The sequence below is a fragment of the Perognathus longimembris genome, chromosome 7 (genome assembly GCF_023159225.1).
Source record: "Perognathus longimembris pacificus isolate PPM17 chromosome 7, ASM2315922v1, whole genome shotgun sequence".
NCBI lineage: Eukaryota > Metazoa > Chordata > Mammalia > Rodentia > Heteromyidae > Perognathus > Perognathus longimembris.
The window spans coordinates 2092220-2153167 of NC_063167.1; the positions used below are offsets into that span (position 1 = coordinate 2092220).

The following is a 60948-nucleotide window of genomic DNA, read 5'->3' on the forward strand; positions in this document are numbered from 1 at the left end:
GGCACCATTGGAGCGAATGGGGGTCCAGTAAGCAGGCTGCAGGCTACAGGTAGGAGCTGAGCGCTGACCTCCTTCCACTCCCAGGCAGACAGGGCTCCCAGGCTTGCAGGCCTTGGGCACCTGGCCCCTGGTTCTCTGACAGGCCTGCTCACCACCTGGCCGTCAACTGAGACCTAGAGCGTAGAAAGGTCACAGGGACAAGGGCTGAGAATAGAGCTGCGTCTTGAAAGGGGTCACGGAACTAGGATGACTCTCATTTGTGACGGCTGCTCCCAGCCCAGTGAGTTGGGAAACTTCAGCGGATCTTCAGGGACGAGAGAGAGAGGAGCCACTAGGACCAGGGGCCCTGGAGACTTGGGGGAGGAAGCCGGGTGTACTCAGCGGAGCTTAGGTCCCCAATCACTGGGCCCCCAGATCGGTGCACCCTGACAGCCGATCATCTCCCTTGGCCCACCCTGTCCTGCCGAGCGGCGGGCCCTGGGTGCGCGGGGTCTGGGAAGCGTCGTAGGGGGCTTGAGGGGTGGCCCTCGGTGGGCAGCGTCTGCCGTGACACACACTCTCCTCCAACCCCGAGCCCCCGGTGAAGCGCTCATCCCCCCCGGACACGAGGTCCCTGCAGGGCCTGGTGCACCCCTGGCCTGCAGGAAAGGCCACCGCGGGCTCCGTGGCTCCCTTCGCTCCTCTGTCTCCCTGGGCTGCGCCCAGGAGCCCTGCGTACACATGTAGGCACTTGCGGGCCGCCGCAGGCCGGGCATGTCCTAATCAGCCCACTATCTTGGGAGTTCTCATTGAAAGCAAAACAAACCAAAAAAGTCCTGGTTTTGCCCAGGTCTGTCACTATTGCCAAAAGGGGGTCTAACGTCCGCCTCTGGGTGGCCTCCGGTTCTGAGGGACCCCCGGGCTGCGGCGTGGGCCTGTCTGGGCCCCTCCGCGTGGTGTTCATGTTCCAGCAGCTCCACCAGAGGAGGATAGGGGCCCCGGACCAAGTCTTGTAGGTGGGGAGAGGGCTACAGGCGGGGGCACGGGGGAGGGAAGAAAGGCCAGGCGGTGGGCGACGTAAAACGCCTCCCTCACGTCCTAATCGGTGGGGTCTCCGCCGTCTTCCGGTGGCACAGATGACACTGTGGCCAGACACGAAAGTGGGGGGCATGTCTCTGGGAACGCAGTAACAGAGTAGACCTGGAAGGACCGAGGTCCATTGAGCATAGGCGCCAGTCCAGCCCAGTGCCCGTAGAGGAAGGGTCTCCAGAGGCCCCCGACCAGGAATCGTCATGGAGTCCGCATTACAGAAGGGAGGGGGCAGGCTGAATGATGCCACGCACGCGTGCACCCCCAGAACCTCCCCCCCCCTTCAGAGCTCCTGTGCTGACCGACTGGCTGCAGAAGCACTCTGGTTTCCTTCTGCGAGGCTGCTCCATGCAGATGCTATCGGCTCTCCTGCGAGTTCCATGACTAAGTCCTTGGCGCTGCCCTCAGACCATTAAAGAATGTGGACAAGTTCAAATACGAACTCTGCTGTCACGGGCCTGACCCTGCATCTCCTGAGCAAGGGAGCCCGGGCTCTTTGCCCAGGCCTGGGACTTCTGTTATCAGGATGGTGCCGGGACGGAGAGTGCTGCGTCTTACCTTTGCCCACCTTCCTGACCTGAAGGGACGCCTCTGGGCAGAGAGCCCAGTGCCAGGCCACCCTATCTCAGGAGCTTGCATGGGTGCCTGAGAGAGAGAATCTCCATCCCTGATGCAGCCCAGGATCCAATGATAGGGAAGGCCCTCCCTCACCAAGGACCAGGGCTGTTCCTCCAAAAGAAAGGCTTCTCAGGGTGGGAGGGGCTGGCTCATGCCTTGTCCTCATTCCTGCTCATCCGTACCAAGAATACCTGCTGCCATCCCACAGATTGGATGTGATGCGTATTTATTATCTTTTAGAATAGACCTATCGCTTTCACATCTCTGTCTGTCCATCCATCCATCCATCCATCCAACCACCCATCCATCCATCCATCTGTCCATCCATCCATCTGTCCAACCACCCATCTGTCCATCCATCCATCTGTCCAACCACCCATCTGTCCATCCATCTGCCCAACCACCCATCTGTCCATCCATCCATTTGTCCACTCTTCCATCAGTCCCCCCATCCATCCACTGTCTGTCTGACTGTCCATCCATTTGTCCATCTTTCCAGCCATTTGTCCACTCATCCATTTGTTCATCTGCCCATCCTTCCCTCCCTCTTCTAGTTTGCTCAGTCAGCAACCTCTCTGTCATGAGGATATAGAGGGTCTCGTCCAGGGTCACACAATAGAGATGCAGTGAATGGAATCTACCCGTGTCTGTGGCTTCTGCTATGTCCATGAAGAGAGAGATTCACCTAGAAATGGCTTATGGTTGAAGAGAGTACGTTTTGAAGGTTTATGCAACACCATACTATTTTGTATATGGGACTTCTGGTACTCATGGGCTCCCGGGCCCAACCCGTATGCGCACTGAGGCACGACTGACTGGAAACTGCACGTGGAATTCTACATTCATGAACAGCCATAGGAGGCGAACAGGGAAAGGAGGGCTGGAGGCCTGGTCCCAGCACACCTGCGAGCATGCGTAAGGCTCCAGGCTTGATTCCTAGTGCTGTAAAGCAGGCAGACCAAGAAAAAGAAAAGGACCGGATGGATGTGATTTAATCATTTGCTCAGTCCAAGCTAGGATCGTCTGGTGGAAAATACAGGATAATGAATGGCAGGAGTGAGCCCTGGATTCCAACGGCACGCTTCCACTCACCGGGTTCTCTAATGGGACAGACGGACCCCTGCTCAGCTCGGGTCCTTATGGGCTTGCAGTCCAGGAGATGCCTCCAGGGAATGGCAGACGACGTGAGGGGACCCGGGTGCTGGGGCGCTCTATCTGATGTGGGGGGGTGGATGGCCCCGTGGAGTGGTGGCCCCCGAGATCTAGGGTCATGGTGCGTGAGGGAGATGGTGTCAGGGGCCAGCACAGGTCAAGCATCTTTAGACTCCGTGGGCTGTGGGGAAGAGTCCAGAATTCTGAGCCCTAGGCGCCGCCTGTCCCGCGTGGCCCTACCCCTGGGTCACCCGGCAGCCAGGCCTCCCTGCCAGGATCCCGTTTGCAGCTCCCTGGGGGAAGTGTGTGTGGTCTCTCTGACTCAGGACCCCTCTTGGGGCAGACAGCTTGCTGTGTATCTTCCTGGTGTGGGTAGCTCTCAGCTTGCTGTGTATCTTCCTGGTGTGGGTAGCGCTCAGCTTGCTGTGTATCTTCCTGATGTGGGTAGCGCTCAGCTGCTGTGTCTCTTCCTGGCGTGGATAGCTCTCAGCTTGCTGTGTATCTTCCTGGCGTGGGTAGCTCTCAGCTTGCTGTGTATCTTCCTGGTGTGGGTAGCTCTCACGTACCTGTCCCCCTCTTAACACAGCCCAAGAGCTGCGTCCGTAGAATCCAGTCCTTCCCAGTAGGTTTGTGTGTTGTTGTTGTTGTTTTGACAGAGTCACACTATGGATAGCCCAGGCTGGCCTTGAACGCATGACTCAATTACCTCAGCCTCCCAAATGCTGGGGTTGCAGGCGTGATCGACCCCACCCTGCTTCTTCCCTGTGTTTTCAAACAGCCTTGTTAAAGCGGTCCGATTCACACATCACGAAATTCACATATTTTAAGGGCCTGGGCTAGTTCTCTTGGGTCTGAGAGCGAATGGATATGTGCAACCATCACCAAGTCGGGGCATTTTGGCCAGCCCGCCCTCCAGCGGTCCCTCCTCCATCGTCCTCCGTGCCCGCGCCCGCGCCGGCACCGCCCACCTGCCCGTGTCTCGCGGGCTCTGCTCTCCGTGGACGCCCTGTACACGGAGCCACGTGTGGAGTGGCTCATCGCGTCTGATTCCCTCGCAGCACAGTGTGGGTCTTAGCCACGTGGTGGTGTCTGTCGGCGATTCCTTCTTCTTACAGAGAAGAAGCTCAGCTTCCTTGTGTACTGGCCTGTGGCGGCCACCAGTGTCTCGGGGGGAACCTGTGGCCCATCAGGAACGGTCAGTGAGACCTCAGTGGTGCCGGCCGCGTGGGCAGAACCTAGCCCCATTGGTGGGTGCGCCCGCCGGGCACTTGCTGGGCTTGCTGGATGGTTCCATGTGATACCAGGATGGGTCCACTTGGCCAGGTCTTCCTGCCAAGGCCCTGCCAGCCATACCCAGTGTGGCTGACCCCAGGAGAGGACGTTGGCTAGCTCAGGCCTACAGCGGCCAGAGACCTTTTCTGGATCATGACAGTGGCTTTGCCAGCAACAGACGCCTGGGGTACAATGGCAACAGTGTTAGCAAGAGCCAGGGCCTGCCTTCGCTTTGACCATGGGGGCCTGGAACCAGAGCCTGCCCTCGCTTTGTCCTGGTCCCACCACAGGAGCTGCCCAGTGAGCCCTCCCCACCATGGCAGATTGCTGCATCAAGAGCTAGTCTCACTCTGATGAAGAAAACAAGGCCAAGAGACTGGCCGAGGGCTGTGGGCCCTGTAGTCCACATTACACTGTAAAACACAGTGCTCTTAACTTTATCCATTAGTGCAAACTTCCCCTGGTCAGTCCATGTTCATTTAATCCCCTTTAGGTTCCCTTTCAAAATTCTCAACGTCCTCCGAAATTACCACTACCTCCTAGTGAATCACAGCTCTGCAAGAGAGTATGTTGTGTCCTGGGTTTGAACTCAGGGCCTGGGCACTGTCCCTTCGCTGTTTTGCTCAGGCTAATGCCGTACCACTTGAGCCACAGCTCCGCATCTAGCTTTTTGCTGGTTAATTGGAGGTAAGAGCCTCAGAGACTTTCCTGTGAGTGCTGGTTTGGAATTGCTATCCTCAGATCTTGGCCTCCCGAGTAGCTAAGATTACATGTGTGAGCCACTGGTGCTTTGCTTCTATAAAGGATCTTTGTTTGTTTGTTTCTGGTTGTAAAGCTTGAACTCAGGGCCTGGGCGCTGTCCCTGAGCTCTTCTGCTCAAGGCTAGTGCTCTACCACTTTGAGCCACAGTGCCACTTCCAGTTCTCTGGTTGTTAATTGGAGTTAAGAATCTCATGGACTTTCCTGCCCAGGTTGGCTTTGAACCTCAGTCCTCAGATCTCAGCCTCCTGTGTAGCTAGGATGACAGGCATACGGCACCAGTGCCCAGCTGTAAATCGTTCAGAGGGAGAGAGGGAGAGGAAGGACCAGGGCCTGACCCCTGTCCCTTCTCTGCCCCCATCAGTCCCCTGGGCTGATCTTCCTGTTCCTAGGCAGCCGTCGCTAGAGGACCCCGTCTCTGTTCCCATGGGAGCCACAGCTGGACCCCGTGACCGGGAGCAGGAGGGGTTGTGTCCTTGTCCTTGTCACACAGTGGGCGGGCAGGGTTGGGCTGTCAGCCTCGCTGCCCTGCTGGCCGCTGTGTCCCTGCTGTGCTGCCCCCTCCAGCCCAGGAGAGACCTGAGCGCAGGGACCTCCCGCACGGGAACAGAGAAAGAGCGGCTAAGCACGCGCACTTAGGAGTCCTCCTGGCCAGCGCGTGCCCCTCTGTACCGTCCTCCGAATCCCTCCTCCTCTTCTCGGGGCTCCCAGGGTACCCCCGGCCCGAGACGCCACTCCGAGACGCAGGTGTGGGCCGGGGCCTCCCTTGCGCTCCTGCTGCCGGCTGAGCTCTCCTGGGGTCCCGAGCCCCCCCGGAGGAGGGCTGAGGATGCCCCATGGTGAAGGCCAGCAGGTGTCTGGGGTGGGGCTGCCATTCACCTGTGCGGGAAGGCCCGTTTCTAAGGGAGGGGAGGCCACACCGCTTAAAGCAGCCCCTGTGCTGGGGCACTGTCGCTTGTACCACCACCTGGAGGCCTAGACCCTGGAGCCGTCGATCCGACCCCGGCCTCCGCACAGCCCGTCCTCCGGAGTCCTCGGCCCCTCCCCACCGCCCCCCCCCCCGGACCTGGCTCATGGGGCTGGGGGTGGGGCAGGCGCGCTCAGGATGGAGGTGTCCTCCGGGGCGTGGCGGCGGAGCCCACGGGCTGCCCGGAGCCGGGAGCCACCCCAAGCGGCAGCTCTGCTCCAGGTGTGGGAAGCTTGGATTCTACCTCGCCGGCAGCTGGGTGGGTCCCCAGAAAGCCTGGCACCCGGGGAGGCGGACGGAGAGGGGCGGGCGAGGTGAACGTGTTAGCTTATCCCAACGCAAGTAGTGGCCTGTTGGAGTGGGGTGGGGGCCCGAGGAAATATTTGGGATGACTTGGAGCCGGCTGGCCCTTTAAAGCTCGGGTAACAAGACACCTCCCCAATGGGACAGGAGCTCAGGGCTGGGGCTTCCACCCTCAGCCCGCCGTGTGTGTCTCCCTCCCTCCGCCCCTTCCCTGACAGGCCCAGTTCAATCTGCTCAGCAGTGCCATGGACCCGATGAGCAGCCGCCCTGCCCCGGCCAGCCCCTACACCCCGGAGCACGCGGCCAGCATGCCCACCCACTCGCCCTACGCGCAGCCCAGCTCCACCTTCGACACCGTGTCACCGGCGCCGGTCATCCCCTCCAACACCGACTACCCCGGCCCCCACCACTTCGAGGTCACCTTCCAGCAGTCCAGCACAGCCAAGTCGGCCACCTGGACGGTGAGTTGCCTGGCCCCCCCCGCCCCCCCGCGGGCACCTGCCGGGCCCCCACCGGGCGCTCGGGGATGCCGAGCGGTTGCGCACACCGACCGTCCACGGGGGGGGTTCCCGCCTGGCCCAGCGGGAGGAGGGAAGGGCAGGAGGCGGGTCTTGGGCTGGTAGTCTGGGAGTGCCCACCCCACAGACGTGTGGCCAGAGCCAGCCAGCCAGACTCCCGCGGGGTCCTAGCGAGGCGGGGTGCGTCTGTGCGGCTGCCCGCGCGGTCCGGGAGGCTGGACGGCGCGCCGTGCTCGCCTCGGGGTTCCGGCTGGAGCTCTGTCCCGGGCAGCGCTGGGAGGCTCTGCTGAGAATCACCCCGGCCCTGCGCCAGGCCGCAGAGGCCGCGTCCTCCGGCCGAGTGGCCGCCTGGCCCTCGCTGCGTCGGGGGTGTTGTCCCTGAGCCTTGACACAGGACCGGGGCACGACCATGGCACGCACGATTCCGGTCCTCGGCCGGGCTCGTGACCGGGAATTTCCCACGTTGCTGCAGCCCACGTGTGTGTTGCTGCCCTGCCATGCCCGTTGCAAACGGCCCAAGAGCCCACCGGGTGGGATCGGTTATTGTTCCCGCTTTAGACCCGGGGAGGCTGAGGCACGGGGAGGGGATGTAGCTTGCCCAGAGTTAAGGAGCTGTAGGTAAGTTGAGGCAGTGGAGGGAGGGAATGTAGCTTGCCCAGAGCTGTGCACCTGTAGGTAAGTTGAGGCACTGGGATGGGGCTGTGGAGAAGAGAGGACTGCCAGGAGAGGCGGCCACGCTTTGGGACCCTCACCCAGGAGTGCGGGCAGTGCGAGGCCCCGGGAGGGGAGGGCGGCCCTGGGCGCCTCCAGGTCTCCTGCCCAGCTGAGGAGGGGACGGGGGACCCCGAGCTCAGGGGCTGCAGGAGGCTCACGGGGCAGTGGCCGCTCACCCTCGGGACTCCACCTCCTCCGGGGGGCTGCTGTGGCTGTACCCCAGACTCCCTCCCGGGAATAGGACCCCCGGGTGGAGATGTTCCTCAGTGCGGCGGGGCTGTGTGTGTGTGGACCCGCCCAGGTCCCGCCGTTGGGTTACGTCCGTGTCCCCTGGGTGTTCCGGGCTCTTTGGGGGCCAGAGGACAGGGCGGAGCCAGACCAGAAGGCTGGCCCGGGTCTGGGTTCCAGGCCAGCGCTCCGACGGCTCCTGCTCTGTGGGCTATGGCAGATGGGCCCTCAGACTGAGTGAAGGCCCCACCCGTGGGCACGGAAGGGGCGGACAACGGTGGCTCTGTCCAAGGCTCCCACAGCAGCCGGCCGGCCGCTCCTGCAGCCCCTCGCCTTGGGCCCCGTTTCCCCCCTCTGTAAATGACGACCCCACGCTGCCCACGGGGTGGTGACAGAGCCGGTGCGGCGGGCAGCACAGAGGCTGTCCCAGGAGGGGGCGACAGGCAGCCGTCGGCCGGACTCCGGGGCAGCTGCTCCGCAGGAGCGGCACCTGCTGGAAGCCCCTCCCTTCTCTGCGGACTGCGGAGGGAGGGAGGGGCCGGGCCCGCCCTCCACCCGGGCTCTGAGGTCCAGCGGGCGTACCTGTGTCCCGGGTGACCTGCTGCTCACTGTGGCTCTGCTGTCCCACTCCAAGTCCTTCCCCTCCCCCTGAGGGTGAGGGAGGGGCCTGGTGAGTTCTGAATAAGGCCCCCCCACACCCCACCGTGGAGTCCCGGTTCTCACGGGGCGGGGGGGGGGGTGGAGCCCTCAGATGATCTGAGCCATTCCCAGGAAGAAGCAGGAGCCGCCTCCTCGACTGGGGGCTCTGCCCCCCCCCAGTGACCCCCAGGGGGTCATCTGCTGAGGACGGAGGCAGCCCTGCTGGCCAGTCACACCAGGGCGCGGAGAAAGCGGGGACCTCCCTCTGATCCCCTTCCCAGTGCCCAGCAATGGCGCGGGCCGCGCGGGAGGCCAGGGGGCCCGGGCTGCTCCGTGTCCCCTCCCCTGCCCTAGCCAGACGGGGTGGAGGTGAGACCAACATTGATAATGAGATTTTGGCACCTCAGCTCTCTGGGCACAGACCCCCCGAGGGCGCTTGCTCCTTGCCTGGGGAAGGGCGGGCAGCGGCTGCTCTCCGTTCTTGGGGGTCCGACGGTGTGGGCGCTGCCCAGACTTGCAGCCCGGGCCTCTGCTCTGTGCCTCGCTCGGCCCCCGCCGCACCACCAGCTGGCGACTGAGAGAGAATTCCTATTTGTCTCTAGTACAATTCCATAGTCACTGCTGCCCTCTTCCTCCCCGAGACTGGCAGATGCCCCCTCGCTCGCCCCCAGGGGCCGCGGCTGTTAATGGGGTCTTTGACCTCCGCGTTGCGAAGGCCTACCGCGGGCACCCCGCCGCCGTGGGGGCGACCCCTCCCCCTCCCCATCTTCCCTCAGCCACGGGAACTGCGTGCGCACCCCAGACGCTGGGGCCCTGGGCTCGCACGCCCGCGGCCATGCCCATACACACGCGTGCACCGCACAAACACACGGGTGTACACGTACCCAGGACGCACATGCACTCGCATGTGAACACAGGCCCACGCACACGTGCACAACACGTGTACACACCCATGCCGTCCGGCAGCCCCTTGCCCCCCAGAAGCCACCGAGCCAGGGAGGCCACAAACGGCAGGGGAGGGGGCACTGCGGTGGGGTGGGGTGGGGGGGAGACAGCCGCCTGCCGGCCGCGCCCCGGGTCCCGCGTCTGCCTGTGAACGCACTGCTGCTCTTCCCCTCTGTCTGTCTGTCCTCTGCGCTAAAGGGAGCCAGCCCACGGCTGTAGGGCTTCTTAGAGCCGGGCCCGATGCCCGGGCCCCCCTCAGAGCCCATCGTCCGTGAGCCCCCCCGTCCTGGTCCTGATCATAAAATGGACCGTGTTTGGGCCATCGCGTGACCCGCTCGGGCGTGGGGGAGAGACGGACGGGGACTGGTCACGGGGGGAGGGGGGAGGGGCCGGCCTGGTGCCCCAGAGGCTCTCGAGATGGGGGGGTGGGTGGGGCCCGTGGGCGGCGTGGGCACCGGTTGCGTTGTCTGCTTCTCGACCTCCCTGGGACGTGGCTGAGTTGTGGGAGCCTGGGCGTTGGCAGGGCTCTCTGGCCTTTGGCCCCTGGTGGCCGTGCTCAAGCTGTCCCCTACCCCCTTGGTTGGCAGTGTTGTGGCCCCAGGGGAGGGATGACGAGCGCCATGCCCTTCCCCCATGGCAACAGCCTGATCCCCGGGTCTCCCTCTACTCGGCTCTGATTTGCCAGGGGGCCACGGCTGCTCTCGGTCTGGCACAGAGGCTCTGGCTCTGGTGGCGTCTGCGGGCACCTCAGGGGCAGGCTTTGGGGAGAGACGGCTGCCGGGCGGGCGGAAGAGGGGATGGGGGCCCCCGGAGGTCTCCCCAGCAGCCCCCGGCTGCCCCGAGACTCCGCGCTGTGTCTGGGGCAAAAGCGGGCGGGAAGCCGGAGGCCGCACGAGGGATTCCTGGGGAGGCCGAGGCTGACGCAACGCCGATGGATGTGGAGCGAACTTTCCAGTCCCTTGGAGGTTTAGCAAGCAGGAGAATAGCGGAGGTGTCCCAACACGACTGTGATATCAATTGCGTTATCCCAAAAGTTTATGGAATGCATAAGTGGAATTAATACCTTTTACTGGCACCAGGAGCAATTATATGTGTTTAAGCGGAGGGAAGAGCTCTAACCATGTTTATTGTGGAGATGAAACGTGGGCTATTAGGGGAAACAAGGGCACTTAGGGGGAAATTACGGCAGTCACTCGGAGCGAGCGCAGCTCTGCAGGGGGGAGACAGCGCCCGGCACCGGCCCTGGCCGGGGTCAGGGCCCCTGTGCCCGTGGGCTGACATGGGTTCCCCCTCCTCTCTCCACCACCCCGGCCGCCTGGAAGGCTTCTAGAGAGTCCCTGGTTCTGGCTGCAGGCTACAGCTATGGCAGCTACACCCCAAGCCACCAGGATTGTAGCTGGGGACTCGAGGCAGGACCCCCTGAAGGACAGGATTCGATCCTGGGTGTTACCAGCTGTGGAGGAGGACTGTGTCCCGATTTGCAGGTTGCATTCTCAAGGTCTTACCTCCAACACAGAGACAGCTACTTGGACCTGGCGCCTGGCTGCCTCTTTGCAGTGCCCCCTTGGACGCACCTGGGCTGGCTGGTGGTACGGAGTGGGGGTGGGGGCGTACCCTGCAAATGCCCCTCTCACGAATGTTCCACAACGTTGCATTCAGTGCATTGCCTCTACAAGCACACAGCAGAGGGTGGCGGAGAGCGAGGCCCGGCGTGACCACGAAGGCTCTGCACATGCAACCTTGCAGCACCAGACCCCGCAGGGTCCGGGAGCTGCTCTGTCCCCTACCGCTCGGGGGACGGCCAAGGGCAGAACCAGGAGCCTGACTCCAGCGACCTGGCCGCTCCCGGGCCTGCCCGCCCTCCACGCACCCGTGAGTCCTCGCTCTGTGCGGATGGATCGAGCCCCCGGGACCTCTGTGACCAGCAGTAAGCAGGGCTGGCGCCTTGGAGGTCCACCTGCTTGCCTCAGGGGGACAGAGGGCTGTTCCTTGCCAAGACTATTCCTTGGCCCACCGCAGGCTTTCATTGCTGCCTGTGGTGGAGAAGAGACGTGCCGTGCACCTCTGATGGTGGGGCGTGCGTGCGTGCGTGCGTGCGTCCGTGCGTGCGTGCGTGCGTGCACTGCTCCTGGGACTTGAACTCAGTGCCTGGACAGTGTCCCTGAGCTTCTTCTTCTTCTTTTTTTTTTTTTTGCCAGTCCTGGGGTTTGAACTCAGGGCCTGAGCGCTATCCCTGGCTTCTTTTTGCTCAAGGCTAGCACTCTGCCACTTGAGCCACTTCCAGCCTTTTCTGTTTATGAGGTGCTGAGGAATCGAACCCAGGGCTTCATGCGTGCTAGGCAAGCGCTCTACCGCTAAGCCACCTTCCCAGCCCCCCGAGCTTCTTTTGCTCAAGGCTAGCACTCTACCACTCGAGCCACAGCTCCGTTTTACCGCTGTTTGTGGGTAGTTTATTGGACTTTCCTGACCAGGCTGGCTTCCAACCACCATCCTCAGACCTCAGCCTCCTGAGCAGCGAGGATGGCAGGCGCGAGCCCGGGGGCCTAGCCGCCTCCGGTGGTTTCTGGGGACACATGGGGGCTCCTCTGACTGCTGACAGACAGCCTCTATGGGAAGGAGTCAGGTGAACCTTCCAGCCTCCCGCCTCCCCCCACCCCTGCCACTGCCAGTCCCTGACCCCCGCGCCCATCCTCACCAGGCTGACGTCAGTGCCCAGCAGCCTTAGGCTGTCCCTCGAGGCCAGAGCTCCCTTCCCGTCCTCACGCGGACACACCCCGGCCAGTTCAAGGCTGCAGTGAGTGCTTTCCCAGGGGGGCCACAGGCCAGCTGGGGGCTGAGGTCGTCGGGGCTCACGCCTGGGCAGGGCAGGTGACCCCCCCCCCCCCGTCTCTGCTGGCCCTGGGCCGACAGTGCCGGGCGTCGGCTCCCCGCCCTCTTTGCTGGGCCCATGCCCGAGTCCAGGGCCCCGAGGCTGGCCGGGGTCTGCCCGCGGGGGGCCGGCCTCTCAGGTGGGCAGGTCTGAAGCCGGTTGTGGTGGAGAGACAGACGTATTTGGAGCCCACTGGGAGGGGAGGGGCGACGTGTTGGGCCCGCTGCCGTTCGTGTGCTCAGAGCATCGCCCTGCCCCCCCCTCCCCGAGGTCCCCACCCTGCCCAGGCTGGGGAGGGCCGGGGGGAGTGACACTCCTGCCACTTCCCCCTCTGGGACGGGGCTGGGGGCCTTGCAGCCCCCTGGGAGCCCCCACTGCAGTCCGCCGCAGCCTCGTGCTCCAAGGTCAGGAGGACGACCTTGAGGACCAGGGCACACCAGGCCCCATCACTCAGTCGCCCAGCCCGGAGCCAGGCCTGCTGCCCGGCAGGTAGCTGAGCGTCCGCCTGACTGTCCAGGCTTCACAGGACCCAGAGGCGCAGAAGGGCGGACTCCGGTCCCACCACCAGTCAGACCTCGTGCCGACGGAGGTTAGGAGATGGAGCTTGGGCCTCTGGCTGTGAAAGAAAGAACCAAACTCAGCCTCCGCCTCTAAGGCTTCTGTGGCCCCCAAGGCTGTGGGGGTCCCGCTGCACCGGCAAGCTGCTGGGCCTGGGCGGTGTGCCCCCCGCGCCCCGCCCCCCCCCCCCCCCCCCCCGCTCTGGGAGCCCTTTGGAGTCTTTGTGGAGGCTTCCTGGTGTCGGCACCATTGATTAATCACTGACCTTTATCCCCACCCCCCAAGCCTGTAAGTCCCAGCCCCCCACTCCTGCTCTAGCCTAGCCCTGACCAGCCAGCCCCCCTCCCAAAGCCAGCCATGAGCCGAGTCATTGGCATAGGGACACGATCACTTTGAAGACTCCCAGGACTCGCGGTGCCACCTGCCAGGAGCCAGGGAAGCAGAGCAAGTGCGCATTTCACAACACGAGGGCACGCCACCCAGCCCGGTGCCACTCAGTCCTGACTCAACTGGCAGTTTGGGAAGCAAAGTTCTGCTTGCCGAAATAGGACAGAGGTAGGGTGAAGGGGAGGGCTGGACCCTGGAACTTCGGGGAACACAGCGTCGTGGTTCCCGGCTCATGAGAGGGGCCTCCGTCTCCCGAGTGTCTGTGCAAACCCTCCGCTTCACCTCACCTCCCAGCTTCCCCCAGATGCTTAGGGAGGGAGGGCCCTCATCCCCCCCCCCCCCGCCCCGGTCAGGCTGCTGGCACCACCTCCCTTCCCGAGCAGGTGTCCGCCAGGCCCTTGCTGCCCAGGCGCGCGATCCGCTTACCCCCCCAACTCCGATCCTAGCCAAGGGACAGGGTGGCACAGGTGGGTGGGCCGAGCAAGACAGAGCCCCGTGACCTGAGGGCCCGTGGCTTCCTCTCACGCCTCGGCTGAAGGAGGGGCTTTGTGAAGCCGCCACGTAGCTCCTGTTCTGCTTGGTACCTGGCTGGCATCAGGCTAGCACAGTCCTTGCCAGGAGAGATGTCCCAACAGCCCCGACCCACCCCCTCCCCAGAGGGCAGTTCTTGTCCCCCGTCTCCCGGACCCTAGTGCCCACTCTTGAGAACTTACAGTCACCTCGTGTATCGCTTTATCACCGTGGCCTTGAAGCCCTCGGGAGCCCCAGCCCCCACCGCCCTCCGTTGACTTGACCCCAGGGTGCGCTGAAGCACGTGGTCGGGGGGCGGGGGGGGGGGACTGCCGCATGGGATTCCCTCCCTCTCCAGAGCGAGGACTTCCCTGGGGCAAGAGCTGGCCTTCCCGTCCCCCCAGGACCCCCTGAGCTGGGTAGGAGCCCATCCCGTGCCACAAAGGGGCTGTTCCAGAGTGGTCCCCGGGCCGGCATCACCGGGAGAAAGGACCTCGGGGGCTCGGGACCGGGAGCCCCGTCTGCACCCACAAGATTGCATGCATGTTCTACAGGAGGCCTGTGGCCCAAGGGGCCCTCCAAGGGGCTTCAAAACCCACATAGGGGTCAGAGGAAAGAGGAGTGTAGCTTTAAACACACATACATGCACACACGTGCGTGCGCGTGCACGGAAAAACGGATGAAAGTGAGTTATGAAAAAAAATCATTTTAAAAACTCAAAGCCCCCCCGGCCGCCCGTCTTCTAGAATCTGTTGTAACAGATTCACCCAAGCTGGTTAACGGTATTTGCGGTTTGCAAGATCCAACATGTCCTGGGAAAATGACAGACAAGTTATTATCACCTCTCCACTGTCCTCCTGCCCGGACCTGCCTGTGCCGGGCACCCAGCTGCCGGGAGCGGGTGCGAGGAAATTAACAGCCCCGCGCCGTGCCCGCCCTCCGCCCGCCCTCTCGCTCCCCCGCTCCCCCGGCTTCGCCAGGCCCGGGGCTCCCAGCCAGGCCCGGGCCCATGCTGGATTGGCGTGGGGGAGGAGAGGCAGGCAGGGAGGGAGGGAGGGAGGGAGGGAGGGAGGGAGGGGCAGAGGCGCCGGGGTGAGGGACGAGCTGCACCGGTGTTTGGGCAAACCGTTTCCTGCAAGCGCCGCGGAACACACGCATCCGAGCAGGCAAGTCCGGACCGCTCTGTGTCAACAGCCGAAGATAAATAAGATTTTATCAGCTCCGAATCTGTTGAAACACATCCATCTAGCGGTTCTAGGGGAGAAGGGGGGGCAGGCGGAGAGGAAGCGTCGCCGTGACCTCGTGCGGAGGAGATGCCCACCCGGGGACCCTCTCTTGCCTCCTTCCTCGGGTCTTAGCCCTGAAGGCCGACCCACAAGCCGTGCTGCTAGGGAAGGGGCTGGAAGCGATCCAGAGCCCCCTGCCCAGACCCCTGCCTCACCAGCTCATGCTCCCAGGTAGGGGGGGTGACCCCAGGTCTGATGCCCAAGGTTCCTTCATGGTGCTGAGCTGGCCCAAAGGCTACTCTTCGGGACGGCCCTGAGGGAGTGAGGCAAGCAGCCTTGCCCAGGGCATAGGAGGGAGATGGGGCACTGGCCTCACCCTAGGGTGATGCCCCCCCCCCCGTCGTCTGCCCTCGGAGAGGCATCTCCCTCCTCACTGGGTCTGTCAGTACCGGGGGGCTGGGTGCTCCCGCCCCGCGCCTTGCTCTCTGAGATGGCCCTGCGGCCCGTCCCAGCGCCGGTACCAGGGACAGCTCCCGGCACTCCGGCTCCTCCCCGGGGCGGGGCCCCCCTGCTCGCCCGGCCCAGCCTGGTGGGGGGGGCGGTCCTGGGATCTCCTGTGGGGGTGGGGGGTGGCACCACCCCGTGCACCCCAGCCAGGACCCCTCTCCACACAGCGCAGAGCTGGGGGGGCCTCAGCCACCGGCCGCCCCAGGCTCCCCGGAGGACAGGCCGGCGGGGGCCCTGGGGAGGTCCCTGGAGGGCCGGGTCACAGCCCCCCCTCTACGCCCCCCCATGGCAGCCCGGGCACAGCTCCGCCCTGTCACAGCTTGGCGCAGGAGTCCAGGCCCCGCCCCCCCTCCAGGCGTGTTGGGGCTGCCCAGGAATGTGGCCACGGGGCCCAGTCACACCTGGCCCACCTGGCCTGCACCCCCAGGCCCCCTCAGCCCCAGCCTTGGTGGGCCTAGAACCAAGTCTCTGGCCATGACCGGTGCCCTAGGCAGGATGGAGTCTCTGGGTAGAGGGTGCTCCGCCCTGGAAAGGCCACTGCGGGGAGCCCGGGCCCGCGGGGCCCCCGGGGGCCCCCTTGGCTCCGGCTCTCTCCCAGCCCCTCCGTCAGCTGCACTCGCCCGTTTTCCTTAGGCGAGCCTAGGCCCGGCTGACCATAGGCGCTCCGCACACGCTAGCCAGGGGATGGGTCTCCCGATCGCTGGGCGGCCCTGCCGCTGTGGGGCTCTCCTCCGCCAGGAAGCCCCTCGGCTGACCTCTCTCTGGCCGAGCCTCCTGGAGCATTCTGGAACTCACTGGGTGCCCTGCACGAGCCGTGGACTTGTTTTGGACGTCGCCTGGGAGTCTGCCGGAGGGCCGGGCGCTGCGCTGGCCCCAAGCGTTGGCTCTGGGCTGGGTGTGGGTTTCCTTACGGCTGGGGGACCCTCAGTGCTCTGTGAGCACGGCTTCAACCCAGTCCCTCTCCCGGGGCTCAGGTATCAGTGCAGGTATTGAGTGCCAGCTGCACTCCTCCGTCTGCTCTGTGCTGCTGGCGGAGGCGTGCGCTCCGGGGCCAGGTGCGCTGCGCAGGGAAGGGGCTTCGCGAATGCTCAGCAACGGCCAGCCCGCCCCACGCACCCCCCGGAGCCTCGGAGGGGCTCGGCAACCTCCGCGCCTCTGGCCGGCCCCCTCACCTGCCTAGGCTGCTGGCACGGCGCAGAGCCTGCCGCCTCCCAACCCCCTGGCCTGCTCCTTTGTCCCCAGCCAGGAAATGGAGACCATGCCGCCATGTGCCAGCTGGGGGGATGTGGAGGGGGCTTGGGCAGAAAACCAGAGCCCAGGCCGACGCAGAGGCCACATGAGGCCTGACGATTCCCCCCAGGCCTAGGTCTGAGGAACAGCGATGGAGGCAGGACGACAGTGCTTTCCAAAGTACTGCTTTGGGGAGCCCAGGGGCAGTGTCCACAGGGATGGGGACCCTGCACCTCCGCGATCACCCCCCAGGGAGCCAGCAAGGTGGACCCGCAACCGCCCCGAGGCTGCGCTGGCACGGCCTGGGTCATGCCTCCGCCTTCCTGGCTTCGCAGTCCTTGTGCGTGGCCCCGCACGGTGAATTAGTCTTTCCTGGGCTTTAACAGGACCCAGGGTGTGCGCTTGCCACTGCCCCGCTGTGCCGGCCCCGTGGGCGACGTCTGTCTGTCCCTTCTGTCCCTCCGTGCTCTGTGAGCACCTGTGCCAGCTGGGGTACCTTGGTTCCTCTGAGCCCACTGGGGGGCGGGGGAATCTTTTGTCTGTGGAGCTGGCGTGTGGGGTTCGCACCATACTCCACAAAGCCAAGGCTCTGGGGGGCGCACGGGGGGTGAGCTCCCCCTGATCCTTCCTGGTCTGCTCAGCCGGCAGTTCCCTCTCTCTGGCCTCCGTTTCCCAAGCTGCACTATGGTGGGCTGAGGTGGGCATTTCCCAGGGCATTTGTAGCTGGTGTGGCTCCTGACTCTGAGTCGACGCAGGGCACAGCGGGTACGGCATGGTATAGAAATGGTCGTCTGGGGGCGGGGAATACGGCCTAGTGGCCAGAGCGCTCGCCTCGTATACAGGAAGCCCTGGGTTCGATTCCCCAGCACCACCTATGTAGAAAACAGCCAGAAGTGGCGCTGTGGCTCAAGTGGCAGAGTGCTAGCCTGGAGCAAAAGGAAGCCAGAGACGGTGCTCAGGTCCTGAGTTCGAGGCCCAGGACTTGAAAAAAAAATCACACAAATGGTCCTCTGAACAGAGACTGGGAACTTCGCTGCTGTCCCGGGGGAAAGGAGAGCGTGGGTCTCGGGGGTCAGGAGCGAGCAGGAGGGCCCACTCTCATAGCGGGGAGCGGCCGCCCCGATGGTCGGGGCCTCCGAGGGGCAGCCCAGGCCACGGGACCGCGGCTGGAGGTCCCACGGGAGGCTTGATCAGGCAGGGCAGCCTCTCACTGGCCCTGGCTGGGCCTAGATGGGCCTCCCTTAGGTCCTGGGCTGGGGAAACGGGTTCTGGGCTTTGTGGTTTGGGGGGCTGGGAGTGGTGCAGGCCAGGCTGCCTAGACTTGGTCTGGAGAGAAAGCGTTGAGGTCCCCAGCCAGCAAGCGGGGCCTCACTGGTTCAGGGCAGTCTCTAGCGCAGTGGAATGCATCAGGGGCCCAGCTCGCCTGTGGTTAAGTTTCTTTTTTGTTGTCTTGTGAGCCAGTCCTGGAGTTTGAACTCAGGGCCTGGCATAAAAGCTCTGTCTCTGAGCTTTTTTGTTCAAGGCTGGTACTTTACCACTTGAGCCACAGCCCCACGTCCAGCCTTTTGGAGGTCCATTGGAGTTAAGAATGTCATGGACTTGGGGCTGGGAATGTGGCCTAGTGGTAGAGAGCTTGTCTCATATACATGAAGCCCTGGGTTCGATTCCCCAGCACCACATATATAGAAAATGGCCAGAGGTGGCGCTGTGGCTCAAGTGGTAGAGTGCTAGCCTTGAGCAAGAAGAAGCCAGGGACAGTGCTCAGGCCCTGAGTTCAAGCCCCAGGACTGGCAAAACAAAACATAACAAAACAAGAATGTCATGGACTTTCTCGGCAGAGCTGGCTTCGAGCTGCGAGCCTCAGCTCTCAGCCCCCTGAGAGGGTAGGATTACAGGCAGGAGCCACCTTTGCAAACCTCAGCATTGGAAACGGAGGTTCAGGCTTGGAAAGCAAGGCCTAGCCCAAGCTGCCTTGTCCCCAGCCCTCAGCCCTGCCCCGGCTCCACCTCCTCTCCCCAGCCCTGGCCTTCCCACACGATGGCGTGGAGAACCACCACTGCAGCAGTGGGACGCAGGGCTGAGTCACCAAGCAGGTGCTCAGCAGGTGCCTGGCGGGGGGGCCCAGCTCCAGACTCGGAGGGAGGCATGCAAAGAGGACTTCCACCCAGGTGCAGCCAAGTGTGTTGGGAAGGAGCCCTGGGGGAGCAGGGCCCTCGAAGAAGGGGCCACGACCCAGGCCAGGGTGTGAATCCGGACCGTGATCTCTCCCTGCCAGTACTCCCCACTGCTAAAGAAACTGTACTGCCAAATCGCCAAGACGTGCCCCATCCAGATCAAGGTGTCCACGCCCCCGCCGCCGGGCACCGCCATCAGGGCCATGCCCGTCTACAAGAAGGCGGAACACGTCACTGACATCGTGAAACGCTGCCCCAACCATGAACTTGGCCGGGACTTCAACGAAGGTGAGGCCCCGCCAGTCCCCAGCCCTCCTCAGCACCAGGGCCAGCGGCCAGAGCCCGGCCCCAGGGGAGGGCTGGCCCGGGGCTGCGGGGCCCTGAGCCAGTCCCTCCCCGAGGTGCCCCAGGTCAGCCGGGGAGGATGCTTGAGCAGAGCAGGTGGCTGGGACAGGCCTCTCAGGGCCCCTCCCGTGGGTGCTGAAGTCTGTGCACCCTGAGATCAGGAGGAGAAGTGGGGGGCAGAGCCCCTTGTCTGGCTCCAGGGCACAGACAGGAAGGAGGGCTGCAGCGGGTCTGAGCCCCATCTGGGAGGCCCACAGGGCCCGTCGGGGTCCCCGCTCCGCTGCCAGGTGCCTGGCACAGGAGTGGTCGGGGCTACCTGGCCGGGCGCTCTCTGAAGCAGGGTCCCCTCCTGGCAGGACAGTCTGCCCCGGCCAGCCACCTCATCCGCGTGGAAGGCAACAACCTCTCGCAGTACGTGGACGACCCAGTCACCGGCAGGCAAAGCGTCGTGGTGCCCTATGAGCCCCCGCAGGTAGGCAGGGCCGGGCTGCCGCCGTAGAAGGGGGTCCTGGCTTACACAGGAACCTGGAGGGCAGCTCGTAGACTCGCGCAGGATGGCAGGGCGAGGTAGAGAGAGGGGAGGGAAAGGAACAGAGAGACCCGGAGCTTGGTGTTCTGTGTGCGCCATGCCAGAGGGGTGGATAGATGAGCGGATGGGTGGATGGTCCGTGCATCTGGCCTGAAACCACCCCACGCGCTCCGCCCTGGCTTGCCAGACCTGGCAGGAAAGCAGGGCTTGGGGATGGGCTGCTGGGGAGAGGCGGAGGGTAGAGAGCTATGGCAGGTGCATGGTTGGGGAGGCAGGGGTAGAGAGCTATGGCAGGCGCATGCAGGTGCATCGTTCCGGGAGGGGGGAGAGGCGGAGGGTAGAGAGCTATGGCAGGTGCATCGTTCCGGGAGGGGGGAGAGGCGGAGGGTAGAGAGCTATGGCAGGTGCATGGTTGGGTGGGGGAGAGGCGGGGGGTAGAGAGCTATGGCAGGCGCATGCAGGTGCATGGTTGGGGGGGGGTGGAGGCTGGCGCCGGAGGCCACAGCTGAAGGGAGCACAGGCTGGAGCGGCTGTGCAGACTGGGAGCCGCGGAGCCCAGGCTGCGGGGGGAGAACCCTGGATGCAGGCGCAGGCACGGAAGGCAGCTGACGCAGGCCGGAGGCGACCTGGACTAGAGACGGGGGTAGAAGAGGCAGCCGGGCGAGGACAGACTGGGGCGAGGGTCTGACCTTTGACTTAGGGTCGCAGAAAGCTCCGGGGTTGAGAGGCTGTGTTGGAAGGAACCCAGGGAAGACCGAAGGATGGGGAGTCGTGACGAGAGGGCCCCCGGGGTGCCGTGACAGCAAGGCTCCCTGCCCTGCCGTGTCTGGTGCGAGCCCAGCAGCAGGACCGGTGTGACCAGCCTTTCCCACGCCGGGCTCGCTCGCCCCCTGGTGGCCGCCGGATTCCAGCGGCTTTGTGACAGGTGGCTGTCTTCTCAGGTCTTTTTGGTCCCCTGACCTGGGGAGGCCATGAAAACTGCCCGTTTTGTGATCTCAGAATGTCCAGTGGTCAAGAGACCCACGTTCACATCTCAGCGATGCCCCAAACTTCCCCCCCCCAAATGGGGGGTGTCCTGGGGTACGGTTCACACGTGTACACCCCTGGACCCTTTATACACAGCCACTCACACACACGCCCATAGGCTGTGTGCTTGTGACGGGAGATGCTCGAGGCAGGCAGACCCCAGGATCTGCTTCCCTGAGAAGGGAGACCAGGCCAAAAGCCTCATTGAGCCCAGCGGGGGCTTGGTATTTAGTGTACTGCATGATGGGAAGGGAAGGACAGGCGGATGGATGGATGGACAGACAGGCATGCGGCTGTAGATGGAAGGATGAATGGGTAGATAAAGGGACAGATAGAAGGATAGACGAAGGAAGGAAGGAAGGAAGGAAGGAAGGAAGGAAGGAAGGAAGAAAGGAAGGGCAAATGCACGGACCCATTGATGGAAGGATGGGCAGACGGATGGATGAACTAGTAAGCAGACAGTTCGTTTAGCAGATGGGTGAATTGCACGGCAGGACCACAGATCTGCACTGGATGCGGAGTCTCGGGACCTCCTTCTCTAGGGAGGGGTCCCAACCTGCGGACACCGAGCCCTCCCCTACCTACCCCTACCGCAGGTGGGGACAGAATTCACCACCATCCTGTACAACTTCATGTGTAACAGCAGCTGTGTGGGGGGCATGAACCGGAGGCCCATCGTCATCATCATCACCCTGGAGACCCGGGAGTGAGTCTGCGGGTCACAGGGCGGTGGGGGGGGGGGTGGCGAGGACTGGGCAGGGGAGGACATGAGGCCAACGGCTGATGCTGAGTGCGGAAGCCAGCGAGGGGAAGCGGCTCTGTAGGCTGGGCTGCTGGAAGGAAGGCTGCACCCGGCCGGCCAGGCCGCTCGGGCGGGAGCTAGGCCTTGGGGATGGAGGACGACGCTGGGGAGTCTCAGGCCAGTGTTCCAGAGCAGCCTCAAAGCTTCGCCCCCGGCCTCCCTCCTTCCAGCTAGGAAGTTCTCGCTGCCCTTGGTAGACGTGGGGCCCCAGAGGCCTGTTCCGCAGGCTTTGGAGTAGGTGGGTCCCCCAAACTCACAGTTCTTCTGCGCCCCCTCCCCAGTGGGCAGGTGCTAGGCCGCCGGTCATTCGAAGGCCGGATCTGTGCCTGCCCTGGCCGTGACCGCAAGGCCGACGAGGACCACTACCGGGAGCAGCAGGCTCTGAACGAGAGCGCCAGCAAGAGTGGGGCTGCCAGCAAGCGCAGTGAGTGGGGGGGGGGGGGGGCTGGGGGCGGGGCAGGATGAAGCTGGGCATGCTCAGTGCGGGCTGGGGTGACACGCTGGCCGGCCGGCCACACCCCAGAGGGGGGAGCCCCCCGCACCCCCTCCCGCTGAGCCGCGTGAGCGCAGCCCGGATGTCGCACTGTCCCTGGGCCTCCGGCACGAGCGACCTCAGAGGCCCAGGGCCCCCGTGGCACCCCGTGTCCAGCCCCATGGGGCACGGGCAGGGCCCACGCTTACCCCGTGGCGGTGCTGCCCCCAGGGGTGGGTCAGCTCCCACGGGGGCCGGGCTCACCTGTTCTCTTCTGCCCTGCCCTGCAGCCTTTAAGCAGAGCCCGCCTGCCATGCCTTCCCTGGGTGCCAATGTGAAGAAGCGGCGGCACGGGGACGAGGACACGTACTACATGCACGTGAGTGTGCCCCACAGGCAGGCCACACCGGCAGAGTGAGGCCTTCCCACGCAGGGGGGGCGGGGGGTCTGCAGAGCCGGGGCTGGGGAGTCCCAGAGGAGGCCTGGGAGAGCGGAGACCCCAGTCCTGCAGGAGGTAGAGCTGAAGAATAGAACCAGCTCAGAGTGAGACCCACCGGGGCCAGACCCCACGTGAGGGCCGCGGGGCTGGCCAGGTCAGCAGCGGGGAACCCAAAGCCCCAGAGCATCCTTCGCAGCAAATGCCTCGCAAAACCCGTTGGCCAAGCTGCCGCTCCCACCGGGGTGGGAATTGAGCAGGAACCTGGGACTCCGCAGACTGGCGGGCAGCAGGGTATAGCTGTGTCTATGACTGTCTGTGACCACTTGGCTGGTGGACTAAGTCACCATGGCCTCTGATAGGCCTCGCCCCCTGTGACAGAGAATGTTTCCTCCTGAGCATTCTTCCAGAGCAAGTCCCTCTTGCAAAACCCCATGTCTGTTGGGTGGAAAGCAGAGGACCAGGCAGGGCCTGGGGCTGGAAGGAGTGGACACAGTCCCCCTGGACAGGCTTCACCACTGGGCCAGGTCTCAGGGCAGACATGTTCCTAGAACGAAAAAAGGGCCTGAGGAGCTAGAGTCTTTGGGGTGCTGGAGAGCCTCCAGAAGAGCAGTGCTTTGCGGTGCACCCAGGGTCCCAGCCGGCCCCTCCTGCCAGGGACCTAGCAGAGGCTGCAGCTGGCCCCTCCCACTGGAGCCCCGCCCACCAAGCCTGCAGCTGGGCCCTCCCACCGGAGCCCCGCCCACCAAGCCTGCAACTGGCCCCGCCCACCAAGCCTGCAGCTGGGCCCTCCCACCAGAGCCCCGCCCACCAAGCCTGCAGCTGGGCCCTCCCACCGGAGCCCCACCCACCAAGCCTGCAACTGGCCCCGCCCACCAAGCCTGCAGCTGGCCCCTCCCTCCGGAGCCACGCCCACCAAGCCTGCAGCTGGGCCCTCCCACCAGAGCCCCAACCAGCAAGGCTGCAGCTGGCCCCTCCCACCAGAGCCCCACCCACCAGGGCTGCAGCTGGCCCCTCCCACCAGAGCCCCGCCCACCAGGGCTGCAGCCGGCCCCTCCCACCGGGAGTCGGGGGCTGGCTGTGTCTTGTGTGGACTTAGGCACAGGGTGGGCCTCTCTGGCGCAGGTGAGAGGCCGGGAGAACTTTGAGATCCTGATGAAGGTCAAGGAGAGTCTGGAGCTGATGGAGCTGGTGCCGCAGCCCCTCGTGGACTCCTATCGACAGCAGCAGCAGCAGCAGCTCCTGCAGAGGCCGTGAGTGTCCCGCACACGCGCACGCGCCCTGGCCCTGGGTAGGGGAAGCAGGGACAGCTCAGCCCAGCAGGGGAAGAGCCAGGAGCACCGAAGGCAGGGAGCCACGGACAGGCAGCGGGACCAGGACTCCACCCGGCACTGCCTCCTCCAGGGAGCCTCCCGGAGTCCTGGGTCACAGCCTTGCCTAGCTGCTTCTCCCCTCCCCCACGGGGAAGGGGGGCCGTGGGAGGCGGGTCTCAGTGGCACGCCTCAGCTCCCCCCCCCACACACACAGGCTGAGCACCTTGTTGGGGATGCAGACGGGGTCCGGCAGCTGGAGGCTGGGGCATGAAGCTGTTCCGAGGATTCGCTGGGGGGCGGGGGGGGGCAGAGCTGCCCTTTGCCCCCTGTGAACGTGCACTGTGACTCCCCAAGCAGGAGCCACCTGCAGCCTCCGTCCTACGGGCCCGTCCTGTCCCCCATGAACAAGGTCCACGGCGGAGTCAGCAAGCTGCCCTCCGTCAACCAGCTGGTGGGCCAGCCTCCCCCGCACGGCGCGGCTGCAGGGGCCAGCCTGGGGCCCATGGGTGAGTCCCGGGCAGTGGGGGGCGGGGGCGGGGGGAGGGGAGACCCAGGGGGAGGGCTCCGGCCCGCGGGCTGTGTCTGGCGGGAGGCAGAGGTGGTATGTGTGCCTCCGCGCAGCTGACGGAGCCCAAGGTTCTGGGCCTCCCAAAGCCTCCATTTCCCCGTCAGCAAAACAGCGCAGGCGCTGGGTTCTCTTGCTCCGTGGATCCCATGCGAGGCCTCGTCGGGGCCCAGACCTTACAGGGAGCTGGGCCGGGTGGCTCAGGCCTGCCGAGAAGGCCCGTGTGCGGGCACGGGGCACGTTCCCGGTGCCGCGAGGCCTGGCGCACGGGCCCTTGGGACCCAGGGGCACTCGAGTGCTTGAGGCAACCGCTTCACTCTGACAATCAGAGCACCCTGCCCTCGGCCACCCTCCGTCCCCGCCTCTCGGGGAGAGGAGACCAGACCCAGTGAGTTCCCTCCTGCTCAGGTTCCCCTGGGGACTCCGCCATTGCTGGGGGCGCCACCCCGGTGTCCACAGCCCGGGCAGGGCCAGGTCCCGGGAGCCGGCCCCAGTTCCCTCTGACCGCGCACCCTGCCCTCTGCCAGGCCCGGGCATGCTCAACAGCCACAACCACGGCATGGCGGCCAACGGGGAGATGAACGGCGGCCACAGCTCCCAGTCCATGGTCTCGGGGTCCCACTGCACCCCACCGCCCCCCTACCACGCCGATCCCAGCCTGGTCAGGTGAGGGGGCTGCCGCTGGCCCCGCGCTCGCGGGGGGCCCCCGTCCACGCGCCGTTCTTGGCTCCTGCTGCGGGGAGGGAGCGGTCGTGCTCACACGCTGGCCCGGCCTGCCCGGTCTCGTCCCGTTCCGTCCCGGGCTGTGTTTGAACCACGCGGCTGTTCTGAGGATGGAGGAGCGGGAAGTGTCACGTGGGGGGCCGCGACGGATGTGGGGAGGGGCCACCTAGAGAGAAGAGCACGGGGAGCCACAGGGGCCGAGGCTCCGCAGGGTGGGCGCACGTAAGTCCCGAGGGAACCACGGCGCTGGGGCCACCGGGGCAGTCAGGTCCTTCCCACCCCAGCCGTCCTCCCCCTCCCGTCCCCATGAGAAGCGAAGCACGCCGGGCCCTTGGAGTTAATGCTTTATTTCTCCAATTCCGCCTGCAGTTTCTTAACAGGACTGGGCTGTCCCAACTGCATCGAGTATTTCACGTCCCAGGGGTTACAGAACATCTATCACCTGCAGAACCTAACGATAGAGGTAAATGCCTGCCCGCCTGCCCAGCTCGGGCACACATCCTCTCTCTCGGCTGAGGGATTCGCAGACCTTCCCACGCTCAAGCAGGAGAGATTCATTGCCCACAGATCCCAGCCCAGTCAGCACCCAGAGCACAGGGGCCAGGCCCAGTCAGCACCCGGGACCCAGGGATGAGGCCCAGTCAGCACCCGGGACCCAGGCATGAGGCCCAGTCAGCACCCAGGACCAAGGCATGAGGCCCAGTCAGCACCCAGGACCCAGGCATGAGGCCCAGTCAGCGCCCAGGACCCAGGGGCCAGGCCCAGTCAGCACCCAGGACCCAGGCATGAGGCCCAGTCAGCACCCAGGACCCAGGGATGAGGCCCAGTCAGCACCCGGGACCCAGGGGCCAGGCCCAGTCAGCACCCAGGACCCAGGGATGAGGCCCAGTCAGCGCCCGGGACCCAGGGATGAGGCCCAGTGAGCGCCCGGGACCCAGGGATGAGGCCCAGTGAGCGCCCGGGACCCAGGGATGAGGCCCAGTCAGCGCCCGGGACCCAGGGATGAGGCCCAGTCAGCGCCCGGGACCCAGGGGCCAGGCCCAGTCAGCACCCAGGACCCAGGGGCCAGGCCCACTCAGCACCCAGGACCCAGGGATGAGGCCCAGTCAGCGCCCGGGACCCAGGGATGAGGCCCAGTCAGCGCCCGGGACCCAGGGATGAGGCCCAGTCAACACCCAGGACCCAGGATCCAGGCTCAGTCAGCACCCAGGACCCAGGGATGAGGCCCAGTCAGCACCCAGGACCCAGGGATGAGGCCCAGTCAGCGCTCAGGACCCAGGGGCCAGGCCCAGTCAGCACCCAGGACCCAGGGATGAGGCCCAGTCAACACCCAGGACCCAGGATCCAGGCTCAGTCAGCACCCAGGACCCAGGGATGAGGCCCAGTCAGCACCCAGGACCCAGGGGCCAGGCCCAGTCAGCACCCAGGACCCAGGCATGAGGCCCAGTCAGCACCCAGGACCCAGGGATGAGGCCCAGTCAGCACCCAGGACCCAGGGATGAGGCCCAGTCAGCACCCAGGACCCAGGGACGAGGCCCAGTCAGCACTCAGGACCCAGGGGCCAGGCCCAGTCAGCACCCAGGACCCAAGGGCCAGGCCCAGTCAGCACCCAGGACCCAGTGGCCAGGCCCAGTCAGCACCCAGGACCCAGGGATGAGGCCCAGTCAGCACCCAGGACCCAGGGGCCAGGCCCAGTCAGCGCTCAGGACCCAGGGATGAGGCCCAGTCAGCACTCAGGACCCAGGGATGAGGCCCAGTCAGCACCCAGGACCCAGGGGCCAGGCCCAGTCAGCGCTCAGGACCCAGGGATGAGGCCCAGTCAGCACTCAGGACCCAGGGGCCAGGCCCAGTCAGCACCCAGGACCCAGGGATGAGGCCCAGTCAGCACCCAGGACCTAGGATCCAGGCTCAGTCAGCACCCAGGACCCAGGGATGAGGCCCAGTCAGCACCCGGGACCCAGGCATGAGGCCCAGTCAGCGCCCAGGACCCAGGCATGAGGCCCAGTCAGCACCCAGGACCCAGGCATGAGGCCCAGTCAGCGCCCAGGACCCAGGGGCCAGGCCCAGTCAGCACCCAGGACCCAGGCATGAGGCCCAGTCAGCACCCAGGACCCAGGGATGAGGCCCAGTCAGCACCCGGGACCCAGGGGCCAGGCCCAGTCAGCACCCAGGACCCAGGGATGAGGCCCAGTCAGCGCCCGGGACCCAGGGATGAGGCCCAGTCAGCGCCCGGGACCCAGGGATGAGGCCCAGTCAGCGCCCGGGACCCGGGGATGAGGCCCAGTCAGCGCCCGGGACCCAGGGATGAGGCCCAGTCAGCGCCCGGGACCCAGGGGCCAGGCCCAGTCAGCACCCAGGACCCAGGGGCCAGGCCCAATCAGCACCCAGGACCCAGGGATGAGGCCCAGTCAGCGCCCGGGACCCAGGGATGAGGCCCAGTCAGCGCCCGGGACCCAGGGATGAGGCCCAGTCAACACCCAGGACCCAGGATCCAGGCTCAGTCAGCACCCAGGACCCAGGGATGAGGCCCAGTCAGCACCCAGGACCCAGGGATGAGGCCCAGTCAGCGCTCAGGACCCAGGGGCCAGGCCCAGTCAGCACCCAGGACCCAGGGATGAGGCCCAGTCAACACCCAGGACCCAGGATCCAGGCTCAGTCAGCACCCAGGACCCAGGGATGAGGCCCAGTCAGCACCCAGGACCCAGGGGCCAGGCCCAGTCAGCACCCAGGACCCAGGCATGAGGCCCAGTCAGCACCCAGGACCCAGGGATGAGGCCCAGTCAGCACCCAGGACCCAGGGGCCAGGCCCAGTCAGCACCCAGGACCCAGGGACGAGGCCCAGTCAGCACTCAGGACCCAGGGGCCAGGCCCAGTCAGCACCCAGGACCCAAGGGCCAGGCCCAGTCAGCACCCAGGACCCAGTGGCCAGGCCCAGTCAGCACCCAGGACCCAGGGATGAGGCCCAGTCAGCACCCAGGACCCAGGGGCCAGGCCCAGTCAGCGCTCAGGACCCAGGGATGAGGCCCAGTCAGCACTCAGGACCCAGGGATGAGGCCCAGTCAGCACCCAGGACCCAGGGGCCAGGCCCAGTCAGCGCCCAGGACCCAGGGATGAGGCCCAGTCAGCACTCAGGACCCAGGGGCCAGGCCCAGTCAGCACCCAGGACCCAGGGATGAGGCCCAGTCAGCACCCAGGACCCAGGATCCAGGCTCAGTCAGCACCCAGGACCCAGGGATGAGGCCCAGTCAGCACCCAGGACCCAGGGGCCAGGCCCAGTCAGCGCTCAGGACCCAGGGATGAGGCCCAGTCAGCACCCAGGACCCAGGGGCCAGGCCCAGTCAGCGCTCAGGACCCAGGGATGAGGCCCAGTCAGCACTCAGGACCCAGGGGCCAGGCCCAGTCAGCACCCAGGACCCAGGGATGAGGCCCAGTCAACACCCAGGACCCAGGATCGAGGCTCAGTCAGCACCCAGGACCCAGGGATGAGGCCCAGTCAGCACCCAGGACCCAGGGGCCAGGCCCAGTCAGCGCTCAGGACCCAGGGATGAGGCCCAGTCAGCACTCAGGACCCAGGGGCCAGGCCCAGTCAGCACCCAGGACCCAGGGATGAGGCCCAGTCAGCACCCAGGACCCAGGATCCAGGCTCAGTCAGCACCCAGGACCCAGGGATGAGGCCCAGTCAGCACCCAGGACCCAAGGGCCAGGCCCAGTCAGCGCTCAGGACCCAGGGATGAGGCCCAGTCAGCACCCAGGACCCAGGGGCCAGGCCCAGTCAGCACCCAGGACCCAGGGATGAGGCCCAGTCAGCACCCAGGACCCAGGGATGAGGCCCAGTCAGCACCCAGGACCCAGGGGCCAGGCCCAGTCAGCACCCAGGACCCAGGGACGAGGCCCAGTCAGCACTCAGGACCCAGGGGCCAGGCCCAGTCAGCACCCAGGACCCAAGGGCCAGGCCCAGTCAGCACCCAGGACCCAGTGGCCAGGCCCAGTCAGCACCCAGGACCCAGGGATGAGGCCCAGTCAGCACCCAGGACCCAGGGGCCAGGCTCAGTCAGCACCCAGGACCCAGGGGCCAGGCCCAGTCAGCACCCAGGACCCAGGGATGAGGCCCAGTCAGCGCCCGGGACTCAGGGATGAGGCCCAGTCAGCACTCAGGACCCAGGGGCCAGACCCAGTCAGCACCCAGGACCCAGGGATGAGGCACAGTCAGCGCTCAGGACCCAGGGATGAGGCCCAGTCAGCACTCAGGACCCAGGGGCCAGGCCCAGTCAGCACCCAGGACCCAGTGGCCAGGCCCAGTCAGCACCCAGGACCCAGGGATGAGGCCCAGTCAACACCCAGGACCCAGGATCCAGGCTCAGTCAGCACCCAGGACCCAGGGATGAGGCCCAGTCAGCACCCAGGACCCAGTGGCCAGGCCCAGTCAGCACCCAGGACCCAGGCATGAGGCCCAGTCAGCACCCAGGACCCAGGGATGAGGCCCAGTCAGCACCCAGGACCCAGGGGCCAGGCCCAGTCAGCACCCAGGACCCAGGGACGAGGCCCAGTCAGCACTCAGGACCCAGGGGCCAGGCCCAGTCAGCACCCAGGACCCAAGGGCCAGGCCCAGTCAGCACCCAGGACCCAGTGGCCAGGCCCAGTCAGCACCCAGGACCCAGGGATGAGGCCCAGTCAGCACCCAGGACCCAGGGGCCAGGCCCAGTCAGCGCTCAGGACCCAGGGATGAGGCCCAGTCAGCACTCAGGACCCAGGGATGAGGCCCAGTCAGCACCCAGGACCCAGGGGCCAGGCCCAGTCAGCGCTCAGGACCCAGGGATGAGGCCCAGTCAGCACTCAGGACCCAGGGGCCAGGCCCAGTCAGCACCCAGGACCCAGGGATGAGGCCCAGTCAGCACCCAGGACCCAGGATCCAGGCTCAGTCAGCACCCAGGACCCAGGGATGAGGCCCAGTCAGCACCCGGGACCCAGGCATGAGGCCCAGTCAGCGCCCAGGACCCAGGCATGAGGCCCAGTCAGCACCCAGGACCCAGGCATGAGGCCCAGTCAGCGCCCAGGACCCAGGGGCCAGGCCCAGTCAGCACCCAGGACCCAGGCATGAGGCCCAGTCAGCACCCAAGACCCAGGGATGAGGCCCAGTCAGCACCCGGGACCCAGGGGCCAGGCCCAGTCAGCACCCAGGACCCAGGGATGAGGCCCAGTCAGCGCCCGGGACCCAGGGATGAGGCCCAGTCAGCGCCCGGGACCCAGGGATGAGGCCCAGTCAGCGCCCGGGACCCGGGGATGAGGCCCAGTCAGCACCCAGGACCCAGGGATGAGGCCCAGTCAGCGCTCAGGACCCAGGGGCCAGGCCCAGTCAGCACCCAGGACCCAGGGATGAGGCCCAGTCAACACCCAGGACCCAGGATCCAGGCTCAGTCAGCACCCAGGACCCAGGGATGAGGCCCAGTCAGCACCCAGGACCCAGGGATGAGGCCCAGTCACCGCTCAGGACCCAGGGGCCAGGCCCAGTCAGCACCCAGGACCCAGGGATGAGGCCCAGTCAACACCCAGGACCCAGGATCCAGGCTCAGTCAGCACCCAGGACCCAGGGATGAGGCCCAGTCAGCACCCAGGACCCAGGGGCCAGGCCCAGTCAGCACCCAGGACCCAGGCATGAGGCCCAGTCAGCACCCAGGACCCAGGGATGAGGCCCAGTCAGCACCCAGGACCCAGGGGCCAGGCCCAGTCAGCACCCAGGACCCAGGGACGAGGCCCAGTCAGCACTCAGGACCCAGGGGCCAGGCCCAGTCAGCACCCAGGACCCAAGGGCCAGGCCCAGTCAGCACCCAGGACCCAGTGGCCAGGCCCAGTCAGCACCCAGGACCCAGGGATGAGGCCCAGTCAGCACCCAGGACCCAGGGGCCAGGCCCAGTCAGCGCTCAGGACCCAGGGATGAGGCCCAGTCAGCACTCAGGACCCAGGGATGAGGCCCAGTCAGCACCCAGGACCCAGGGGCCAGGCCCAGTCAGCGCCCAGGACCCAGGGATGAGGCCCAGTCAGCACTCAGGACCCAGGGGCCAGGCCCAGTCAGCACCCAGGACCCAGGGATGAGGCCCAGTCAGCACCCAGGACCCAGGATCCAGGCTCAGTCAGCACCTAGGACCCAGGGATGAGGCCCAGTCAGCACCCAGGACCCAGGGGCCAGGCCCAGTCAGCGCTCAGGACCCAGGGATGAGGCCCAGTCAGCACCCAGGACCCAGGGGCCAGGCTCAGTCAGCGCCCACGGGACCCACGGGCTCGTCTGGCTGGTGCTGGAGGCAGCTGAGTAGACATGATCCCAGCTTCTGGGAACTGGGCTTGAGGGGGTCTTCTTGTTCCACTTTCCTGTGCCCCAGACCATCTGCCTTTGGTGTCTGGGAATGGGCCGTTTCCAAGACATAAAAAAATTGAACAGTGCAGGAGCCAGGGGAAGCTGGTGGTAGTTCAGAGTTGTGTAGACATGGAGAAACTGAGGCCCACAGCAGGCAAGTGGCTGGCGCACCTCTCCTCCTACCCGTGGCCACCACACGTTCGGGGTTGACCAGACCGCCAGGGCTTGTCCTGGGGTGGACTGCGAACACTGGCAGACAGCCCCAGGAGACTTTTCCTCCGTGCTGTTAGCACTGACAAGTCCAGAGACACAGCCGCCGGACTCGTGTCCTGCGCCTCGTTTGGGCCTTGAAGCTCTGTGCAGCCTCTGTTCTCCAACCAGCTGGATCGGCCAGGGCCTGAGGCCAGCCCAGCCGAGGGCCCAGGCCGGAGATACAGATGGCGAGGTGTGACTTGCCAGCCAGCTGGGGCCAGTGCCTAACCACCCTCTGTGTCCCTAACTGCCCGCCACCCACACTGTGCCTTAGTGGCCCCTGCTTGACAGCTTTGAGACCACGCATGACCCCTTTCCCTGCTAGTGAGATCCACGAGCAGGGGCTCAGGGCTGGGCTGGGCTAACAAGGGGGGGCCAGCCCTGAGGCCAGAAGGCAGGTGGTCCTTCCGGCCTCCATCTCCGCTCTTGCTGTGGTCGGGCCCTGCTAGCCCGGAGCCCCGGGGGAGGCCCATGTGCGCATTCTCCCTTCTGATACCCCATACGCACAGGGGCTCTCAGCACAGCTGCAAGCGTGGGGGTGGACAACCAGCCGGCACGGCGGCCCCAGCCGCTGCCTCCACACTGTCACGTCTAGGGCCTGGGGGGGGGAGGGGGAAGGGGGTTCCCGACGGGACATGCCTGGCGGTGGGCGGGGCGGCCCTGGCTCTGGGCCGCGGCTCCTCCTCCCCTCTGAGCCGCCGGCTGTTCTCCCAGGACCTCGGGGCCCTGAAGATCCCCGACCAGTACCGCATGACCATCTGGAGAGGCCTGCAGGACTTGAAGCAGGGCCACGACTGTGGGCAGCAGCTGCTGCGCTCCAGCAGCAACGCCGCCACCATCTCCATCGGGGGCTCGGGCGAGCTGCAGCGCCAGAGGGTCATGGAGGCCGTGCACTTCCGCGTGCGCCACACCATCACCATCCCCAACCGCGCCGGCCCGGGCGCCGCCGCGGGCCCCGACGACTGGGCGGACTTTGGCTTTGACCTGCCGGACTGCAAGTCCCGGAAGCAACCCATCAAGGAGGAGTTCCCCGAGGGCGAGGGCCACTGAGCCCGCCCAGCCCCCCTCGCCTCCTCCGCCGGCCCGCCCGCCGGGGCCAGGACCCGCGGGCTTTCTCCATGGAAACCGCAAGGACCTCCGCCAGGCGCCCTGCCCACGGGGACATTGCGAGACGCCACTGACCCCCAGAGAGGCCCGGCCGAACTGGATGTGAGCTGCCCAGAGGAAACGTCTGGAGCCTTGCTGCCTGGCTGTGTTCAAGCTCCGGGTGTGCCGTCTCTGCGGGTGGGATGGCAGCCTCGGTGGTCTCCACGCCATTGGGGAGCGCACGAGATGCTTCTGTCGGAGGCCGACAGGCTGCCAAACAGTATTGTCTGGAGTCCCCTGCCGCCGGGTGGCCACGGACAGCGCGGGGACGCACCTGAGACACCCGCACGTGTGAGTTCACGCCCCACGGTGTCCTTGCTCGAGGTGGGGCTGGGCTTCCCCCGCAGGATGCAAAGCTGGCTCCGCCCCTAGCTCACGCCCACCTCTCCTGCGGGAAGAGAGTCGGTGCACCTGACTTGGAGAGGGAGGCGCGGAGGGCGGGGCCTCTCCCCGTCCAGCCCCAGACGCCGCCCGCGTCCCGAGAGGGCCTGGCCGCCAGCCGCGGCGTCTGGCTCTCAGCGCAGACTGCTGGGAACTGTCCAGGTGTGATAAAATGGTACTTTCTACATGGTGGGTCAGCTTTTTTTTTTTTGTAAAACTTGCCCACAGTTCCTTCAAAGACCAGCTTAGCACATTCCCAGGTTTTTCATGTCGTCGCCATGAGCCAGACTAAAATTTGTAATAAAAAGCCCTGAGTGGCAAAGCAGACAAGGAAGTCACTTGTTCCCAGGACGGTCAGATGGAAAGAAACCTGGAGGGTGTGGCCCTCCTGTAATAGCGGGAGGGAGGAAGGGCTGCAGGCAGGGGTGGGGAACCCAATGCTGCGGCTCGGAAGCCAGGGCTACGCGGAGAGCGGCCTCCGGTCCTCACAGGGCGGCTCTGGGGCAGGTGCGGGGGGGCAGGCCTTTATGCATCACCCCAAGGAGTGGGTGTGGGGAGACAGCGTCTGCACACTCCCTCTGATGGGCTCCTTTCAGCCCTCTGAGGTTCCATAGCTGGAGCTGTCTGGGGCAGGGGCCTGCAGGACGCCAGGCCTCTGTCGGCGGTGGGACAGCGTGGCCTCAGGTTCAGGCCGCTGGCCTCTGCCCGGGCACAGGGGGTGGCGTTTTCTTGTTCAGGTCACTCTCCTGTCGCCAGGGTCACCGGCCAGGTGGCGGCAGCCTCGGGCAGAGGACGGTGCAGCCAGCCCGCCGGGCCAGGCTCCGCACATGCCGACCTGGGCTCAGCTAGAGCCACAGCCCAGAAACTGGGGTGCGGTGCAGGGGGCCGAGGAGGCTCCAAGTGAGGCAGGGTCGGTGACTACCCGGCGGGCCTTGCCACGCCCAGCTTGGCCTCCAGGGATCTCTGGGGAAATGCGTACCTGCGCCCCGGTGCGACGGCAGGTCAGGGCTTCCTGGGCTTGGGTGTGGCAGCCCTGGCTCGCCTCGCGCATCTGTCCTCGACAGATAGGGAAACCGAGGCTAGCTGGGTTGAGGTCCAGGTCTTGGGCATTCGCTTGCTCTTGAAGCCACCCGCCTCAGCCCAGTTGCACAGGGCCTACCTCCGAGGCCAGGCAGGTCCCCCCCAGGCCTGCGGGCCCGGCCGAGGGGCGCGGTCACACACACGCGTGATCCCAGGCCCCTTCCCTGCGACACTCAGCCCAGAGGGGCCGTCGCGGGCCCGCCGGCAAGCGCTGCTGGTTGCAGCCGTCACGCAGACCTCCGAGGAAGGAAGAGCCAGGTCCAGCCGGGGAGGGGGTGAGAGGGTGGCCGGGCCCAGGTCTCCTCAGACCCCGCCCGGGCTCAGAGCCGCAGGACGAGCCCCCGGTGCCGTGGAGAGCAGGAGCTCTGAGCTGGACGGACACACGGCCAGGCGCGAGCACGCTTGCTGGCTTCAGCCCCTCCTTCTACAGAACTCAAGACTAAAGAAAACCGCTCCGGCCGGGGTCTCCAGCAGCACCCAGGCAGCGGCCGGAAGTGGTCAGTGGTGGCCTGAAGCCACCGCTGGGCCAAGACAGGGCAGGAAGGCCCCGCGTGGCCCTCTCCCTCCGCTCACCGCCGCCTTGGCCCCCACGCTGCCTGCCCCGCGCCGTGGCCGTGGCTGGATGTTTTCTCCAGGACCGAGCGGGACAGGCCACTGCCCTCAGCCCCGCCCGCACCGGGCCCAGCCGTGTCCTTTAGGACACATACGCACGTCCGCCCGCGAAAGCGCTCCGGTGCTTTGACCAGCAACACACGTGTCCGTGTTTCCAGTGTAATATAAGGCTTCGTTGAGCAGTATTAATGGATTTATTCCAGCTATATTATTAATTCTTTTGGGTAATGTAATCTTAGAAAAATGTGTTATTTTTTTAGCTGTGTTTTGGTGGGAAATGTTGTTTTTGTAACATAATAAAGCACCCTTTCCGATGACTGCATCTCATGACTGAACCGTCCCTGGGTTGTCCCTTGCTCAGAGGCAAGGACAAGGGGCAAACAGAGCTTGGGGACAGTCAGGAAACTGGGGGCAGCAGGCCCTGGTGGTTCACACCTGAAATCCGAGCTACTCAGGAGGCTGAGCCCTGAAGATGGCAGTATGAACCCCACTTGGGTAGGAAAGTCAGTGAGACTCTTATCTCCAATGAGCTTCTAAAAGGCCAGAAGTAGAGCTGTGGGCTCAAGTGTTAGGGCACTGCCTTGAGCAGAAAAGCTCAGGGATAGAGCCCGAGTTCAAGACCTAGTGCCCGCACCAAAAAAACTGGTTGCTGGTGGTTCGTGCCTGTCATCCTAGCTAGTCATGAGGCTGAGTTCTGAGGACCATGGTTCAAAGCCAGCCTGGGCAGGAAAGTCTGTGATACTCCTTATCTCCAATAAACTATTCAGAAAAAGCCAGAAGTGGAGCTATAGCTCAAGTGGTAGAGCACTAGCTTTGAGCACAAAGAGGCTCAGGGACAGCACCCAAGCCCTGAGCTCAAACCCTGGGACCAGCAAAAAAACAAAACAAGAGAGAGCAGGAAGTAGGCCATCCCACCCTGGAGGTTCTGTTGAGGTTCTGCGGCCTCAGTTTGTCCCCTGGGCCAGGGGGACTCGGGGATTCCCCTGAAGCCCAAGGGGATTGCACCATGTCTAGGGAGAAAGGCCCAGGGCAATGGCAGGCCAACGGGAGGCGGCGGGGCGTCAGGCTCCCCTGCTCGCAGGCAGTCGAGTTTCAGTGCGGTGAGGACACTCAGCGGGCTGGAGGGGGGTGGCTGTAGGGTGAGAACAAGGGACTTATGGAGATGGTCTGTGACGAATTCCTGCCGGGGGAGGGGATGGGGGGGGGGAAGCTGAACTCCCTTTTAGGTTGCCTTTGCACCTTCCCGCCCCTCGCGGCTGACTGCTGCTCATCAACACGGTCTGGGGGGCCCTCAGGACAAGTTCCAGCAACCGCTGGGCTGGGGCTGAGAGCAGAGGAACAGCAAAGGGCTGGGGCCCGCGATCCTGAGGCACTGCAGGGCCTTTGGAGCCCGGCCCCCAAGGTGCCCTGGCCGGCGCAGAGCCGCACCGCGCAGCGAGTACAAGTGGCCGGCAGCGCGTGTGCCCCGGGGGGTGATAGCTCCTTATTACAGACGGGGTCTGGGGGGCCCACGCCGCACTCTCCCGGGACTGTTCCAACCCTTTGCCTCTGCAGGGCTGACACCGTCTGGGCATCCTGGGTCTTCTCTCTACGGCATGAAGAATTATGAGGCAGGGGAAGTGGGAGCAAGAGACCAGGGAAACTGAGGAAAGCCCCTTAGCTACTGGCGGGTTGGTACAAATCCCCACCTAGGACGCCTGGCTGGGAGGCCCTCCTCACGCCCTAGGGGGCATCGATCAAGCTGAGCAAGGAGGAGGAGGAGGAGGGGGAGCACAGGAGAGCAAGAAGGGGGCCTGGAAATCTGTAGCCCACCGGCAGTGCTCGTGGGGTCCCTATTTTGTAGTCCTTTGGGGGGAGCCAGCGGTGCTGGCATCTGGATGTACCGCTGCCCCGCGCCCTCCCCAAGAGCACCTGTCCCGTGTGGCTCTGCTATCTGAGTTTCTCAGTCTTCAGGAAGAGGAGGGGCATTGTCTCCACGGGGGCCCCCGTCTCTGTCTCCCCCCCCCGCCCCCCCACCCGCCCCATCTGATCGTCTTTCCCCTTTCGCTTCTCCCGCGATCTAGTGCACGCTCTGTCTGAAACTGGACCTTCAGACCCTACGCCCCAACAGATGAGTTCCAGCCACTTGCTCCCGTCCCAGTGCAAGAGGCATGGTGGCAGGCCGAGAAAGGAGAATGGTTACAGGGCTCCGGCGTGCTGTGGGAAGACGGGGTTTCAGCCCATCTTTAGCCGACTTCCGGGATGCGGACAGGAGCTCTAGGTTTCACAGACAGAGAGCTGGGGACTGGAAGAGAGAGCAGTATGCCTACGTGTTAAATAGCCCCAGGGGGACCTGCCTGGTCCTTCATTCAGCGTTATTTTGGGACGCCATTGCCATCACCGCCACCGCCAGTCAGCACGCACAAGTCACTGTTGCCTGGCGGGTGGCCCTTCTGGAGACGGCTCTGGCAGTCTTGTCCCTTGTCACAGAGGTGTTGATCAGTCTTATCTTCCCTGGACTCCAAGGTGACTGCAAAGTGACTGCAGAGAGACGGGCTTGGACCAAGCTCACACGCTTTCCTCCTACTTGGGGTTAATTCCTGGGCCCAGCAAAGCATCGTTTAAGCACCTCTTAGCCAGGAAGAGCTGTAGCTTTCTCTGCAACAACACCCCGGTAAGGGAAAGTCACCCCTACCAAGCAACTTCCCATCAGAGAACAAATTCCCATCCCAGCACATTGGAGACCTGGCTCTTGCTAGGGACGTTTACATTCCTTTAAAATCGAACACAAATGTTTACGTTGTTCTGCACAAGGGATATTCTAGAAATGTCTTTGCACAGACACTCTGGCCAGAATGGCTCCCACTCTCCGTGTAAGAGTTCAGATGGCTTCCTGTGACTGCTTGGGCAGGGCTGGCTCCGTGCAGGCCAGCTCTCCCTTCAGGACTTTTCTGGCATCTTCTCCAAGGCCACATCTAGGGAAGAGAAATTACAGATGATTAAAAAAGAAGTTAAAACCAGGAGACTGTGAACGTATTACCCAAATAAAGCATGTATGTTTCATTTTAAGACATGGCGGGTAACCCAAGCACTGATGGCTCACGTCTGTGATCCTAGATATTCCGGAGGCTGAGATCTGAGGATCATAATTGAAAGCCAGTCCCGATGGGAAGGTCCATGAGACACCGGTCCCCAATTAACTGCCCGAAGTGCTGGAAGCGGAACGGTGGCTCAAGCCCTGAGCAAAAGAGCTCAGGGACAGAGCCCAGTCCCTGAGTTCAAGCCCCAAGATGGGCAGGACAAAAAGATCCCCGGCACATAGACTGTATAGCAAACAGCAAAACAGAGAAAGGAGCTGCTGGTGCTGGTGAGCGTAGGTCTGGGCAGCCAGACAGGTCTCTGAGTCATCAGAACGTCGGAGCTTTGGGTATTTTCCTACATCCGCACCCCAGAAGCAGCTAGAGGATCGCCTGGGGGTAAACACAGGGCAGACTTTTGCAGGCTTCCAGCAGCGAGGCAGGGAGGCACCTGAGACCGTGGGGACCAGGCGCCCATCCGCCCCAGGGAAGCCCCTGGGCGAGCCTCGTCCTCCGGCAGGCCCCGAGGCGCTCCCATAGCAGCCGCTGCCGCCGCTTCACACACGCGGCGACTGCCTCGTCCCCCCATGTCCCCTCCACCTCCCGTGGCAAGAGGAAGCCAGCAAGCAATGCCTGCGGGTGGCCCAGGGACAGGAAAGTGGAAGGCTGGGGCAGGAATGGGGGGTTCTACCTCAAGAGGAAGAAACGCGCAGCCTGGCTGGGCAGCCAGGGCCCACACGCAAGGAAGGAAGAAGGTGGGGCCAAGTGGAGTGGCATGCTCATCCGGGTCCCCGGGCCCGAGTGCCGCAAGCAGACGCGGGTGAGCCCACACCACCAGCCCTTTCGTCACCGGCCCTCATTCCCGTGGCCACTCACTTGGCTCTGTAGAACCTGGAAGGCAGCAGAGGACTCCCCAGGCCAACACGGCCTGCCGCTCACCCCCACCACCCGACTTGGGGCGTCTCCTGCTTCCTGGGTGCATTATCTGGTGCCAATACCAGCATTTAAACCCACCCCAAGCACATCCTCCGAACGTAGAGAGGAGCAGCCATGACAAGTCCACAGACTGCGGCTTCTCTGCACGGATGACACACAGGTCTCGGGATCACGTGTTCTGTTTAGTGATCCTTACACACTGACAGGAGCCTCGGGTCAGCACACCGGACGTCTCCGTGCGCGCTCTACACTAAGGGTCCTGCCGAGCTGGCTCCAGAAGACCCGTGTGGGAAGCAAAGGAAGGACAGTTTTCCAATGGGCCAGAGCGGTTGGAGATGCCGGCAGAGCCTGGGGCTCATCTCCTCAAATGCTTGGCAGTTGTGTGGAATCCAGCGAAGATGCTTCCAATTAGGAGTCGTTTAATCGGATTAATTAGGCTTGGATTATTTTCACGCAAGCTGGGTGCTGGTGGCTCACACCTATAATCCTAGGTACGGAGAGGAATGAGGTTCAAAGCCAGGCTGGGCAAAGATACTCTTCTCTCCAATTAACCAGCAAAAAGCCACAAGTAGAGTGGCTCAAGTGGTAGAATGTCAACCTTGAGCAAAAAAGCCCAGGGAGAACACAAGGCCCTGAATTCAAGACTAGGTGCTTACACATGCTCAGGAAGGAAGGGAGGGAGGGAAGGAGGGAGGGAGGGAGGGGGAAGAGAAAAAAGAGAAAGATAGATGAAAGAAAGAAATACAGAAAGAGAGAAAGGAAGGAAGGGAGGGAGGGAGGGAGGAAGGAAGAGAGAGAGAAAGAAAGAAAGAAAGAAAAGAAAGAAAGAAAGAAAGGAAGGAAGGAAGGAAGGAAGGAAGGAAGGAAGGAAGGAAGGAAGGAAGGAAGGAAGATTGCATTGTGGGGCACTGGTGGCTCACGCCTGTAATCCTAGCTACTCAGGAGGCTGAGATGTGAGGATTGCAGTTCAAAGCTGAGCTTTGGTGTCAGCAGATTCCGGGTCCCCTTCCCAGTGCTTTTCCTATTTGCAGAAAATGGAGGAGAATTTGACCTGCTCTGTTTCCATGGAGACATCTGTGATGCCACATTGCTCCTGCATCCCAGGAGAAGGGGGCCGTCGAAGCCGGTCCACTCTGGCCCGGCCCGGACCTCGGGTCCCGGCTCCAGGTCCCGGCGGGGCCGCAGCGCGGTCCTGGGGAGCATGGGCCTGCACGGAGCGCTCAGCTGGCAAAAGGAGAAAGCCCCGTCTTTCCGAACTTCCTTCCCGATGCTGCCCAGCAAGGGCAGCGTCTCCGAGAGGCACAGTCTCTCCCTGCACCCCATCGCTAAGGGCATGCGCGTTCTCCAGAGCGTGGCCACGCGGGACTCCCACGACCCGGAAGGGAAGCAGTGGGGGGGCCTCCACAGGTCGGCTCAGGTCATCAAGCGCTACTACTCCAAGATGGTAGGGGCCTGGAAGTAGAAGACGTCTCTAGGTGTGGCTTGGAAGGGAGGGCGAAGGGAAAGCCAGGTGGATGGGTCCCCTGCCCCATGGTGCGCTGGGAGGGGTGGCCAGGGGCAGTGGGGGGGGGGAGGCTGCTGGGAGGCCCCGGAGGCCAACTGGACACAGGGCGTCTTTGCTCAGGTCTCCACAAGCCTTGCAGAGTTGGGTGTGCGGGGGGGGGGGGGGGGCAGCCAGTTGCCGTCTCTCAGTGATGGGGTCTCATTGCTCCCCCCTGCCTCCCCAGAATGAGCTCAAGGACATTCCCAGCCCCACCGGCTTCGTGTCCAAAATGGAGGAACTGAGGAAAGTGTTCCTCATGCGGCCTGGATGCCCCCAGTTCAGTACCAAAGCCACTTCCATGTCATACTTGGGTAAGAGTCACGCCAGCGCCACCTGCCACCCGGAAGCCCTCAGCTCCGGCTGGGACTTCCACGGGGCCCTCGGCCCCCGCCCAGCCTTCCGGGGGGCTCCAGGAGCCGCTCTGCACACAGGCGCGCAGCGGGAGCTGCAGTAGCGGCTGGAAAGGGGGGGCGGATGGAACCACGCTCACGGCTCCCCCCACCCCATTACTGTTGCCATTTCCTCCCACCCTTGCTGCTTGCCAGCCGTGTAGAGCAGGGGAAGGAGATGGTTGGAGCTCCTAGAAGCTTCAGGAAAGAGGCCCTTAAGGCCTACAATGGCCCAGTAGGCACAAACACCCATAAGGAGCCCCGGAAGCCACGGCATCTAGCCCTCCTGCTCCTGCGGAGGACACAGGCAGCGGCCAGCGTCAAAGCCCCGTCCCAACTGCCCTGTTCCCTGACCTTGGCATTGCCAAGGGCCCTGTCGTGTGCTAGGGGAACAGGGGAGGGGGAGGCCTCCCACAGACTCTAGGGGACAAGATTCCTGATGTCCTCGCAGAGAGGAGTCTTAGGACACATCAAGGTAGAAGCCAAGGCCCAGAAAGGGCAGTCCCCACCAGAACGGGGTGTGGAGGAGTGTGCTGGGCCTGTGACCTTGGAGGGTGTCAGGTGGGAATGACTCAGGAGGAAACTCACCTTCCTGACGAGGAACCCTGGGTCCTGGGCACCTGAGCGATCGGTCATTCTGGCGGTTCCCTTGTTTGCCGTGATCCTATGGGTCCCAGGGTACCACGTCCAATCCATTTACTGAGTCTGAGTCATGGTGGTGAAGAGGTGTGTTTTCCTCGTGCATCCTTTTAAACAAAGGACCAGCCCCATCAGACGTTGCTTTAAGTCCGGTGTCCTTCCTGAAAATGAGTATTTTTCTTTTCTTTTTTTTTTTTTTTTTTTTTTGGCCAGTCCTGGGCCTTGGACTCAGGGCCTGAGCACTGTCCCTGGCTTCTTCCCGCTCAAGGCTAGCACTCTGCCACTTGAGCCACAGCGCCGCTTCTGGCCGTTTTCTGTATATGTGGTGCTGGGGAATCGAACCTAGGGCCTCGTGTATCCGAGGCAGGCACGCTTGCCACTAGGCTATATCCCCAGCCCCAAGTATTTTTCTTAAACACTCTGTGCCGGTCCTGGAGCTCGAACTCAGGGGTGTGGGCATTGTCCCTTCGCGGGCTCTACTTCTAGCTTTTTACTGGTTAATTGGAGATGAGTCTCAGGAACTTTATTGCCTGGGCTGGCTTTCAAACCATCATCCTCAGATCTCAGCCTCCTGAGTAACTAGGATTACAGGTGTGAGCCACCAGTTTCCTAAACATTTCTTGATCAGCGGGGTCATTTTACGAATGCGTCTCCCCGGGACCCACACCTTTCTTGAGCTATCCGCCGTAGGTTTCCGGCATGCAGTACTAGCTTGGGCCGGCCAGGCCAGGCCAGAGGGAGAGAGCTGCTTTTTTAACTTTGCTTGCGGCTCAGTGAGGGAGAGCGGAGCCCGTGCTTTCATCAGCTGCTGACTCTTACGCCCTCCCTGGGATCCCAGCCCGGCCCCGGGCCACACCGTCCTGATGAGAAGCGGCGTCCCTGGGGGCCGTCGGTGCCCGGCCTGAGGTCGAGGGGTTCTCCATCGCGTTCTGTCCATCGGACGCTGCCACTGCTCTACTCAGGCAGTTCACGGCGGCAGCAGGAGGTTGGAACTCGTGCTTTCGTTCAGGCCACTTCTGAATACGTCCTTGGACTGTGGGCCGCACCCGCCTACCGACGCCTTCTGAGTCGTTTGGGCGACAGTGAAGAGCCGCCATGCCCAGCTTGTTGACTGAGCTGCGGTCTCACTCCCTTTTCCCCCAAGGTGGGCCTTGAAGACGGAGATCTGCCCAATCTCTGCCTCTGCAGTAGCTGGCGTGACAGGAGCGTGCCACTATGTCCCACCCTGCTCCGTGTTAAGAGATAACGGGCACGACAGTCTCTTGGGGATGAGAGCCCTCTCCAGTCACATGTGGCACTTTGCATCCGCAGGCTCGGACAGCATGGTCACTCTGCCCATGGTCGTGTGTGCCAGCTCCCCAGCCTGGAGGGGGGCTGAGGAGCCTCTCCCGGACACTCGGGGCTCCAACATGAACGAGGATGGTGAGGAGACCCGGGGGCCCCGGGTTCGAGGCTCCCTTCCCCAGGGTCCCCTGTGCCGGCTCGCCCAGGCCCTGCTAAGCGGCGCGCTCGGCGTCCACTGAGCTGTTCCTTGCGGCTCAACGGCAGTTGAAGAGTTTGTCCCTTACTGAGGCTCCGAGGGGACTCCTGAGTCACCACGAAACACGTGGACAACGCCTTCTGCCACCGTGGCCCCTGCCTCCCCACTTGAGGAAACCTAGACTCCCCTCCGGCTTCAAAGCTAAAGACAGGACACCGAGGTCCAGGCGTGTGTGGCCCACGAGGGCCCCGGGCGGCTCCGGCCGCCCTCTCGCCTGCCTCCCAGGCTTTGGTTCCTTTGTCCTGGGAACCTGGATGAGCACCGTACCGCCCCGTCCTCCGGGCCAGGTGTGGCCAGGTGTGGTCGCCCCGGGAGGCCCCCGTCCTCCTGCCGCCTGCGGGTTAGGACGCCGCACACTTGGATGGCGGGCTGGTGGCAGGACTCAGAGACAGACAGATGCCGTGGGCACACACGCGCGAGTCTCAGGGAGGCCGAAGGGCGGGCGTCTCCACCGGCGGGACCAGGAGGGCCGCTGGCCTGCTGGCCTCTGCTTCCTTGACAGGGCCCCCCCTCAAGTTCAGCAGGAGCGCCTGCGAGCTCGGCTACCGGCAGAGGGAGGCCGAGGGCCCCAGCCTGAGCCGCAGCCTCAGCTTCATCCCCACGGCCTTCCTGGTTACTCCGAAGCGGAGGCTGCCCTGGTACATCTCCGTCATCCATGAGAAGGTACGGCCCGCGGGCTGCTGGGCAGCCGGGCCCAGATGTGGCCCAGCATGACCCCCAGGCCCCGACGTGGGCTGCTGTGAACCAGAGGTCTGACCAGTCGCTCTGTCCCCGTGTGTGTCCGTTCCAGAGGGTGCCAGTTAAAGCTGGCATGCACTTGACTGGCAATCACCCTATTATCTGTTGACCCAGAAATTCTCGCTTTGGAGCATGCATTCTAGATAATAGAAATAACAATTTTCAACTTGGTACACAGCGATTCATGTGTGAGACAACAGCTGTGGTGTTAGCCTTTCATTTATTTATTTTATTTTTTAATTTCTTACCAGTCCTGGGGCTTGAACTCAGGGCCTGAGCACTGTCCCTAGCTTCTTTTTGCTCAAGGCTAGCACTCTACCACTTGAGCCACAGCGCCATGTATGGCTTTTTCTACATATGTGGTGCTGAGGAATCGAACCCAGGGCTTCATGCATGCTAGGCAAGCGCTCTACCACTAGGCCATATTTCCAGCCCTTAAGGAGAGACTGGCTTGTACTTGTCTTATAATTTTTCTTCTTTTTCTTTTCTCTTTTTTTGGCCAGTCCTGGGCCTTGGACTCAGGGCCTGAGCACTGTCCCCGGCTTCTTCCCGCTCAAGGCTAGCACTCTGCCACCTGAGCCACAGCGCCCCCTCTGGCCGTTTTCCATAGATGTGGTGCTGGGGAATCGAACTGAGAGCTTCATGTGTAGGAGGCAAGCACTCTTGCCACTAGGCCATACTCCCAGCCCATATTTCTTCTTTTTCTAAACCCAGAGCTGGATCTTGAGGTCATTGGTTTGCTCCTTTTGTCCCTCACAGATGTATTCAATGCTATGAGTTTGACTTTAGCCACCGGGTAAGCTGCATTCTGCAGGTTTTGATACATTCAGTTCTAAATGCATCCTCATTCCCTGTGTGACTTCTTCTTTGATCTGTGAGCCATGGGGAGGACTATCGCTTTATTTGCACACCCCTTTCTAGAATATTCTGCTGGGAACTGGGCAATTCCTTTCCCACATTCCTCCAAGTTCAGAGATGGTTTGCTGAGACTTTGTTTCAGCTGCTGTTTTCTTGAGGATGTTGTTACTTTGTCTTCCATTCTGAGGAGCTAGGAGAGTTGAGACTTTGACAAAGGAAGGCTGAGCTGGCTTCCTGACAAACCTCCAGAGCCCCAAAGGTCTGGAAGGGGGCAGCTGCTTAAATGTGAACTCGAAGCCTGATACCTGTGTCATGGTCGGGGGAGGGGCAGGAGCCAGGCGGGTAGGGGGGGATTGGAGGGGGGAGCCAACTTCTTGGATCGGATCTAGTGTCTGCTCTCTGGACCTGGGCTCGGTACGTAGTTTGGCCTTGGGGTTGGGGTGGGGAGGGGGTCCCAGGCAGTAGGCCCACCCCTCCTGGGCCGGAAGCAGCTGCTCCTCCAGCGTCCGGGGTGGCATGGCGGGAAGAGTCCGCCAGGCGGGCGGCCTAGGGAGCCTCCTGCCTTTCCACCAGGACCACTCTCTATTCATGATGGGGAAAAAAATCCAGCGCCTCGCTGAGCTGGAGGCCCAGGTGCAGAGGAAAGACCAGGAGATCCAGGTGCTGCGGAGGGAGAGAGAGGTCCTCAAGAAGCAGCTCAAGTCCCTCCTCAGGAGCCGGAGCCAGGAGCTGCCCATGGCCTTTCTCAACAGGGTGAGCCGGCGCCCGCGGGCAGTGTGAGCACTCACCCCCCCCACCCCACCCCACGAGCGGCGGGCTCCGCTTCCGGAGCGCCCAGCCCGCCGGGGGCCCGCGAGCCGCCTCTCAAGCCAGGGCTGGGGCGGGAGGCCGGCCTGCGGTGGAGACACAGCGCCACCCACCTGCCTGTCTGGGCGGAGGCCTGCGTGGAGGCGGCCGGGGTGGGGCCCTGGGCTGCTCCCCTCATCTTTCCAAGAGTTGACTTCTTTCCCCAGAGGACACAGCGCAGACTCACGCCGGGCTGACAGGAGGGGCAGGGAGGGGGGTGCAGTAGAGACTGAAGACCACGGGCAGTGCCTCGAAGCTGCCCAGACCCGGCGGCCCCCTCCCAGGGCACTGGGTGGAGACTCTGTGTGTGTGTGTATGAGAGTATGTAACTGTATGTGTGTGTGACTGAGTTTCTGTGAGCGTGTATGAGGATGAGTGTGTGTGAGTGTATTTGGGTGTGATTGTGTATGTGCATGTGAGTATGTGTGATGGAATTTCTGTGTGTGTGTGTGTGTGTGTGCATGCGTGTGGGGGGGCGGGCTCCTCAACTCCTGCAATCAAGGACTCGCCTCACCACAGGGCTGCTGGCGAGGGCACTGCTCTCAGGGGGGGTCCGAGCCCTACTGTCCTTCTGGACTGAGCATCGGCAGCCCCCCCACCCTGTGGTGCCCTGCCCGACTCGGAGGACCTGGGGTGGGGCGTCCCGGGGGGCATCCCGGGGGAGGGGGGCGTCATCAGGCGGGGCATCCCGGGGGAGGGGGGCGTCACCCCACCGGGCGTCCCGCAGGAGTGGTCTGTGGGGCAGCTGGGCGTCCTGAAGAACATCTACAAGGACGAGGAGGAGATGCGGCACTGGATCCAGGTATGGAGCTGGCTTTGGTCCCAGCCCCCACCCCCCCAGTGGTGCCAGGAGCTAGTGTCCCCTCCTGCGGCCCTGGGGGGCCGGCCCTCCCCGAGTACAGGTGAGGGTGTTGGGGGTCAGATCACCCCTTGGAGGGCGCAGACGGCAGGAACAACAGTAGGTCCTGGGCTGCTTGGGCCTAAGTTGGGGCCGCCCCTCTCCTGGGGGTGGGGGTGCCCACCTCCCTGCCCAGCCCCCCTTCTTCCCCCCCCCCCCAGATGCAAGAGGCGTTTGCCACGATGGAGCCGGCCCAGGAGCAGCAGCTGGAGCTGGGGAGCGTGGAGGAGGAGAAGGGCCTGGAGGAGCCGGCCCAAGCCTCAGCGAAGGGCAGCGCGGGCAGGGCGGGGGTCCCCGTCTACAAGGACGCGGAGGCCAGGACGGAAGAGGAGGAGCAGCAGGAGGCGCAGCCGCAGGAGGAGGAGGGGGAGGAGGAGGAAGAGGAGGAGGAGGAGGACGGGGGTGGGTGGGAGCTTCGTGAGGAGGACGAGCACCCGGTCAGGAAGCTGTACTCGCTCACCGACTCCTTCGAGGAGGAGCTGCTGGCCCAGCTGGAGGAGTACGAGCGCATGCTCCTGGACTTCCAGAAGGAGCTCGAGCTCACCAGGACCCGGCACTCCCTGGCCGTAGGTGGGAGGCCGCGGGGGCGGCGAGGGGGCGCCCGTCCCTCCCTCCCCAGGGAGAGAGAGGGGGCCGGGGGTCACACCTGGCTTCCTCCCTCCACCCCCCACCCCCCTTGCAGGAGCCATCACATCCCTACACCGACAGATCGATTTCCAGGAGTCTCAGCTGCGCAAGGTCAACATGGAGAACGAGATGCTGAAGCGGGAGCTCCGGGAGCGGAAGCAGCAGCTGCAGGCCATGTCGGACAAGGTGCGGCCCTGAGCTCGAGGCCAGGGCAGCCGGGAGAGGCGGGGACCGGCCGGCCTCCTGGGGGCGGGGCCTCACCGCCAGCATCCTGAGAGGCGGGGACCGGCCGGCCTCCTGGGGGCGGGGCCTCACCGCCAGCATCCTGAGAGGCGGGGACCGGCCGGCCTCCTGGGGGCGGGGCCTCACCGCCAGCATCCTGAGAGGCGGGGACCGGCCGGCCTCCGGGGGGCGGGGCCTCACGGCCAGCATCCTGAGAGGCGGGGACCGGCCGGCCTCTGGGGGGCGGGGCCTCACCGCCAGCGTCCTGAGAGGCGGGGACCGGCCGGCCTCCTGGGGGCGGGGCCTCACCGCCAGCATCCTGAGAGGCGGGGACCGGCCGGCCTCCTGGGGGCGGGGCCTCACCGCCAGCATCCTGAGAGGCGGGGACCGGCCGGCCTCCTGGGGGCGGGGCCTCACCGCCAGCGTCCTGAGAGGCGGGGACCGGCCGGCCTCCTGGGGGCGGGGCCTCACCGCCAGCATCCTGAGAGGCGGGGACCGGCCGGCCTCCTGGGGGCGGGGCCTCACCGCCAGCATCCTGAGAGGCGGGGACCGGCCGGCCTCCTGGGGGCGGGGCCTCACCGCCAGCATCCTGAGAGGCGGGGACCGGCCGGCCTCCTGGGGGCGGGGCCTCACCGCCAGCATCCTGAGAGGCGGGGACCGGCCGGCCTCCTGGGGGCGGGGCCTCACCGCCAGCGTCCTGAGAGGCGGGGACCGGCCGGCCTCCTGGGGGCGGGGCCTCACCGCCAGCATCCTGAGAGGCGGGGACTGGCCGGCCTGGGGGGGCGGGGCCTCACCACCAGCATCCTGAGAGGCGGGGACCGGCCGGCCTCCAGGGGGCGGGGCCTCACCGCCAGCATCCTGAGAGGCGGGGACCGGCCGGCCTCTGGGGGGCGGGGCCTCACCGGCCTTGGGGGCGGGGCCTCACCGCCAGCATCCTGAGAGGCGGGGACCGGCCGGCCTCCGGGGGGCGGGGCCTCACGGTCAGCATCCTGAGAGGCGGGGACCGGCCGGCCTCTGGGGGGCGGGGCCTCACCGCCAGCATCCTGAGAGGCGGGGACCGGCCGGCCTCTGGGGGGCGGGGCCTCACCGCCAGCATCCTGAGCCCAGAGCTCCCGGCTGCTGGTGACAGCCCGGCCGGCCCCGGGGGGCTGAGAGGCCCCGCGCCCATTCCCTCCGGCCCGGTTTCCTCTCTCATGATGCCCAGACATCTCCCGGGGCCGGGGCCGGAGCTGAGGCCCATCCGTGCCTAGAGGGGTGATAACCCACCCAGCCAACTCGTGTTCCATCAAGTACTTTTAGGGTTGTTTTTTTTAATCTGAATTATTCATGCCTATCACAGAATCAAATAGTTCCGTTTATTTTTCTTTCTTTTTTTTCATTTTCTCTGCCACCCCCCAACAACCACTTTGGATGTTTCTAGCAAAGTCTTTAGAAATACCTGTGTCTTACCTGGGTGCTGGTAGCTTGCACCTTTAATCTAAGCCACTCAGGAATCTAAGATCTGCCATTGCAGTTTAAAGCCAGCCTGGGTAGACAAGTTTGTGAGACTCTTAGCACCAGTGAACCAGGAAAAAAAAATGAAGGTACGGCTCAAGCATAAAGTGCCAGCCTTGAGTGAGAAAGATGAGTCAAGAGTAAAGAGTTCAGGGGCTGGGAATGTGGCCTAGTGGTAGAGCGCTTGCCTCGTATACATGAAGCCCTGGGTTCGATTCCCCAGCACCACATATATAGAAAACGGCCTGAAGTGGCGCTGTGGCTCAAGTGGCAGAGTGCTAGCCTTGAGCAAAAAGAAGCCAGGGACAGTGCTCAGACCCTGAGTCCAAGGCCCAGGACTGGCAAAAAAAACCCAACACACACTTCTGTACTTGAGGAAGGATGCTTCTGATACCCTGACACGGTTCTCTCTGTTGTAACCTAAAGCCTTCCTCATTACCCTGCTGCCCCCCCACCTGCCGTTCACCCACCCCCCCATCACTGCGCACACTGAGCGCCCCGGGGGAGGGGGGAGGATCCAGCCACCCTGGCTTCCTTCCCCCACGTGGCGTGACTCCCGTGACTCCCGCGGGCTGTGTGCCGCATCGGCGAGCTGGGAGAACCTGACTTTTGTCCGAGGCCGCCTGAATCCTCCCCAGGCCAGGTCGGACGATCAAGGTCATGTTTTCATCTACCGTGGGAACCCTCGGTGGCCAATTTGGAAACTTCTGTCTCTAGTTCTGGAAGCGTTTATTGTTGTTTTCTCTTCCCTCCCCCCCCCATCCCATCCCTCCCCTCTTTATTGATTTGTTTTCCTGTGCTGGTATTGGGGCTTGAACTCAGGATCTCGAGCTCTCCCTCAGTTTTTTTCTGCTCACGGTTGGCCTCCTACTCTTACGGGTTTGAGGGAGGCGACTCCCCGTCCCTCCACGAGTCCACCACTCAGAGATAGTCTCAGGCAAAAAGATGGGTTTATTGGGGAAGCAAAAAGCAAGCCAACCGGCCTGGGACGCAGCGCAGACTCGGGAGCTGAAACTACAGTAGTGAAAAACAGGCTGACCGGCCAGGGACACAGTGCAGACCCGGGAGCTGCCATTGTGACCCCGAGCGCTCAAATTGGGGTTATAAAGGTAAAGGTGTGGCACAGATGTAGGAGGTTGACGCAGGGGGCAGAACACGCAACAAGCAAGTTAAGCCATTTACAGAAGCAGAATTTTGGGGTCAGGTTGACCTAATAATAAGATGGAGTCAGCTCTACTCCCCCCAACATTTCCTACCATGTTTCCCTAGTCAAGATGGAGTCAGCTCTACTCCCCACAACACTACCACTTGGGTCCTGCCTCTCCTTCGGCCTTTCTTTTCGGGTTACTGATTAACGTTTCATGGATTCGTCTGCCTGGGATGGCTTCAAACTTCAGTCCTCAGGTCTCAGGGCCCCAAGCAGCTAGGATTCTAGGCGTGAACCTGGAATCGTTTGTGGTTTCCTTACGTAACGCAGGCTGGCTTTGAACTTGCGACCCTCCTTGCTTTGTCCTCCGGAACGCTGGGACTGTGGCACAGCCACGGTTCTGCCCCTTGCCCTTCCACCCTTCACACGCCTTTCCGGTCGGTGTGTCTCGCTTCCTGTCGTTCCCGAGGGACTTGTGCTGCCCGGAGGCTCGGAGGGTGCAGGTACCCGGAGGACAGAGGCAGCTCCCTCCCGGCTTTCCTGCCGCTGTGGCCGGTCCCTCGTGGAATCCGGGAAACCAGACCGTCTGCCTGCAGACCCGGGCTCGCTCGCGCGTGCTCGCGCCTGGTGCACAGAGGGCTGGAGGTGCCCACACTCTGTCTGAGCTGGCGGGCGGGGGGGGGGGAGGGAGGGGGTGTGTGCAGACCCCCTGAGACCCCCTGGGTTCAAACTCAGTGCCACCACAGTGACACACCAGGCGCCGCCTCCCCCGGGCAGTCCCGATGCAGGTGCCGGGCTCTGTGGATGTCCAGACTTCCGACGCAGCCAAGCACCCGAGCTGGGCTGCCGCCTACTGAGCCCCGTAGAGCGAGCTGGGCTGCCGCCTTCTGAGCCCCGTAGAGCGAGCTGGGCTGCCGCCTTCTGAGCCCCGTAGGCACTGGAGAGCGAGCTGGGCCGGGAGTCAGCTCTCCCCACAGGCGCTGAGGGCTCCTTTGCTTTGATCTGTTGCAGCCCACAAGGCCAGGCTCCCACCCCACCCCCTCTCCACGGCTCCCCACCCTCCAGGGCCGAGGCGGGCCGGCAGGCAGCGGCTCCACGTGTCCTCTGACCCCTCTGTCTGCCTTCCAGTTCTCCAACCTCCGGGAGGATAAGAAGCACCTGGAGATGATGGGCCTTATCGAGAGGGAGAACCTCATCCTCCGCCAGGTGATGGCCGGGGGCGCTGGGGTTGGTGGGGTCACAAGGTGGGGCTGAAGCTCCTGGGCAGCTGAGCCCGGGCCTCTTTATCCAGACCCACCTGAGGGGCCCCTGGTGATGGGTGGGGGCTGGGCTGGGCCCAGAGAACCCAGTGGAAAGGCCGGGGGCCCAGGAAGGAGCCGTTCTGGCCACATGGCTGCTTGCCTGTGCTCTGGCTCTCCCCAGAAAGTGGTGAACTTGGAGAGAGACATGGTGGAGCGCAACCTGGCCATCTCGCAGCTGGACAGCAGGGTGGCGGAGCTGCAGGCGCAGGTGGACCAGAGCCAGGACCACCTGCAGCGGAGAAAGCAGCTGCAGGAAGACCTGCAGCTGAGGAACGAGATGACCCAGCAGGCGGAGCAGCAAGCCCGCGTGGCCCTGGAGAGCGCCCAGTCCCGGGTAGGCCCAGCCCCGCCCTCTGAGAGCCTCGGCCTGGGGCTGGCAGGCACGCAGTAGGCCCCTTGCTCGCCACGCATCCGGGCAGCTAGAGCAGGCAGGATCTCCGGCCTCGAATCTGAGCAGCCAACCATGGAGCTGACCCTCAAGGAGTGGGGAGATCATCGCGGCATGGTAGTTCACACCTGTAATCCCAGCTACTCAGGAGGGAGAGAGCAGCAGGACTGAGGTCTGAAGCCAGCGGGGGCAAAAAGTTAGCAAGACCCCATGTTAATCAATAAGCTGTGCATGTTGGTACTTGCCTGTGGTTCCAGCTTTGTGGGAGACCCTAGAAAGGAGGACCTGGCCAAATGAATGATGGTAGTAGTAAAGTAACCTAAGCAACATGGTAGAGCTCAAAGCACCTGTTTAGCAAGCACAAGGCCTTTAGTTCAAACCCCAATACTACAAGAAAGGAAGAAAGGGGGCTGGGGATATAGCCTAGTGGCAAGAGTGCCTGCCTCGGATACACGAGGCCCTAGGTTCGATTCCCCAGCACCACATATACAGAAAACGGCCAGAAGTGGGGCTGTGGCTCAAGTGGCAGAGTGCTAGCCTTGAGCGGGAAGAAGCCAGGGACAGTGCTCAGGCCCTGAGTCCAAGGCCCAGGACTGGCCAAAAAAAAAAAAAAAAGAAAGGAAGAAAGGAAAGGAGGAAGAAAGGAAAACAAAAGAGAAAAAAAGAAAGAAAAGAATGAAAGAGAGAGAGAGAGAGATGGCGGAGGGAATCTTCCTTGTTGGTTGATGGAGGAAGCGGGTCTTGGGTTGAACTGTTAAGGTGCAAAAAGCCAAGAAGGAGTTAGGGCAAGTGGAGGGAAGAAAAGTAGCAGTGGTCTCCCCCAGGCCCGCCACCCAGGGGGCAGGGCCGAGACCGGCTCATTTCACCCTCTAACAAAGAGTGGGACTGACCTTTTTTTTATTTTTGTCATTTTTTTTGGTTGTTTTTTTGCCAGTCCTGGGCCTTGGACTCAGGGCCTGAGCACTGTCCCTGGCTTCTTCCCGCTCAAGGCTAGCACTCTGCCACCTGAGCCACAGCGCCACTTCTGGCTGTTTTCCGTATATGTGGTGCTGGGGAATCGAACCAAGAGCTTCATGTGTAGGAGGCGAGCACTCTTGCCACTAGGCCACATTCCCAGCCCTATTTTTGTCATTTTTAAGGGTTATAACTACACAGTAATTATGATTTCATCAGTCAGGGCATGAGTACAATACTTCCTGGGTAGGATTGCTCCTTCATCTTCCCCTCTTTCCCCCTCCACAAGTTACATAGTGTGGGCTGGGAATGTGGCCTAGTGGTAGAGTGCTTGCCTCCTATACATGAAGCCCTGGGTTCAATTCCCCAGCACCACATATATAGAAAATGGCCAGAAGTGGCGCTGTGGCTCAAGTGGCAGAGTGCTAGCCTTGAGCAAAAGATGCTCAGAGACAGTGCTCAGGCTCTGAGTTCAAGCCCCAGGACTGGCAAAAAAAACAAAAAAGAGAAAGAAAGTTATGTAGTGTATATTTTACCCTGTGTGTATGGAATACAGTGACTGTATTTGCTCACCCTTACTCCCTCTGTACCTGGGTCCCCCTTTGCAAAAGAAAAACAGAAGAAAAAAACATGTTTCTACGTCTTGGAATTTTGTTTGGTAAAGAGTGCGTTAGATGTTCAGAGGAAATACGCATTTCAATGCCTCCCCATGGAATCACCTCCTTTAGTCAGCCTGTTTGTGTGTAAATGCACAGGTCCCCTTAGTTTACCATGCCCCGGTGTATTTTAGATCTAGCTTCCGTATATGAGAGAGAGCGCACACCCTTTGTCCCTTAAGCTTGGCTTACCTCACTTCATACCATTTGTTCTAGGTCCACCCATTTCTCTGAAAATGGCCTAATATTATTATTTCTGATGTATGATTAAAATTCTACCGTGTATAGGCACCACATTTCCTTGATCCCCTCATCTAATGTAGGGCATCTGGGCTGTTTCACAGCTTGGCGATTGTGACTAGCGCAGCGGTGAACACGGATGTGTCATTACCGTATCCGGGCTCATGACGTTCCGGGTCGATGTCCAGGAGTGGTTTGGCTGGGTCATAGGGAAGGTCCAGCTTTCCCTTTTTTGAGGCAGCTCCAGACTGCTGTCAAGAGCGGCTGTACTGGCTTGCATTCCCACCAGATAAGGTTCTTCCCACACCCCCACCAGCTTTTGTTGTTCAATGTAACTCGGGTGAGATGGAATCTCAGTGTTGATTTCATTTGCACTTCCCGTATAGCCAGGGAAGTTGAGCATTTCCTCAGGTGTCTATTTGCCATTCTTCTGCTTATGAGAAGTCTCTCTTTAGCTTCTTTGCCCATTTATTGATTGACTTATTAGTTTTTTTTGGGGGGGGAGTTAACTTTTTAAGCTCCTTGTATATTTTGGAGATTAGGCACTTGTCAGATGTATTGCTCATAAAGATCTTCCCTAGTCTGTTGCCTGTCGTTCTAGTTTAGTAACTATATGCTTTGGTGTGCAGAAACTTTTTATTTTGTTGTAATCCCATTTGTCAAATTTTCTGTGTTACTGGAACTCTTTTCAACAAGTCCCTGCCTATGCCAAGGAGTTCTAGTGTTTTTCCTCCTCCATCTTGCAGTACTCTCAAAGTTTCAGATCTGAAGTTGAAATCTTCGGTGCACTTTGAGTTGATATTGGCACAAACAGGAACCCAATTTTAGTTTCTACAAAAGGATGTCCAGTTCCCCCAATACCAATTATTGAAGAGAGTATCTCTTTCCCAACATATATTTTTGGGTCCCATCTCAAATATCAGGTAAATATGTGGGTTTATTTCTGAGTCTTCTTGTTTGTTCTATTGGTCCTTATGCCTGTTTTTGTGCCAAACTGTTTTTGCTATTATAGCTTTGTAGTAAAGTTTGAGAGATCTGGGATTGTATTACTAACAGCATTGCTTTTTTTTTTTTTTTTGCTTAAAATTGCTTTGGCTATTGGAGGCCTTTGGTTGGTCCATGTGACTTTTTGGATTGCTTTCTCTATCTCAGTGAAGAATGTCATTGGGATTTTTATGGGGCTTGAGTTGAATTTGTAGATCATTTTTGGCAGTGTGGCCGTGTTCAGCATATAAATGCCACTCTAAGATCTTTGAGCTATAAGATCTTGCCATCTGTAAATAGGGATAGCTGGACTTGTAGTCCTGTGTGGACCCCGTGTGTCTTCCTTCGCTTTATCTTTGAGTGGATTATTAACCCCCTTTCCCAGGCAGGGAGAGGGAAGCGGGGGCGGGGGTGGTGGTGGATGACCCACTCACCTGCCCAACTGGCAGCCGGGCCAGACCCTGAGGTGGTGCCGAGGCCCCCGGAGATGCCACGGCCATCCGCCGCCGGGACTTGCTCCTGGCCACCAGTGTGAGCACGGGGCAGGCAATGTCCTGGCTGGTCAGGAACTCAGCACCAAGCTGAAATGCTGTTCCCAGCCACTCCTGATTCCGAATGAAGCAGAGAGCAAGGTCTCAAACACGTGGCTGTTGAGATATTGTCTTCCCCTTCCACCAACTTAACCCAGTTGTGCCCTCATGCAATTGGGCTCTGGACTGGCCGAAACAGTGTCACTGAGGCCCACTTCTGCCATATTTATAACAATAATAATGTTGGGCTTGAACTCAGGGTGGGAGGGGTGTCCCTTAGCTTTTCCACTCAAGGTTGGTGTTCTACTACTTGGGCCATTTCTGGATTTTTTGGTGGTTAACTGGAGATTAGAGTCTCATGGACTTTCTTTCCAGGCTGGGTTTGAACCACCATCCTCAGATCTCAGCCTCCTGAGTAGCTAGGATGACAGGTGTGAGCCACCAGTGCCTGGCTAAAAGGCTTTTTGCTTGTCTTGGGGCTTGAGCTCAGGGCTTGGGCAGTATCCCTAAGCTTCTTTTGTTCAAGGCTGGCACTCTATCAATTGAGCCACAGATCCACTTCTCTGGCTAGATTTTTAAATGCCACAACCCAAGGGCCACAAGTGTGTGAGCTCACACTCTCTGTCACACTGGCTTTCTGGAGAGTGTCCTGAGGGCCAGAGCATGCTTCTTGAAACTCTTTGGGGGGAGAAGTGGATGCCCTTGGGGTTGTGAACAGCTTTGTAATGTTTTGAGTTTTAATCATGGGTGTCCCTACAGCTTGTGGGCAAGTGCTCCACAAATTGAGCCTTACCTCCAGCCCTCTTTCACTCGGGCTTTTAATTTTCTTCCCCCAAGTAAGACCTTAGGTTTTGGCCCGGGGCCAACCTCAAGACCATAATCCTCCGGCCTGTGCCTCTGGCGTCCCTACCCATAGCTAGGATCCCAGTTGCGCACTGCCGAGCCGGCTTACTGATCTGAGATGCGATCACGCTGAACCTCCTAGCGAGCAGAGACTCCAAGCAGGAGCCTCCGCTCCCAGCTATTATCTTATTTTGTATGGTGCTGCAGATAGACTCCAGGGCCTTGCGCACTAAGCGAGCACTCTGCCACTGAGCTCCATCACATCTATAAAACCATGCAGATTTTACTTTTCCCATCCTAAGAAGAACAGATGAGTGGAAGCCTGGTGAAGCCTTAGTCTCTGATTCTAGGCGAGCCTGGACCTGGGTTCTGACCTGGGCCGGGCAACCGCGCCCCCGCTTTGCTTGCAGCTGGAGAGGCTTCGGAACAAGGTCATCCAGGCCGCCTTCAGCGCCAGCGGGACCAAGGCCACCACCGAGATCTCGGACAACTCCATCCTGGAAACCCTGCAGGTGCGCGCTGGGCCTGGCCGCCTCTGCCTCCTGGGGCCCCACCTGCAGCTGGGGGGGGGGGGCGGGGAGACCTGGGACGGGTGCAGAGAATGCTGCCCTCCCCTGGCTGTGCCACCTGTACAGTGTGACCTCACAGGGAGGGAGCGCGCTGGGCTCCCAGAGCAGGGAGATGGGCCGGGGTGGAGGGTTTCAGCCATGGTGGTGGGGGTTAGCTGTGGCTGGGAGGGGGGTGGGAAATCAGCTGTGGTGGTGGGGTCAACTGTGGCCATTGGGGGTCAGCCATGCCCGGGAGGTGAGCCGTGGGGGAAGGGGGGTCAGCCGTGCCCGGGAGGTGAACTGTGGGGGGGGGTCAGCTGCGGGGGGGGTCAGTCATGGGGGGGGTCAGCCGTGCTCGGGAGGTGAGCCGTGGGGGAGGGGGGGTCAGCCGTGCCCGGGAGGTGAACCGTGGGGGGGGGTGTCAGCTGTGTGTGGGGGTCAGCCATGGGGGGGGGTCAGCTGTGCTCGGGAGGTGAGCCGTGGGGGGGGGCAGCCGTGGCCCGAGTGTCTACACCACAGGAAGGGGAGGTGTCAGGACAAGCACTTTCTTGTCAGTGTTCCTTGCACACCCCTGGTGTGGCGCGTTCTGGGACGGGGGGGGGGGGGCTGCAGAGTCAAGGTGGGCGAGAAGGCCACGGAAGGCTGTTTCCTGTGCAGAAAATCATCTCGGAAAGAAACGAGTTCTACAACCAGCTGAAGCAGAAGGGGGTCAAGGTGCCACCGCTGCAGCCGTCGGACAGCTCCCTGCCCACGAAGGTCAAGAAGGTTACTTCCAAGTAGGACGAGGCTGGGCCCCGGGCAGGAGGCCGGCCCAGCCTGGGACCCTGGGACGCGGCCGGAAGCCGCCTTGGGCGAACCACTCTCTGAGACAGAATTAAACCCTAGTGTTGGCTGTGGTCTCTTCTTCCCTGGTACCCACCCCCAGTCCAGAGCTCCCTCACCACTCCTCCCCGAGCCCAGGCCCAACGGGGTCGCGGGGTCGCCTCCCAGCCCCCACCCTGCAGGAGGCCCGAGCCTGGGCTGCTGCGGCTGACCTGCAGCGCCGCCTCCTGGCCTCCCCAGCCACACAGACTTCTCCACCTGAGGCCCCCCCCCCCCCGCCCACCCCGCAGGGCCTCCCCTGACTGGCCTACAGCTCCTAACATTCTGATTTTCGTGGCACTGGGCTTTGAACTAGCTCCTCTAGGCCGTGCCTCAGGCCCAGGCGGGGGTGGGAGGCGGGGGGAGGGGGGATGGTGGGGGGCAGAGGGTGGAGGGAGGGGGGGGAGGGAGGCCTGTCCTGGCTCTGCTCCCAGCCGTTCCGACAGCGTGGGCCGGGGGTCAGAGACCGAGTGCCCAGGAAGGAATGCCGGCCGGTCCGCCCTGCCCTCCGCCCGCAGCCCGCGCGGGACCCGGCTCCCGCGGGCACCGGCCCTGCTCAGCGCGGACGAGGGCGGCCCCGCCACCGGGGTCCTGGTTCTCCAGGAGGCAGCCAGGCCACCGCCAGCCGGGCCTGCTTCCCCTCGTCCCCGGATTCTGAACGCGCGGCGGCTCCGGGAGCCTCGGTGGCGCTGGAGCGGATCCCGCAGACCCCGCCCCCCGCCCTTGGCCCCGCCCAGACCCCGCCCTCCACGCAGGCCCCGCCCCAGCAGTGACCGGGCTCTCCGCTTCCCCGCCCACCTCGCTTGGCCCCGCCCACACCCCGCCCCCGCCCCTGGCCGTCCCGGCCCCCGGCCGCCCCAGTGCGCTGGAGAAGCGTCTGCAGCGCGTGCAGCGCCCCGGTGGGGGACGCAGGTGAGACTCCTGGAGACTCCTGGGGAGGCCAAGGGAGGAGGTGGGCCTGGGCCCTCCACGCTGGGGCAGGGGGGAGCAGAGCTCCCCGAGGCACGTCCCCCCAGCCCCCGCTAGAGGGTTGCCCCTGGTTGGGGAGGGCAGTCCAGTAGGCCCCCCGAACTGCCCGCCCGCCCTCTCCAGGAGCCCGCGGACACCCTCAGGACCAGCGCCGCTCCTCTCTGCCAGCCCAGGACGCCTCCCGCCACCTTCGTTTATTTTGTGTTGTTTTATTTAAGGCCGAGGCATCCTCTGGCACGTCACACCTGGGCCTGGCCAGCTCAGAGGCGGTGGGAGCCCCTGGCCAGGCTCTAACCTCCTACCTGGGCCCAAAGCGGCGGCTTCCAGACTTGATCTGTAAGTGTGGGGTCTCCAGAGGCACTTTGGGGCCAGTGGGGAGGGGCTGCGTACCACTTCCGGCCTCACACCCTCCCAAGAGGGGCCGAGAGCTGGCTCCGAGGGGCCCTGGCAGTGCCTGGAGCTGTTGGGCAGACCCGGGGTGAGCAAGGGCCTGGAGTGCCTGGCTCGCGGCTCCTCACTGGCTCCTGGTGGCCTTGCCCAACTGGGTAGTCTGGGAGCCATGTGTTCTCTGCCTTCACCCCAAATAACAGGCTCCCACTGTCCACGGCTGGAGACAGTCAGGGCCGCCCTCCTCACACCCCGAGGCCTGTGGGGGGGCAGCAGCTGCCGTGAATTTGGAGACGGCACTAGCTTCGGGCTGTGCTGCTCCTGTACCTGGGCTGCCTGCTGCCTTCCCAGCCGAGTAGGTACGGAAGGAGGGGGAAAGGAAGGGGTGGCTGCTAGGCAAGATCAAAGAGATGAAAGGAGGCAGCTCAACAGATCAGATCTTACTTTAATCATCACTGCAGAGGGGCACGAAGTACACTGGGCAGTCAGATACAGGGGTGCAGAGGAAGGGGGGTCTGGGGCCTAAGGATAGCAAAATGAGGAAATTACCAGTTTCAGAATTGGGCAACCACCACAGAGGCAATGGACACTTTTAGAAAGGACCGGGGCTGATGTTTCCCCAGGCATCGGCCCTCCGCGGGTGGGGGCCCGTGGGCGTGCGCAGCGTGGGCTTTGAGAGCAATGCGGGCTCCCCCCGTGGCCACTGGTTCTGGAACGTGCCGTGTCCCCTGACGCACCAGCGCTTGGCCCACAGCGACTGCCTTGGGGAAGGAGAGCAAAGGCATCACGCGGATCGTAGCCCAGCAGCCGTCACGTGCTGCCTTCTCGCTACTGCCAGGGGCAAGACGGGAGCGTGTGCCCACCCGGAGGGGCAGGTGAGCCGCCGCCGGCCGCGGCCACTCTCCGGGGAGCCCTCGGCCGGGCAGCGTCCACCCTCCAGGAGCCGCTGCAGGCCCAGGGCCCAGCCAGCAGCTCCCACCTGTGGCTCTGGAGCCCAGCTTCTTAGGCTCCTCCTCCCTCCCCCCACTGGCCAGGGCAGACTCGGATGCAGGACGGGAAGCGAACAGCAGGGACACCCGTGTCCTGAGTGCCAACGCTGGCTTCTCACAGAACCGTGGCGGGCTGAGCACTCAGGCCCGTGTGCGCAGCTCGGTTTCCCGGCGTGAGGGGCTGCTCGCCGAGGCAGCCCCTGGAGGGCTGGATTCCCTGAAGGGACACTGAGGACCTGACAAGGGCGACCGGGCCCCATGCCTCAGCTTAGGCGAGCGGGGGCCACCCGAAGGCCCACCCACACTCTGGGTACACAGGAGGTCTTAACAGAGGTCAGAAGGTAGAGTCACTCTGATGTGACTCTGACCCCTATTTCAGCCCCAGCCTGCTCTCTGCTCTTGGGGTGCCTGGCACCATGGAAAGCTCCGGGCTGAGTCCCAGCCCCGTGAGCCAGAGCCCAGCGGGACCGGATCTCATCGTGGGGTGTCTCCTGCCCCGGGCGGTGTGGTCTCCTGGACGACGTGGGTCCCCCGGGGGCCTGGCACAACCCCTGTGCAAGACTGGGTGGACGAGTGGGGAGGGCGGAGGCCGCGCGGGCCTCTTCCCTGGCAGGCGGCACCCGCCGTACCGGCCGCTGCCTCCTGCCCACCCCTGGCCTTGCCGGCCTCCGGAGAGCAGCCCTGGGCTCACCTGCAGGGCTGAGGAGGAAGAGTGATCGGCCGTGGCGGCTGGGCCTGGCCACTGGGCCCAGGTGTCAGCCCTGTGCCAGCCTGTCCCGCCAAGTGCACCAGGAGGAGGCCCCAGGGGCTGCTCCCCTCCTCGAGCCAGGGCTGGGCCTCCGGGTCCCACGTGATCCTCGGCCGGTCCCTTTCCCCCGGCGGGTCAGGCGAGCACAGTCCGTCTTTGTCCTCTCCTCCCGCAGGCAGCCGGGCCGCCCCGTGTGGGGCTGCGCTGAGCGGGGCCTCCAGCTCCCCGCCCGGGCGGCATGCAGCCCCCGGAGAGCGGCGTCCACTACAGCAGGTGGGACGACAGCCTTCGGGACGAGGTCAGCGTGGCGGCCGTGTCCAGCACGGAGGCGTCCTGCTGCAGGAGGTGAGGCCCCACGGGCTGCTCCGCACACGGAGCCCCGGCGGGCCGGCCCGCTCCGCGCCCGGCGCCCCGCCCCCAGCCTTCCCTTGGCTTCCAGCTCCGGGGGGCACCCAGGCCTCCCGACCCCGCGGGAGGCCCCCCAGGGCCTGGATCTGGACTTTCCGCCCCAGCCCGTCAGGAGCACACCCAGGGGCCCTACCCCTGTCTCGGCCGGGCCTTACCTCCTGCTGCTTCTCGCTCTAGGACCTTCCAGAAGCTCTGCACAGGCAAGCTGGGGGTCGTCATGAAGGTGCTGGGCGGAATAGCCCTTTTCTGGGCCATCTTCATCCCGGGCTACGTCACTGGCTACTATGTGCACAAGTGCAAATAAATCCTAAGTCACACGCTCGAGGCTGGCCACAGGCCCGGCACGGGGTCGGAGGGTCCCAGGAGGCAGCGCACACGCACACGGGTGTTGGCTGCGGGCCTGCCGTGCGTGGCGTGCAGGGCTGGCCCGGGCCCACACGAGAGCCGCACCCCCGCAGCACGTGGGAGTCCTTCATGGGGCACGAGACGCAAGATCGGGCGCGGCTGGAAACCGGGGTGCCCACGAGATTCTGG

At 63.3% G+C, this 60948-nt stretch overlaps 3 protein-coding genes across 4 annotated transcripts; all 3 read left to right on the top strand.

Moving 5' to 3' along the window:
• Positions 1 to 5974: 5974 nt before the first annotated feature.
• LOC125354431 (tumor protein p73-like) lies at positions 5975 to 32506 on the top strand. Its single transcript, XM_048350006.1, has 12 exons — positions 5975 to 6058; positions 6358 to 6600; positions 18746 to 18932; positions 19346 to 19461; positions 21141 to 21250; positions 21628 to 21770; positions 22109 to 22197; positions 23380 to 23507; positions 23925 to 24073; positions 24660 to 24798; positions 25225 to 25318; positions 32171 to 32506. The coding sequence occupies exons 1-12, from the start codon at positions 5975 to 5977 to the stop codon at positions 32504 to 32506; spliced, it is 1818 nt and encodes a 605-aa protein (XP_048205963.1).
• A 6000-nt stretch (positions 32507 to 38506) lies between these two features.
• On the top strand, positions 38507 to 56832 carry LOC125354432 (coiled-coil domain-containing protein 27-like). Its single transcript, XM_048350007.1, has 16 exons — positions 38507 to 38765; positions 39699 to 40111; positions 40407 to 40660; positions 40756 to 40834; positions 42077 to 42320; positions 42550 to 42660; positions 43281 to 43441; positions 44948 to 45148; positions 45948 to 46022; positions 46280 to 46432; positions 46493 to 46688; positions 46801 to 46931; positions 50737 to 50814; positions 51031 to 51243; positions 55915 to 56016; positions 56710 to 56832. The coding sequence occupies exons 1-16, from the start codon at positions 38507 to 38509 to the stop codon at positions 56830 to 56832; spliced, it is 2793 nt and encodes a 930-aa protein (XP_048205964.1).
• Positions 56833 to 58203: 1371 nt separating this feature from the next.
• Positions 58204 to 60731, top strand: LOC125354502 (small integral membrane protein 1-like). 2 transcript variants are annotated; one of them, XM_048350129.1, is made up of 3 exons: positions 58204 to 58218; positions 60238 to 60351; positions 60592 to 60731. In XM_048350129.1, the coding sequence occupies exons 2-3, from the start codon at positions 60245 to 60247 to the stop codon at positions 60716 to 60718; spliced, it is 234 nt and encodes a 77-aa protein (XP_048206086.1). In that variant the 5' UTR covers positions 58204 to 58218; positions 60238 to 60244; the 3' UTR covers positions 60719 to 60731. The 2 variants fall into 2 exon arrangements, with proteins under 2 accessions (XP_048206086.1, XP_048206085.1); XM_048350128.1 differs by lacking the exon at positions 58204 to 58218 and adding an exon at positions 60046 to 60145.
• Positions 60732 to 60948: the final 217 nt, after the last annotated feature.

Bases quoted from the DNA above. Each gene is read 5' to 3' on its own strand.
- LOC125354431 (XM_048350006.1), top strand. From the start codon at position 5,975: ATGGAGGTGTCCTCCGGGGCGTGGCGGCGGAGCCCACGGGCTGCCCGG. The intron at 18,933-19,345 runs GTGAGGCCCCGC...CCCTCCTGGCAG, and splicing joins TGGCCGGGACTTCAACGAAG to GACAGTCTGCCCCGGCCAGC. The intron at 25,319-32,170 runs GTAAATGCCTGC...CTGTTCTCCCAG, and splicing joins TGCAGAACCTAACGATAGAG to GACCTCGGGGCCCTGAAGAT.
- LOC125354432 (XM_048350007.1), top strand. From the start codon at position 38,507: ATGCTCATCCGGGTCCCCGGGCCCGAGTGCCGCAAGCAGACGCGGGTG. The intron at 40,661-40,755 runs GTAGCGGCTGGA...GCTGCTTGCCAG, and splicing joins GGCGCGCAGCGGGAGCTGCA to CCGTGTAGAGCAGGGGAAGG. The intron at 56,017-56,709 runs GTGCGCGCTGGG...TTTCCTGTGCAG, and splicing joins CCATCCTGGAAACCCTGCAG to AAAATCATCTCGGAAAGAAA.
- LOC125354502 (XM_048350129.1), top strand. From the start codon at position 60,245: ATGCAGCCCCCGGAGAGCGGCGTCCACTACAGCAGGTGGGACGACAGC. The intron at 60,352-60,591 runs GTGAGGCCCCAC...TTCTCGCTCTAG, and splicing joins GAGGCGTCCTGCTGCAGGAG to GACCTTCCAGAAGCTCTGCA.